At 40.7% G+C, this 60948-nt stretch overlaps 3 protein-coding genes across 3 annotated transcripts; 2 read left to right on the top strand and 1 right to left on the bottom strand.

Annotated features, from left to right (window-relative positions):
• Window positions 1-3516: 3516 nt before the first annotated feature.
• LOC132525144 (high affinity immunoglobulin epsilon receptor subunit beta-like) lies at window positions 3517-9712 on the top strand. Its single transcript, XM_060157670.1, has 7 exons — window positions 3517-3578; window positions 4953-5076; window positions 5613-5747; window positions 7550-7606; window positions 8132-8287; window positions 8648-8746; window positions 9614-9712. The coding sequence occupies exons 1-7, from the start codon at window positions 3517-3519 to the stop codon at window positions 9710-9712; spliced, it is 732 nt and encodes a 243-aa protein (XP_060013653.1).
• A 12734-nt stretch (window positions 9713-22446) lies between these two features.
• Window positions 22447-23777, bottom strand: LOC132525142 (AP-1 complex-associated regulatory protein-like). The gene has a single exon (XM_060157669.1). It carries the CDS (start codon window positions 23482-23484, stop codon window positions 22576-22578), a length of 909 nt encoding a protein of 302 aa, XP_060013652.1. The 5' UTR covers window positions 23485-23777; the 3' UTR covers window positions 22447-22575.
• Window positions 23778-47124: 23347 nt separating this feature from the next.
• On the top strand, window positions 47125-53234 carry LOC132525141 (B-lymphocyte antigen CD20-like). Its single transcript, XM_060157668.1, has 6 exons — window positions 47125-47271; window positions 47721-47840; window positions 49008-49064; window positions 50793-51029; window positions 52005-52106; window positions 52980-53234. Exons 1-6 carry the CDS (start codon window positions 47125-47127, stop codon window positions 53232-53234), a joined length of 918 nt encoding a protein of 305 aa, XP_060013651.1.
• The last annotated feature ends 7714 nt before the right edge of the window (window positions 53235-60948 follow it).

Below are 60948 nucleotides of genomic sequence, written 5' to 3'. Positions count from 1 at the left end.
GAAGGTTGATGATGTTGACTCCCACTTACCTCCCCACCATCCAATCAGAAGAATGTCCACAGGCTGATCACACCCTCTTTGAACCATTACAATGGAACTCCTCACTACCCCCCTCCAGGTTGGAACACACAGTTTTGAGAGCCTTAGCCTGCTGTTGCCTCCTCTGCCTGGCAAAGCAATAAAGCTGTTCTTTGCTACTTCACCCAAAACTCTGTCTCCGAGATTTAATTCCGTGTCGGGGTACAGAGGCTGGATTTGGCTTCAAAGGTGGGGTCAGGAAATAGGAAATCCAGTATAAAACAGGGCAATGGGAAGTCCTAGGATCATTCCTGAGTGGCATGTTTACTGGCAACCAGTCCAGATTGAAACATGAGGTGACACAGGGGACTCCAGGAAAAGAAACATGTGATACATCACTCTCCAGGGTTAGCAAAATGAGGATGGATAGGCACTTTATGCAACATGTGTAAGGTATTAGAAGATGAAATTATGTTTAGAAAATAAGCCAATAAAGAATAGGAAGTCACTAAAAGTTGTGAAATAATACTGAAAATAGTAAAAATGAATTTGAACAAACATTCAGATATAATTATGTGAGAAGGATAGGTAGAAAGGAAGAATGGGTTTAAGAAAGCTAACATGCTAATGATTCGTAATAAAGAACAGAACAGTTGATGTCCACACCTTGTCTGTGATGCTAGAGGTCTCATCATTTTCCTCTCTGAGCAGATGTTCTTCGTCACAAGTGGACAAACACAGTTCACACCTATAATTTTCCTTGTTGAAAAGTGTCATTTTGGAGAATAGAAGGAGTGTGAGCTAATAAAGAATTAACATGGGCTGGACCTTGGCAGTTAAGTGGCCTAGAGGCTGAGACAGCAGTTCAACTCCAATTTTAGAAAGAGATCAAAAAGATTTTAAGCCCTTGGATAGTCTACATGAATATTTCCGAAGTCATATAAATGAAGAGACAGAGGTTTTCTCTTCAAGTCTGAACTCAGCTCTAAGCCTTTTAGAAACACTCATCTTGTTTCATAAACAATATTTTCTCATTTCCTTCATTTTAATAACCACGTTTCCCATGGACCATTGGGAGCTTGTATCAGTCTCAGCCTCTCTCACCTGTGAACCATATTTATTGAAGGCATACTTGGCTCTGGGATGTAGAAATGAGAGAGAGAGAGAGAGAGAGAGAGAGAGAGAGAGAGAGAGAGAGAGAGAGAGACTGGAATTCCTTTGGGAGTATCAGAAAATACCTCGAAGACATAGCAACTTTCAATTTGCAACATGTAAATTCGTGCATGTTTAAGTGAATTGAGCATTCAGTTTGAGAAAACAATTGTTCAGATGGGATCTCAAAGCAAATTTCTTTTGAGTTTGGGGAAGTAAACCCAGTGTATACCTGAGAGAAGAAACTTTGCTTGTGAAAGAGGAAGCCAGATGATGACTGGGTGAAAAGCATGGACAGATGTGCTGTCAACAAGAGGAAATATAAGCTGTGGGAGGGAAGTGTTAGTGCCATTATCTCTTCCTTTCAGTCAGAGGCATGGTTAAAACTCATCTTGATAATATTGACCCCACCAAAAAAAAAAAAAAAGACATTTTGTCATAGGCTTCAATGTTTACTATTGTGAAAGATGAAAGAGTATGTCTATAAGGACCAAAAGTGAGGGCACAGAGATGATAAGCATCTCAGAAGGGGGTAAGAAGAAGATGCTGGTGAAAACTGAGATATGAAACAAGTTGAAGATCACGAGATACATCTCAGTTACAGATTTGCATGCTGCAAGTTTCTGTTGAAAATTCTCACAAAATAGCGTTGTGTCCAAACACCAAAGACCATCCTCAATGTCCCCTGTCTACAACTCAAGTTTAATTTCTAATTATTCTCTGCAAACATAATGAACTATTATAGACTACTCCCAGAAAACACCACAAACAGGCATTTTTTCAGGCCCTGTTTTAGCAGATGTGGTGTTAATTCCACTGAGGGAGAGGCAAATGAACGAAAACTCCTGAGGTTACCATCTGAAGTCTTGGCTGAAATGTGAACTTTCTCTGGGAATCTCTTACTTGACTTCTACATACCCTGTAAGAGGTTGAACTGTACATCCTCCTGTGTGTTCCAGCAGCCTCTGACATGTTGGTAATACATTATTTATCTTTGTTCTACTCTGCCAGATAGTCAGCCAGACAAAGGCGGGGACCATGGTGTTCATCTCTGCAGGCTCAGAGATAAGAGCAGTGCCTGACATGAAGCATTAAGTCCCTTTTGGAGGAATGTGTAAGTGAATGAGTTTCATTAACTCCAACAATACTGGTCAGGTCCACCGATTCTGGAAGACACAGTGGGAGGACGGCATGTGGGTTAACACATTTTTGTTATGAAAGGTGTGCTAATGTATCTTTTAGTGTCCCCTGTTCACACAAACATCTTACGTTTCTTGGAGAAAGAGAAGAAATTTGTGTCACAAACCAGAGAGACAGTACAGATGCACAGAGGTAAACTTTGTAGTATCTTTATAGTTTAATGAAGAGCCATTCAAGATTATGTCTATAATCAAACTGAAATAAAAGAGTCCCAACTCTGTGAATCTCACCTGTATCTTCATTTTGCTATGGTCTAGCTAGATTTGCTATTAAAATAAGCACGCCAGTTTAGCTCCGACCCTAATTTAGGCATACTGCTCAGGCCAAGGCTGCTTAGATCTACTCATAGAATTTGTTATGAAGTTCATGCTCCTCAGTGTTTCCATAGGCCCATCCTTGCCATCACAAAAACCAAGGCAGCAGAGAGTCAACCTAACCTTTAGTAGACAACGGAGTCTTCAGTGTGTAAACTTCTTAGCTTTCACACTATCAGGAATGGTTCCCAGGCCTTAGAACTCTGCCTGTCCAGTTTTTGAGACCATCTGCTACAAACAGCCATATATAAGCACTGTCCAAAAGACAGGAAGAAAGAGAAAGACAATAAATATTGAAGTCAAGGACAAATCCAGAGATTCAGAGACTAAGACACACTCATACTTGCAAACTGTGCTTCAGCCTTAGATTACGTGTGAAGCCAAGTCTTCCAAGGACAATTGGAGAACTTCTGGCATAGGAATGGCTGAACCAGGTCACAAGCAGAGAAAGCACCAGGAGAGAAGCCAATCTCTTTATGTCCTGTGGTTCTCTCTCACCTTCTCAGTCCCCACTAAACCGACTCATTTTTAGGTTCTGTAAATCCTGCTGGTTTCAGGCAGAATTATCTTCCAGGAGTCTCAAATTTCCCCATTTCACTCTCATCCCTATTCAGTAGCCCACTCAATTCTGCTCTTCCTTATAACAAGAAAAGCCCTATTGATCTTAGCCAGGAAAATTATCTTTCTGACCAATGTCTTAAGCATGAAGATAGTTATCAGTGTCATGAGTCAACCCATCTTAACTGACCATCCGGAGACTCTGTGAGAGGGACCCCACCAAGGCTCATTGTAACACTGCTCTTCACAACCGTATAGCTCAGTTAATGAAAAAATGGACACAGAAATTGGGAGAAGAACAGATCTTGCTCTCCCAAACCCACAAGAGCCCACCAGGTAGGTACAGGTTATTATTTTCTTCTATTTCCAGTCATTTAGTGAACCAGAGATAGTCACAGTGCTGGGGAGATGCCAAATCATGAACATAGGCATGGACCCATCAGGTTTAACTAAAATACAGGGTATAAAGAAGTTATTTGCTATACTTTTTCACTAGTTCTCTCTGGTTGATGGGGAAGAAGGTTTTTACTTAGCTTTTAAATTGGGAACAACTTAAGTTTTCTAACAAAAGAGGTGCATATTCTGGGTATGGGGTAGGGGAGTTTGTGTTGGTTTGGCCAATTTTCTGTACGACGTTATGGGAAAAAATCGAATGAACTTTTTGGCCAACCCATACTATCAGTAGAGATCTCTTGCCTATGTGTCTGATGTGTGTTAAGGGACAGAAGGTTTTCGAAATGACCTCGGGCTTCTTTCTGGTTAGTCTTTGTGAATCTCAAGCTGTGGGATCCTGCCCCACTGTTTAGAGGGGAACTGTTCTCAGAGTGAAATCTGGTGGAGATGTGCATAGTCTAGTTTTCCTTCGAACACCAAAAATTAACACATGTTAAGACTTTCTTCTTAAAGGTTTTAGGAGAAACTAAAGACAGAGCTTTGGGAATCAATATTGGATTGAATATCATTGCAAAATATTGAGTAGACTCTGAAGACGCAGTATTTCCAGTTAGCTTCCTCTGAGGATGAAAACAGGAATAGAGATCAACAAATCCTTCAAAACCATTCCTTTATGCACATGAAATTGAGTGTGTCATTGACAAAATATTTTCAGATACATTTCTATGTTAAAAAGACTGAGAGATGCATAGGTAAACATGTCTGTTGGATTGTTTTTAGTTGTACGCATCAATACAGATTAATGAGAAAGAACCTGGTAATAATTCTAGATTAAGAATAAGACTTGGGGGCTTCCCTGGTGGCGCAGTGGTTGAGGGTCTGCCTGCCGATGCAGGGGACGTGGGTTCGTGCCCCGGTCCGGGAAGATCCCACATGCCGCGGAGCAGCTGCGCCCGTGAGCCATGGCCGCTGAGCCTGCGCGTCCGGAGCCTGTGCTCCGCAACGGGAGAGACCACAACAGTGAGAGGCCCGCGCACCGCAAAAAAAAAAAAAAAAAAAAAAAGAATAAGACTTGGCCTGGGGCTTTTTTGTTTTTGTTTTTTTTCCCTTTTGTTCCATCTAATCATTGATGAGACAGTAATCTTGGCCACTAACTTGGACCCTCTGAGCCTCAGAATTTCTTGTACTTTACAGTAAAGATTTTCATTGCAGGATTGTTTTGAAACATAAACAAGCACAATGCCCCTGTCAGTTGAGAGCTTTGCACAGGGAGTTAGAGAATTTTCTCATGGCTGCATTTCTGTTTAAACTTCATAGTGCGCCTGAAATTGAACTTTCAGTAGTATCTCTCCATGATAAGAACTTACTGGAGAAAGCTGCCCTATCCCCACCACGCCAAACGTGGCTGACTCTTTTGAAGAAGGAGCTGGAATTCCTGGGGGTGAGTGAGCCTCCTCTAATCACAACCAGAGTAAAGACTGGCTCTAAGGAAGTGTATTTGTTGGCATCCACATAGTTTCCCCACTCAGACTCAAGAGGAGTGAAATACCTGGTAGACGAAAACTTGACACTTACCGCACCCTGTTGGGTAAAAAGAAGCATTTCCTCATGAAGACCCGGATAAGAATAGCAAATAGGATCTGTCAACTCTGGTCAGTTGCCAGGTGATTAATATCATCCTGTGAAGGATTTAGAATCTTTATCTTCTCTTAGATGGAAAGAGCCATTATTGATGTCTACCATGAGAATGTAAATAAAGACACAGAAGAAATGTACTGGCTATTCCTGCCTTAAGTCATGCCTACATAAATCCTTCGAGTGGCCAGATGATAGTGGAAAATATTGCATTTGGATACTTTCTCAGGACTGCCTAAGACACCAAAGCAATTTCTTACATTTTGCCTTGATTATAAGGAAATTGATGTAATCTTAGGAAAACGTCTTCTTATTTCACAAAACTTATGCATTTTTCTACAGGTAACACAAATTCTGATTAGTTTGCTATGCTTTTATTTTGGAATAATCGTCTGCTCCGTGTTCAATAATTCAGAATTTAAAGAAGAATTTTTTTCATCATTTAAAGCAGGCTACCCATTCTGGGGAACAGTATTTGTGAGTATATGTCTACAATTGTCTCTGAAATAACACTGTACATGGCTTTTCTTTTATTTAGATCAGATCTGACCAATTGTTTATTCTAGTATTTAGAATATATGAATATATTCTAATATGTAGATATGTAAATATACATACATATTTGCAGTTTACGAAGCACTTTGGGTTGAATATGCTAACACACGTTTATCAGATGAGAAACCTGGGATTAATAAAAGTTAAACATATTACCCAAGAGGCATTTAGCTAATAAAAATTGAAACTAAACTTTCAGAACTCAACTTCAGAAAAATTTCCCTAACACCATCCATCAATAAAGTTATCTTACTGAAGGGAGGGGGAAGAGATTGCTGAGGTGAGGAGAACAAGACTGACATCTGAGGAACTTCTACTGTGCCCTAGAAACTCTTTTTTTTTTTTTGCGGTACGCGGGCCTCTCACTGTTGTGGCTTCTCCCGTTGTGGAGCACAAGCTCCGGACGCGCAGGCTCAGAGGCCATGGCTCACGGGCCCAGCCGCTCCGCGGCATGTGGGATTTTCCTGGACTGGGGCATGAACCCCTGTCCCCTGCATTGGCAGGCAGACTCTCAACCGCTGCGCCACCAGGGAAGTCCCTTAGAAACTCTTTTAGGTGCTTTCTCAGTGCATCCTTTTTAGTCATTGTACTATTTAGAAACTAGATGGCTGAATGAGCTCACAAAAATATACAGCTTTATTGAAGTATAACTGACATGCCATAAATGGCACATTTTAAGGTGTACAATTTGATAAATTTTGACACATGTATACACACGTGAAAACCTTACCACATCCATATAATGAACATACTCATAACTGCCAAAAGTTTCCTTGTTTCCCTTGGTAACCCTTCCCTTCCTCAACCCCTATCTTCCCATCCTTAGGCAATCACTTGTTTTTTGTCACTATAGATTAGTTTGCATTTCCTAGAGTTTTATATAAATGGAATTATACACCATGTTCTGTCTACTGTCTGGCTTCTTGCACTTGCATAATTATTTTCAATTAATCCATGCTGTTTTTTGGATCAACACTTCATTCACAAGGATATATTATTTTAACCCTAATCACATTGGCTTGGCACTCTGCTAAATACTTAGGTCTCTGGTCACTCGTTCAAGACTCTCCTTGAACCTTTGCCATATTTTATTTGAAACTTCCTTACTGTCTTTTCATTTCAAACAGCTTATTAGATGTCTCTCAACTCATCATACAATCTGAATCTTTGGAATTTTGTTTTTAATTTGTGCTATTGGTTGATATCTTCACTAGATCTTTCACCATATGCATTTTCATAATGACTATATGTCTGTACGATACATGGCAGACTCTGGAGACAGACACATGTTTCTGGCCCAAAGGAGTTGACCACCTATAACACACAAGTTGCTCATGAAAGCAAATGATTACCAAAAAATTAGAGTAGTGTTATAATCACGTACCAGGGCTGCTGGAACTTACAATATTTAATAGTAACCCATGGACTGTTAGGGTTGGCATCACCTGGGATCCTGCTAGAAATAAAGAATCTCAGGCCTCATCTAGGACTTACTGAGTAAGAATTTGCATTTTAACAAGACTCTCATATAATTCATATGTACATTTAATTTTGAGAAGCTCTCTATAGGAAATAAAAAATAAAATAATAAAATTTAAAAGTAAAGGAGAGCTTTATAGAATACCCACAACTTTACCTTCTATTTGGAGGACGGGGGTGAAAGGGACACAGAGAAGAACAGAGACTCACTGTGCTCTTTTTTTTTCCTCCTCCCTTTTGAACAGTTTGCTATTTCTGGATTTGTGTCAGTTATGTCTGAAAGGAAACATGCACCATATCTGGTGAGTTGCATTCTGTCTTTGTCCATCCTTGAGAAGGTAAGAAAAATCTAATGTTGAGAGTCTTGCAAAAGGTACGTCGTCATCTCTTATGAGCAAATGTGGATATGTGATATTTTTCCAATCTACTTTGTATTTAATGTAATCACTAAAAATAAAAGCATTAAAATACCAATTGTATCATTTAAAAACAATAAATGTAACTACTCTGACACTTGTTGAAAAAATAACCTCACACCTTCTCTGTCCTCATACTCTAGTCCTATGATCAAATAAATGACTCGTTTCCAATGAAGGAGTCTATTTGAGGAGAGGCTATGAGTATCCACTGGCTTTTCCTGAATGCAGTCCTAGCAAGAAAGTTATAGGTCCTTATTACACAAGTACATTTTCAAGATTTCCCTTTTTCACCTATATTTTAAGTAAATGCAGAGTTGATTGGATATATCCAGCCCTGAAATGCAGACAGGTTTATCGAATACTGTGGCAGGTGCAGGACCAAGTCTAAATGTTGTTCTTTGTCATCAGATACGAGGAAGTCTGGGAGCGAACACTGTCAGCAGCATAGCTGGAGGAATAGGAATCATCATCCTGATCATTAACCTAAAGAAGAGCTCAGCTTATATCTACCGTTGCCGGGATATTTATGAGAACGACATCTGCTTTGTGGCTTCTGTTTCCGCTGTATGTATTTCTTGTGGGAAGACTAAGATTCTGGGTCTTAATCTCAGTAAGACGCCTTCTCTTCCTTTCCATGAACACAATCCTTTCTTGCAACCTCAATCACATAATGCAGTGTTCTGGAGGCTCATACCCAGAGATGTGCCGGCCTCCTTCCCCTGCCCCCGCAGCTGAATTCTGCAAGGGTGGAGTCATCTGCTTTGAGTAACCATCTCCTGGTTTTCCCACGTGTCATCTTATAGGAACTGGTCTTGAGGGTGGGCGGTCATGAAAACAAGGGTTGCTGTAAGGGAATGTACTTCTGGGACACCTACCTTGTCACTCTACTTATCTTTCTGGTTGTTGTTGGTTGTTATTCAACAGGAAATTGTGGCAATGATCCTGTTTCTCACCATTCTGGGGTTTTGCAGTGCTGTGTCACTCACCGTCTATGGGATTGGAGAAGTAATTGAAGGAAATAAGGTAGGCGGAGGCCTGAGATTAAATCCTAAACAATAAGATAAAGAATTCGAGCTTTGTTGCTTAAAAGTATGGCCTGGGTTTCCTGCAACATTTCTTCCAGTTTCAGCATTCCATTTCTCCAAGTTTCAGCACTTTGATTTCCAAATCTCAAGTTTTGAATCAAGTTTTCCACTCACAAATCTCACAGTATATTCCTGTGACTGAGAAGTTTAGGAAAATCGGATCTTCATCATTTTAGAAAATGTAGATGCTTTGAAGTTGATGAGCATGAGAGATGAATATACAGGTAGCAAGTGGTGGAGACACTCAGGTATCTGGGCTCATTTGCTTTCCCGGAATAGTTCTGTTCTATTTGTTCCTGCTCTCTTTTTTCTTGGCTTTCACCTTCCCACTTGCTCTGAAACCTCAAGCTTGTCTCCTCCCTAATCCGTGACTACCAACTGCATTTCCACTTGTCTTACGCATTTTACACCTTTGATGTATGAAAAAGAATTACCAATACCTGATGCACATACATTTACTCAGATCTTCCAGATAAAACATGCTCTCTCCATCTGTCCACTTGCCTGAAGCATTCAAGTCTGGCTGCCTTTTCTGATCTCTTTCCTCCAGAGATAAGACAAGAGATATACCGAAGTTCAGACACAGAATCATCTCAGCAACTTCTCAATGACTGACGATTTCTTCTGAGCCCACTTGGCCAGACAATCTGGCTTGGTTTGTTAGAGACGGAGGTACTAATTACAGTGTAATGGCAGATGGTGACATTCAGAAAGGCAAAAGGAGATGAGATATGCCTCTTAAGAAAGTCTTCTCGTGGCAGGAAATTCTTGGTGATTGATACTGAATGATTTTTTCCCTCATCAGATTCCAGAAGATCGTCTTTATGAAGAAGTAAACATCTATGCACCAATTTACAGTGAGTTGGAAGATGGAGGGGAGGCAACTTCTCCCACTGATTCGTAAGAATCATGAGTCCAGAACATTCTGATCATAGCAAAGGATCTAGGAAGCCAAGATCTTTGTTTAAGGGACTCCTGGCAAACTTTCAATTCTTTCTGTGACCTGCCAACTTTACATTATGACTTATTCTCCAGATGACAAAATTCTATTTTTGTTGTTTCCATTCACTTAAATCCCCCTCCATTTGTAAATACGAAAGACTCCTATTTTTCTTGTTTTCTGTGGCTGTTTCACACCCATCCCTTCTGGGACGTCAACAGAAAACAAGAAAAATAAGCATTTACTCTGTGCCTAGAACTGTGCAAATAGAGAAAACAAGAGGAAGGCTGGTTGAGTGTTGAGTTAAACTTAACAGTTTGGTAATATTTGTCTCTTAGCCCCTTTTAGAGTTTACAAGAGCTGCAGATGTCTGTGATAGATGCCCTCCACCCCTACGGGATTATAAGCACCTTGAGGGCAAAGTCCACTCAGCAAACATAAACTGAGAACCAACTAAGTAAAGTGTTTCACGTCTGTCTCTTTCACTCTGTGTATCCCAGTATTTTATCCGTAGTGGGTGCTCAGTGTGAATTTATGGAGTGTAGGGGTGAATATTCAGGGAGGCTATATCACCAGGTCAAGACAGAGGTAGGGTAGAAAAGGAGAAAGAAATGATTCTGAAGGGAATTTGGAGGTGATAAGAAGACTAAATTGACATATATTAAGAATAGAGTTAGGAGGACAGTCAGATGGTGGTTTGAATAGAGATTCTCCAGGTATGTATGAAACATTTTGGTGCAGCCGCGTCAGGTTAGCATGGCTGCCTCCTGCTTGTGTTTGGTCTTATATGGACAAAACAACGTGGTATGTTAGAAGGATCACTGATCTTATAAAGCGCAGGGAGTCCGCATTGGAATCCCAGGCCTATTGCTTATTAGTTGAGTGAGTTGTGGCAAATCATTTAACCTTTTACTTAATCTGGGTTTTCTCATCAGTAAAATTAACATATTAGGAATAATTTACCTGCCAGTGCTAAAAGTGTGTATGGAAACACACACACACACACACACACACACACACACACACAGAGTATAAATTAAAAGTGCTCTAAAAGAGAAAGAAATTATTAATAAATTAATTAATTCTTATATACATAAAGCAATCTACAAATCTTAGTACTCGCTAATGATATAAAATTTAAGTCCATTTGATCTGAAAGGCTCCACTCTTTTTTTAAACAAAAATTTAATCCTATGAGCCAAATATGTCAAGAGTAGTCAGTGAAAACAAAGCCACATTTGCTCAATGAAATCAGCTATGTTAAACGACAACAAAAATTTAACCCATTCTATATGAAAAAAAGTATGTCATTACCTTTGAAATAATTGTGTCCTCCATATGTTATTATTATTATTATTTACAATAGGTCCTCGTTGGTTATCTATTTTAAATATAGCAGTGTGTACAGGTCAATCCCAAACTCCCAATCTATACTTCTCCCCCACCCTTCCCCGCTGGTAACCATAATCTGTCCTAAAGTCTCCACTTTCTAAACCCACTTCACTTTCTCTTTAATATGCTTTGTGCTTGACCCCCTCATGTCAACATCCTAGCTTCAAATGTTCTGCCTTCCCTTTTGTGCTTGCTTGAATTTCTTCTTTCTGTAATGCTTATCTTAAATATCACCTGATTCTTTAAGTTTTTCTAGTTGATTGCTCCTCTCTCTAGAAGATAAGTTTTTCGAATCGAATACACACACCCCTTATACTCTATATTAAACTTTCTGTATGCAAATATTTTATGTCCCCTCAATGATAATATATTTTTTCAAAGGCAAAAAGTCTCATAAAAATCTGTATGTTGCATGAATCACCAACACATTCACGGACACAATACTGTTCAGTAGTGTTTGCAGACTGATGAATAAGCAGCAGGGAGTTTTATTAAGTTAGTCAGTATCTGGAGATGGAAACCGTAATGGAGAGATCACTTAATGAAGAACTTGAAAGAAGAATAAATGAATGAAGACATGAGCTAAAATGAAGTCAGTGGAAATGGAGAGAAATGATTGTGTCTAAAACATGGAGAGAAAGAGTATTTGGTCTTCTTGCTAACAAGTTGAATTAAAGGATAAAGTTAGAGAAGCAACTGGTTGATTAACACATTATGTGTTTAAGTTGATCAGAGAACAACGGGTAATGCTGAAAGAAATGATAGGAAGTGAGAAATATGAATTAATAAGTGAGGAGTACAGACAGACCCAGATTAAGTTCAGTTTTAGACTGTCATTTTTAGGAGACCAGAGACAAATGCGACTAAAGAGTGCCTGGTGGTATCCAGTGTAGAGTGCTGGTAAAGATGGAATCTGGTAATAGAGATTTAGTGTTGTTATAAGAGAGATCATTATTAAATGAAGCAGATTAACTTTCTAAGAGAATTATTTTGAGATAAAAGTAAAGCCAAGTTAACCTGTACATGCCTGTAATCAGAGGGGAAAAGGAGAGAAAATATCTAAGGTAGAATATAAGGGAATTAGGTAGAAAAATGCACTGTGAAACGGTAGATAGCAGGTAGCCCAAAGTAGAGAGAGGTTAGACAACAGAGAATGAATAATCATCAGAGACGGTATCTGCTGACTTGGGTAAGAGAAAAGTCTACAGTGATAAATCAAATCCAGTTAAGATGTAGAAATTGGGCAAAGAAATAGCAGTAGTGAATGAATGCAAAAGGTGCAGAGAAATTCAAAACAGGGTTATGGTGATGAGTGAATGAATAAAATATTTGCAGAGGTATTTAGAGAGAGAGAATGGTGGTACATGTGATGTAAGACATAAAGAGAGGAGACTGTGAATAGAAGATAACGAAGAAAAGTTAAGTTGAGCCAAATGATTTTGTTGTTGTTGATATTTTTATTTTTAAGAGAAGGAAAGAGTAGTTCACACCTTTAGCCTATGTAAAAGAGTCCTGTGGAGGGACTGAAAAAAATCAGCTGGGGGTAGTATTCACAGATTAATTACTAAAATAATTAAGTACATTTAATTTATTTGGGATGCCAAAATTAAAAAGTGATAAGTAGATGTTAATTTCCCCAGATGATGAAAGTGATCACCTAACCACACAACCAATGACTTAAGTGAATTGTCATGTTTTTCTGACCTCAGGACCCTAGGTTTTCTACTTTCATTTTTCTGAAATTAAAATTTTGTTTCTCCAAACTTGACAGCAGCATAAAAATATACCCTTTCACTGCACAGCTGTATCACCATACTTGATCATCTACAATCACATCCCTTTCATGGCATATGTACTCGAATCCAAACTCCTAAACCTGGCCCACCAGGACCTCTAGAAGTGAATCCAGTCTATCTTCATACTGGGTAATATTTTACACCATTCTTTCCCCGACTCAATTAATGTTTTAACCACATCTTTGACTGCATTTCTATATACATCACACATTTTTTGTCTCAAGATCATTCTGATGATTGTTCTGCCCCTGCCTGCTTTCTATCCCATGCTCACTTCAGGCACACACTGAGGACACAAACAGCATGCTCTTCACATAGATAGTGCCCCAAATTATCTTTTTAAAAATGTCAACCTGAAGGTTATCTTCTCCATGAAGACTGCCTCATGCACACATATTCATCCAGCCATAAGATCTTGCTTCATAATCACTTTACCCCAATGTATTATCGTGTATTGTTAGTATACTTATGACCTCCTTGATGTATCCTCAATCACTGGTATTTGTTCAATAAATCAGAATCATTTAACTTGATTTCTTCTCTGTGTGTGTGTACATGAGGGTGGGGGACTGATCAAGGATAATTGGGAATCAAAGCATCAATTCAGTGATGCTAAGAACCAAGAACAGTTTCTGGAGTCCTCCTTTTAAACAATGCTTTATCAAATGGGATAATCTATAAACAGCCCCATAGACAGAAAAGAGATTGTAAAAAGAATCATCAGCCATCTCGTCAATAAATGGTAGGATAAAGTTGAAAGGAACCTGGACCATAAGTCACATTTTACAAGTTAGCCCTGACTCTGATTTATTTGTTATGCTATGTGAACTTGGGACCGTCTTTTCCCTTCGAGGACCTCAGTTTTTCCATCTGAAAATGAGCAGTTTGCAACAAAAAAATCCCAGCTGAACTTCCTGCTTCCATATTCCCTGCTTTTAGATAGTTAAGATTGTTGGTAATCACAATTACTAGGTGTGTGACTGGGAGAGCAACAGCAATCAGAGTTATTTGATGCTATTTGATGTATGGTCCAGCAAGACATCTGGGACAATAACATTCATTCTAAACTCTCCTGACAAAAGCTAATCAAAGGTCTCTTTCTAAAAACTGTCTCAGAAAAAAACATTCCCAAATAATTCCCATTCTATGAGGTATGGCTCTACTTACAAAAAATTCTAATAAAACAGGGTACCATATTCATAATTTCAGCCTGGTTTAGAGTGTTGAAGTAAATTTATATGTACAAGGGTGTGAGAGGCCATTGGTAGTCACCATCTGTGTTTCATGAGTATTTCCCATCACTGGAAAACCTCTGCTCACTCCACAAACAGTTAAGTGGGTTCAACTTACATCTCCCAAACAACTTTCATCTGGGACCCCCTGCATAGGGTTGTGTTGAACAACACTGCGGGGCAGGGATCGTTTAGAATGTGAACGTGGAACGTAATATTCCCAGAAGCAAATTGTAGAAGCTACATTAGATACTAGCTCTATGATCTTGGATAACCCTTTAAATTTTATCTCAGTTCATTTTTCTTATCTCTTAAATGGTTATATTAACTATAATTACTTCAAATGTACTATGTATGTTCATAGATCATGTAGCCAGTGCCTAGACTGGTGTATGGGACATATTTTTGCATGCATAAATATTGACGCCTAATCCTGAACCTACCCCAGCTCCTCAGGGGCCCTTGACAAGATGTACCAATACCTTTGCTATTCCTGGTTGGAGGAAGTGGTTATGGGACAATGGAAGAGACCAGGGAAGGCAGTCTATGGAAGGAAGCTATGAATATGCTGTGAATCCTGCCTTTTAGGAGTTCATATTCAAATATATATAGAGAAAGTTTCACTTGGCAAGTAGAAGATTGTATTAGAACATAGAGGAAGAATACTTCTAGGATGGGGAGTCACCATGGGAAATTAACAATTAAATTAAAAAGCTGAACTGGAATTCTAAATCTTATGAGAGAGTAAGAAAGAGAATAAAGCTAAGATTTAATTGAACTTCTGTTATGTCTTGACTTCTGCTGGAAGCCTAACTGGTGTTACTTCATCTTAATCTATAAAACAAACTTTTGAGGTAAGCAAATATCTCTTTTTTTAAAGCCGTAAGCTTCTCTACACAACAAGGATAAAACCAAGTTGCCCATGGTTGTTTAGTCAGTAGATCACAGAACTGGGGTTTAGATCCAGGCCAGTTTGTCTTTCGTATCCATGTTATTTCCACTTGGCTCTACTATCTCGCTGAGTTATGGGAAGTGTGTAATAAGTGAGTCTTATCTTCCAAGGGATTGGTCATTCATTCCTGCTATAGAAAACATGAGCATTGGAGTGACACCAGCATCATGGCAGCATAAGACAGCCCTCCTTTGGTCCCCGCTTTTAAACAGCGAATTCTGAATCCATCCATGAACAAAAGTACCTCTGTGGGAGTTATGGGATTCAGCACCAAACACCAAGGGACCCAGGAGTCTCACCCACCCACCCATACATCAGACGTTAGGCAGACTGAGCTTGGTAGGGGCTGTGGAGCTAGCAGGAGTTTGCTAACTGGCCACAGCCCCTCTCAGCCCCAGCAGGGGAAAAGCAAAAGAGGGCTGACTTGGAAAGACATCCATAGATGAGAGAGACTTTGTAGAGGTCCAGCCTTCCCAAGGAGAGAGTCCAGCTTTCCATTAGAGAGAGAGAAAAAAAAAAAAAGAACTGGACACATTGAAGAGGGCAAGAGAAACTTTGCTAGTGGTGCCCCTTCCTGGAGGTGGCACAGCATGGGGATGAAGTAGTCAGTGATGACTTCTCCCCTCAGGAAAAAGAGAGAGCAGTGAGTGAGTTCCCAGCTACCACAGCTGTGGGGGATGCTGCTGGAGAAACCTGTTTCTCTCCTGCAGCACCCTGAGTATGAAGGCAGGACCTCCATAGCTGGGAGAAAGAAGAGATCAGGAAAGAGATAGATACGAATATCAAAGGGCATTAAAGGAACATGGTTCCTGCTGACTGCCTCTTAGACGCAGCAGGAAGCCCGCTCACACTGCTGGGAGAACCTCATCTGAGGTTCCCCACCTGGCCCGTGGGGAACCCCAATGCCCCAAGTGCTAAACCCACCCATTCCCCAACACTGTGTGCAGCAGCAAGAGAGCCCCAGTAAACAGTCTTCTCAAACAGGTCAGGGTCTGTGGACAAGGGAGACCCTGATACTTGAGCTGCAGCGCCACCATCTGAAAAAACACAAGGGAGGTTTCCAGTAGCCAGTTTGGTGAGTTGTAACAACCAGAGAAGACAAACAAGTTTCAGAATTTTGCCACAAGGAGTAAGAAGTGTGGAGCAGGTATCCATACAAGGTTGGAGGAAATACCAGCTATAAGCAGAACCAAGAAAACAGTATCTCTCTCTAGAAGACAAGTAGAGATTTGAGGAGGTGTCTGCTGATTCAAATGAGAAAACAGCAACACAAACTCCAAGGTACATGAAGAATCAAGGAAATACGCTACCACCAGAAATGACAAGAATCCTCTAACAGCTGAATGCAAAGGCATGAAAGTTTGTGATTTAGCTGATAAAGAATTCAAAATAGCTGTTTTGAGGAAATTCAAGGAGGTACAAGAAAACAGAAAAATAATTTAAAGAAATCGGGAAACAATTCATGAACAAAAAGAGTTATTGAACAAAGAGATAGAAATCATAAAAAAAGATCCTAACAGAAACTCTGGAGTTGAAGATTTCTTTTTCTTCCAGTTTTATTAAGATATAATTGACATACAGCCCTGTATAAGATTAAAGTGTACAACATACAGTAATAGTTCAACTTACATACATCAAGAGATGAGTACCATAATAAGTTTAGTGAGCACTCATCATCTTGTATAGATACAAAATTAAAGAAATAAAAAAAGCTTTTCCTTGTGATGAGAACTCTGAGGATTTGCTCTGGTAACAACTTTCGTATGTAACATTCAGCAGTGTTCATTGTATTTATCATGTGATTACATCCCTGGTATTTATTTATAACTGGAAATTTATACCTTTTGACTACCTTCATCTTTTCTTTCTACTGATTAATTTATGTTCCCTTTTATCAGGAAGAAGGAAATTTAGAATGGAACAGGGCGCTAGGGTGGAAGCAGATGTCTGTCACCAGAGATGACTCTCCAAAACTAAAACTGAGGGGTTTAGTATGTGTGGAAGTACAACTACAAGCTATAGGTTCAATATTGTCTTTCTTCCATGTCTTTGTGAAAGTGTTCAGCTATATTTGTGGATCTATAGTGCTATACCTAATGTCGGGCCCAACTTTTACATCTCAGAGATTAGTCACTAAATATCAAATTTTTATTCTTGGTTATTGTTAAATATTGGTTCTGTATGTTACCACCGATGGTGTTGAAGATGATTCCATTTCCAGTGTAGGAGAAGGTGACCTCATAGATTATTGCAGAAAGGAGAACTTCTCTGCAAAACAACCTTCTCTTTCTTGCCTTTCTTCCTTTTCCAGTCATAATGTAGTAAGATATGCAGTCTCTTATAATAATTATGTACCCTTTTTTATTTGGCTTTTTTTTTGGCTTTTTTATTTGGATTTCACCCAGCAAACTTATTTTGGTGCTCATCCATGTTTTCGTGTGTACAGGGTAGTAGTATTCCATTGTATGGATGTACCACAATTTGTTTATCAGTTTGCCTATTGATGGGCATTTGGACTGCCTCCAAGTTTGGGCTCTGACAAATTAAACTATTATGAACATTCATGTTCAAGTCTTTATAGGGATACAAGCTTTAATTTCTCTTAGGTAAATTCCTTTCCACTTACAGTGAAAAGGCTGAGTCATATGGAAGATGTTTGACAGTTAAGAACCTGCCAGATGGTTTCCAAAGTGATCGTACCATTTTACATTTCCACCAGCAGTGTAGGAAAGATCCCATTTCCCAACATCAATGTCAGCACCTGGTATGGCCAGTCTTTAAAATTTTACCATGCTAATAGATGTGAAGTATTACCACACTGTGATTTTAATTTGTATTTACCCAGTGACTAATGATTTTCAGCCTCTTTTCATGTCATCATTTGGTGACGTATCTGTTCAAATCTTTTGACTTCTTTTAGACTGAATTGTTTGCTTTCTGATTATGGCACTTTGAGAGGTCTTTATATACTCGCATACAAGTCCTTTATCTTAAATGTGATGTGACACTTTTTACTCCCAGCCTTTTGCATCTTTCTATTCTAGAGCAATGGACACTCAGGTTGCTTCCATGTCCTGGCTATGGCAAACAATAGAGCTGCAACGAACATTGTGGTACATGACTCTTGAATTATGGTTTTCTCAGGGTATATGCCCTGTAGTGGGATTGCTGGGTTATATGACAGTTCTACTTTTAGTTTTTAAAGGAACCTCCATACTGTTCTTCATGGTGGCTGTATCAATCTACATTCCCCACCAACAGTGCAAGAGGTTCCCTTTTCTCCACACGCTCTCCAGCATTGTTTCTAGATTTTTTGATGATGGCCATGCTGACTGGTATGAGGTGGTATCTCATTGTAGCTTTGATTTGCATTTCTCTAATGATTAGTGATGTTGAGCATCCTTTCATGTGTTTGTTGGCAATCTGTACATCTTCCTTGGAGAAATGTCTATTTCTCTGCCCATTTTTGGATTGGGTTGTTTTTTTGATATTGAGCTGCATGAGCTGCTTGTATATTTTGGAGATTAACCCTTTATCAGTTGCTTCTTTGCAAATATTTTCTCCCATTCTGAGGGCTGTCTTTTCATGTTGTTTATGGTTTCTTTTCTGTGCAAAAGCTTTGAAGTTTCATTAGGTGCCATTTGTTTATTTTTGTTTTTATTTCCATTTCTCTAGGAAGTGAGTCAAAGAGGATCTTGCTGTGATTTATGTCATAGAGTGTTCTGCCTATGTTTTCCTCTAAGAATTTTATAGTGTCTGGCCTTACATTTAGGTTTCTAATCCATTTTGAGTTCATTTTTGTGTATGGTGTTAGGGAGTGCTCTAATTTCATTCTTTTACATGTAGCTGTCCAGTTTTCCCAGCAACACTGATTGAAGAGGGTGGCTTTTCTCCATTGTATATTCTTGCCTCCTTTATCAAAAATAAGGTGACCATATGTGTGTGGGTTCATCTCTGGGATTTCTATTCTGTTCCATTGATCTATATTTCTGTTTTTGTGCCAGTACCATACTGTCTTGATTACTGTAGCTTTGTAGTATAGTCTGAAGTCAGGGAGCCTGACTCCTCCAGCTCCATTTTTCTTTCTCAAGATTGCTTTGGCTATTCGGGGGCTTTTGTGTTTCCATACAAATTGTGAAATTCTTTGTTCTGCTTCTGTGAAAAATGCCAGTGGTAGTTTGACAGGGATTGCATTGAATGTGTAGATTGCTTTGGGTAGTATAGTCATTTTCACAATGGTGATTCTTCCAATCCAAGACCATGGAATCTCTCTCTATCTGTTTGAATCATCTTTAATTTCTTTCATCAGTGTCTTATAGTTTTCTGCATACAGGTCTTTTGTCTCCCTAGGTAGGTTTATTCCTAGGTATTTTATTCTTTCTGCTACAATGGTAAATGGGTGTGTTTCCTTAATTTCTCTTTAAGATTTTTCATCATTAGTGCCTAGGAATGCAAGAGATTTCTGTGCATTAATTTTGTATCCTGTTACTTTACCAAATTCATTGATTAGCTCTAGTAGTTTCTGGTAGCATCTTTAGGATTCTCTATGGACAGTATCATGTCATTTGCAAACAGTGACAACTTTACTTCTTCTTTTCCGATTTGGATTCCTTTTTCTTCTCTGATTGCTGTGGCTAAAACTTCCAAAACTATGTTGAATAATAGTGGTGAAGGTGGACAAACTTGTCTTGTTCCTGATCTTAGAGGAAATGGTTTCATTTTTCACCATTGAGAGTGATGTTGGCTGTGGGTCTGTCATATATGGTCTTTATAATGTTGAGGTAAGTTCCCTCTATGCCTACTTTCTGGAGGGTTTTTATCATAAATGGGTGTTGAATTTTGTCAAAAGCTTTTTCTGCATCTATTGAGATGATCATATGGTTTTTCTCCTTCAGTTTGTTAATATGGTTTATCACCTTGATTGATTTGTCTATATAGAAGAATCCCTGCATTCCTGGGATAAACCCCACTTGCTCGGGGTTTATGATCCTTTTAATGTGCTGCTGGATTCTGTTTGCTAGTATTTGTTGAGGATTTTTGCATCTATGTTCATCAGTGATTTTGGCCTATAGTTTTCTTTCTTTGTGACCTCTTTGCCTGGTTTTGATATCAGGGTGATGGTAGCCTCGTAGAGTGAGTTTTGGAGTATTCCTCCCTCTGTTATATTTTGGAAGAGTTTGAGAAGGATAGATGTTAGCTCTTCTCTAAATGTTTGATAGAATTCTCCTGTGAAGCCATCTGGTCCTGGGCTTTTGTTTTTTGCAAGATTTTTAATCACAGTCTCAATTTCAGTGCTTGTGATTGGTCTGTTTATATTTTCTACTTCTTCCTGGTTCAGTCTTGGAAGGTTGTGCTTTTTTAAGAATTTGTCCATTTCTTCGAGGTTGTCCATTTTATTGGCATAGAGTTGCTTGTAGTAATCTCATGATCCTTTATTTCTGCAGTGTCAGTTGTTACTTCTCCTTTTTCATTTCTAATTCTGTTGATTTGAGTCTTCTCCCTCTTTTCTTGATGAGTCTGGCTAATGGTTTATCAATTTTGTTTTTCTTCTCAAAGAACCAGCTTTTAGTTTTTTTTTTTTGTTTTTTTTTTAATGTAAAAATGTGTTTATTCACAATCTTTGAGAAGTTACCATTCCTTCAAAGAATTCTTTATGAACAAAATGCCAAGAAAAATTACAATAGTAGCTTATGCCAAACCAAAAATATACATCTAATGTATACAAACTTTAAAAAGCATAACACAGGCAACGTGAATATAGATTATCTTTAAAATATTTCCAATGACATAGCTACAACTTAAATTATGTTGAGACATAAATAACAGCATTACCTAATATATTTACATATTTAAAGTGTCATATTTATTTCTATGAGATAAAAAAAGGTGACAAAACTATAGATGTCATTGCCCAGCAGTTCAAATATTGAAAGGGCCACATGATATTTTTAAAGTATAGCAAGAACTTTAAATTACTATTTATATCTGGATCTTCCTATATTTTCGAGAACACGCACTGTCATTGTTGCAAGAAAAATAAAAAAAAACACTAAGGAAAAATTGAAAAACAGTTTGCTTACTAAAGTCATATTCAATCCTCAGCAAAATCAAGACAAGCAATCAGGGAGTGTCTTATATCCTTGGCCTTTTAAATTGATACGTAAACTTTAGAGAAAAGAAAAGTTAACTGTATATCGTAAAATTCAGTTATATATATTGATTTACTTAGTTCCATCCCATTAAAGCATGTTGTATTACAAGGCAAAGGAAAGCTTAATAAAATCAATGGATTCTTTCATGCCAGAAAGGATTTTATTTACTTTGAAATACCCGTATTACCTTTTTCAGGTTTTCCCTTCTTAATAAATCATGCACAGAGAATACATTCTGTGTAAAATCTTTCAAGACCATTCATTGGAAATACAGAATTTTAAAAAATGACAGATAGAAATTTACTATATCAATTAAAGTCAACATTCATTTATAGTGGCACAGAAAAGGAAGTGAAAAACCTAAGTATAGGACTTCCTTGGTGGCGCAGTGGTTGAGAGTCCGCCTGCCGATGCAGGGGACGCGGGTTCGTGCCCCGGTCCGGGAAGACCCCACATGCCGCGGAGCGGCTGGGCCCGTGAGCCATGGCCGCTGAGCCTGCGTGACTGGAGCCTGTGCTCCACAACGCGAGAGGCCACAACAGTGAGAGGCCCATGCACCGCAAAAAAAACAAAAACAAAAAAACAAAACACAAAAAAACCCACCTAAGTATATATATTTTCTTAAATATCTTTTGATTACTCACTTTAAGTGTCCAAACTCTGAAAGATTATCTTAACATATCACATACCTTGTTCAGATTGAGTCAACATTATTATAGTAGGATATGCAACAAGTGTAGAAAGAAACTGATACTTCGGCTTTTCTTTCGGGTCATCTACTCAAATTAATTGTGCTTACTATCACATAATAAAATTTAAGTAAGTCATAGGAATGAATAATGCTGGAAAAGGGAACACTATTCTGAATCTGAATCTGGCAGTCCCTCCTCATGCTCCCTTCACATCTGCTGAGAATTAACACAAAATGCCTTAATACTTTCGCAGTTAGCTACTGAAACAGAGTTAAGAAAGCATTCAAGGTGAAATTAATAAAACTATTTTAAAAGCTGAAAATCTACAAACAGTAAACAGGATTGCTATGAAGAAAAGAGTTAAAGAAATTTAATTAATAACATAACAGAACCATTAAATTGTTTTTGAAAAGCAGAAGGCAGATGATGAAATTGCACTTAAATCTGAAGCAATTCAGATATAACCCATCATTCCTATTCCTTTCTAATAAGCATTTATAACATGTTTCTTACTTCCCCTCTTACAAAAAGGCTCAGCACAACCATTTATACATTCTAGTTGGTTTTAAACATTTGGTCATAACTGATGAACAAGATCACACAATTTTTCCCTACCGTTTTTGTTGATCCACATCATATTGCTTTAGGCCAGAATCAGACAGTTCTAATACAGGATTTACAAATCCAGAATACTCAGAATTGCCATTATCATCCATTTCGGCACTAACAAAATCATTCTCCCACTCCAGCCCGTTGGAATCATCCGAGGCAGATGTAGGATTACTTCCAGTCTTCCTGCTGCTATACTTAAGTGCTGCCTGGAGAATGTCTTCCTCTGTTTTGGAACGTTCTCTCATTGGAAGCATTCGATTCATTCCTTCTTCATCTTCCCATTCTAGATCTAAAGATGTGCTGTCATCATTTCCACTAGTTGATTTAGTTTTGGTCATTAAATCACAACTGCTTTCTGTATTTGGTGTCAAAACCGTGGCATCTGATGAGAGTCTACTACTTCGAAATACTTCATACTGTGACTTTATATTTCTCAAACAAGATTCAAAGTCATCTTCTGGTTCTGAACTTTGATATTCTCCATTGTCTGAAGGATGGTATTGCTGCAAAACTCTCTGTCTTTCTTGCTCCAAGAGCTTTTGCTGCTTTGCTGCCCTGGCTGCTTCACGCTGTGCAGCGTATAAAGCTTCTTCTTCTAGTCTTAACTTCTCTTCTTGTAAGGCTAACTCTTTTTGGATTTTCATATCAAGATCTTTCTGTTTTTCAACAATAGAATCATAATGCTTCTCTCTTAGGTCAACAATTTCTTCCTCAGTAAGAGGCCTATGATTGCTTCCTGGGCTTTCCCCTTCATCACTTTCTACTAGATTCTCAAACTCTATAGTTAAGTGCTCACCTCTTGAGCATGTTCTAAAATACTTGGATCCTCCGCCTCCGCCTACTCGCTGCAGCCGCCCAGCTTCCTTGCGGAGGAGTCCGAGGCACTGCGTCCAGCAGCAGTTCCCCATTGCATGCCGCCCAGGTGCCGCCGCTTCTCCTCCTCCTCCAGCTCAAAGCCCAAACCCAGGCCCGTCAGCCGCATCCGCGCGGCACGAGCCGAATGGGGGTTCGGGGACCGAGGGCGGGCCGGCCGGAGCGCGGCGGAGTGAGAGGCTAGGGCGACGGGAGGGACAGGCGCTCGGAACAAAGGCAGCGGTTACTCCAGCGGCCGCCGAGTCGCCGCTGTGCGAGGGAGGAGGGCCGGGCAGCGGGCTCTAGACTCCCTCGTTGTCCTCATGGCCCCTCGCTCGCCTCAGATCCCCAAGCTCCCCAGCTTTTAGTTTTATTGATCTTTGTTATTGTTTTCTCCATTTCTTTTTCATTTATTTCTGATCTGACCTTTATGATTCGTTTCCTTCTGCTAACTTTGGGGTTTTTTTGTTCCTCTTTCTCTAATTGCTTTAGGTGTAAGGTTAGGTCGTTTACTTGAGATGCTTCTTGTTTCTTGAGGTAGGATTGTATTGCTATAAACTTCCCTCTTAGAACTGCTTCTGCTGCATCCTATAGGTTTTGGGTCATCATGTTTTCATTGTCATTTGTTTCTAGGTATTTTTTAATTTCCTCTTTGATTTCTTTAGCGATCTCGTGGTTATTTAGTAACATATTGTTTAGCCTCCATATGTTTGTATTTTTTACAGATTTCTTCCTGTCATTGATACCTGGTCTCATAGTGTTGCGGTCAGAAAAGATACTTGATATGATCAACTTTCTTAAATTTACCAAGGCTTGATTTGTGACCCAAGATATGAACTATACTGGAGAATGTTCCACGAGCACTTGAGTAGAAAGTGTATTCTGTTGTTTTTGGATGGAATGTCCTATAAATGTCAATTAAGTCCATCTTGTTTAATGTATCATTTACAGCTTGTGTTTCCTTATTTATTTTCATTTTGGATGATCTGTCCATTGGTGAAACTGGGGTGTTAAAGTCCCCTACTATGATTGTGTTACTGTCAGTTTCCCCTTTTATGGCTGTTAGCATTTGCCTATGTATTGAGGTGCTCCTATGTTGGGTGCATAAATATTTACAATTGTTACATCTTCTTCTTGGATTGATCCCTTGATCATTATGTAGTGTCCTTCTTTGTCTCTTGCAATAGTCTTTGTTTCAAAGTCTATTTTTTCTGATATGAGAATTGCTACTCCAGCTTTCTTTTGATTTCCATTTGCATGGAATATCTTTTTCTATCCCCTCACTTTCAGTCTGTATTTGTCCCTAGGTCTGAAGTTGGTCTCTTGTAGACAGCATATATATGGGTCTTGTTTTGTATCCATTCAGCCAGTCTGTGTCTTTTGGTTGGAGCATTTAATGCATTTACATTTAAGGTAATTATCGATACGTATGTTCCTATTACCATTTTCTTAATTGTTTTGGGTTTGTTTTTGTAGGTCTTTTCGTTTCCTTGTGTTTCCTGCCTAGAGAAGTTGCTTTAGCATTTGTTGTAAAGTTTGTTTGGTGGTGCTGAATTCTCTCAGCTTTTGCTTGTCTGTAAAGGTTTTAATTTCTCCATCGAATCCGAATTAGATCCTTGCTGGGTAGAGTAATCTGGGTTGGAGTTTTTCCCTTTCATCAGTTTCAATATGTCCTGCCACTCCTTTCTGGCTTGCAGAGTTTCTGCTGAAAGATCAGCTGTTAACCTTATGGGGATCCCCTTGTATGTTATTTGTTGTTTTTCCCTTGCGGCTTTTAATATTTTTTCTTTGATTTAATTTTTGATAGTTTGATTAATATGTGTCTAGGCGTGTTTCTCCTTGGATTTATCCTGTATGGGACTCTCTGTGCTTCCTGGACTTGACTAACTCTTTCTTTTCCCATATTAGGGAAGTTTTCCACTATAATCTCTCAAATATTTTCTCAGTCCCTTTTGCTCTTCTCCTTCTGGGACCCCTATAATTTGAACGTTGGTGCATTTAATTGTTGTCCCAGAGATGTCTAAGACTGTCCTCAATTCTTTTCATTCTGTTTTCTTTATTCTGCTCTGCGGTAGTTATTTCCACTATTTTATCTTCCAGGTTACTTATTCGTTCTTCTGCCTCAGTTATTCTGCTATTGATTCCTTCTAGAGAATTTTAATTTCATTTATTGTGTTGTTCATCCTTGTGTGTTTGCTCTTTAGTTCTTCTAGGTCCTCGTTAAACGTTTCTTGTATTTTCTCCATTCTATTTCCAAGAGTTTGGATCATCTTTACTATCATTACTCTGAATTCTCTTTCAGGTAGACTGCCTGTTTCCTCTTCATTTGTTTTGTCTGGTGGGTTTTTACCTTGCTCCTTCATCTGCTGTGTGTTTTTCTGTCTTCTCATTTTGCTTGACTTACTGTGTTTGGGGTCTCCTTTTTGCAGGCCGCAGGTTCATAGTTCCCATTGTTTTTGGTGTCTGCCCCCAGTGGCTAAGGTTGGTTCAGTGGGTTGTGTAGGCTTCCTGGTGGAGGGGACTAGTGCCTGTGTTCTGGTTGATGAGGCTGGATCTTGTCTTTCTAGTGGGCAGGACCACATCCGGTGGTATGTTTTGGGGTGTCTGTGACTTTATTATGATTTTAGGCAGCCTGTCTGCTAATGGGTGTGGCTGTGTTCCTTCTTGCTAGTTGTTTGGCATAGGGTGTCCAGCACTGTAGCCTGCTGGTTATTGAGTGGAGTTGGGTCTTAGCGTTAAGATGGATATCTCTGGGAGAGCGTTCACCTTTTAATATTACGTGGACCTGGGAGGTCTCTGGTGGACCAATGTCCTGAACTCGGCTCTCCCACCTTAGAGGCACAGGCCTGACACCTGGGCAGAACACCAAGACCCTGTCAGCCACATGGCTCAGAAGAAAAGGGAGGAAAAAATAAATAAATAAATAAAATAATTAAAATAAAAAAATATTAAAAATAAAAAAATTAATAAGTAATAAAAAAAGAAAGAAGAGAGCAACCAAACCAAAAAACAAATCCACCAATGATAAGTGCTAAAAAGTATACTAAAAAAAAAAAAGACGGACAGAACCCTAGGACAAAGGGTAAAAGCAAAGCTATACAGACAAAATCACACAATGAAGCATACACATACACATTCACAAAAAGAGAAAAAGGAAAAAAAAATCTCTCTATATATATAAAAAAGGAAGAGAGCAACCAAAGCAATAAAGAAATCTACCAATGATAATAAACTCTAAATACTAAACTAAGATAAACATAAAACCAGAAACCAATTAGATGCAGAATGCAAACCCCAGGTCCACTGCGGTCCACAGTTGCTCCCAAAGTCCACTGCCTCAATTTTGGGATGACTCATTGTCTATTCAGGTATTCCAGAGATGCAGAGTACATCAGGTTGATTGTGGAGATTCAATCCACTGCTCCTGAGGCTACTGGGAGAAATTTCCCTTCTTCTTTGTTTGCACAGCTCCTGGGGTTCGGCTTTGGATTTGTCCCTGCCTCTGCCTGTAGGTTGCCTGAGGGCGTCTGTTCCCCACCCCCACCCCACCCCCGCCCACAGACAGGACGGGGTTAAAGGAGCAGCTGATTACTGGGTTAAAGGAGTGAGCAGCTGGCTCACTCAGGGCGAGGGGAGGGAGGGGTATGGATGCAGGGTGAGCCTGCAGCGGCAGAAGCTGGCGTGACATTGCAACAGCCTGAGGCACGCCGTGTTCTCCCGGGGAAGGTGTCCCTGGATCCCAGGACCCTGGCAGTGGCGGGCTGCACAGGCTCCTGGTAGGGGAGGTGTAGATTGTGATCTGTGCTTGCACACAGCCTTCTTCTTGGCTGCAGCAGCAGCCTTAGCGTTTCATGCCCGTCTGTGGTGTCCACACTGATAGCCGTGGCTCGTGCCTGTCTCTGGAGCTTGTTTAGGCGGTGCTCTGAATCCCCTCTCCTCGTGCACCCCGAAACAATGGTCTCTTGCCTCTTAGGCAGGTCCACACTTTTTCCCGGACTACCTCTCGGCTACCTGTGTTGCACTAGCCCCCTTCAGGCTGTGTTCACGCAGCCAACCCCCCCCCCCCCCCCCCCCCCGTCCTCTCCCTGGGATCTGACCTCTGAAGCCCGAGCCTCAGCTCCCAGCCCCCGCCCACCCCAGCAGGTGAGCAGACAAGCCTCTGAGGCTGATGAGTGCTGGTTGGCACCCATCCGCTGTGCGGGAATCTCTCCGCTTTGCCCTCTGCACCCCTGTTGCTGAGCTCTCCTCTGTGGCTCCGAAGCTTCCCCCACTACCCACCCCCCCCACCCCCCACCCCGTCTCCGCCAGTGAAGGGGCTTCCTAGTGTATGGAAACTTTTTGTCCTTCACAGCTCCCTCCCAGAGGTGCAGGTCACATTCCTATTCTTTTGTCTCTGTTTTTTTTTTTTCCTTTGCCCTACCCAGGTACGTGGGGAGTTTCTTGCCTTTTGGGAGGTCTGAGGTCTTTTCTGCCAGCGTTCAGTAGGTGTTCTGTAGGAGTTGTTCCACGTGTAGATGTATTTCTGGTGTATCTGTGGGGAGGAAGGTGATCTCCGCGTCTTACTCCTCCGCCATCTTGAAGGTCTCTCGGGATGCTTTTATTTCTTTTTCTGCTTTATTGCCCTGACTAGAACATCCAGCACAATGTTGAACTGAAGTTGCAAGAGCAGACATCCTTATCTTCTTCCTGTAGTTAGGGAGAAAGCATCTAGTCTTTCACCGTTAAGTATGATGGATGTTGGCTGAGGACTTTTTTCAGATGGACTTTATCATGTTGAGGACATTCTCCTCTCTTTCTAGTGTATTGCACATTTTTATAATGAGTGTTGAATTTAGTCAAATGCTTTTCTCTGCCTATTGAGATGATCTTGTGGGTTTTGCCCTTTATTCTATTGGTATGGTGTATTGCATTGATTTTTTTTTTAATCTTAAATAGACCTTACATTCCTGGGATAAATCCCACTTGGTCATGGTGCATGACCCTTTTTAAATGTTGTTGGATTCAGTTTTCTAGTATTTTGTTAAAGACTTTTGCCTCTATATTTATAAGGGGTATTGGTCTATAGTTGTCCTTTTTTGTGATGTCTTTGATTTTTTGTGTCTGGTTAAAACTGACCTTACAGGATTAGCTGGGAAATATTCTTTCCTTCTTATACCTTTTGGGAGATTTTGTGAAGTAATGGTATTAAATTTTCTATAAACGCTCGTAAGAATTCACCACTGAAGTCATCTGGGCTTGGCCTTTTCTTTGTGGGAATTTATAAAATTACTTGTTATAGGTATATTCAGATTTTCTATTTCTTCTTGAGTTAGTTTCAGTGGTTTGTGTCTTCTAGGAGTTTGTCCCTTATTGTCAGCATGCATGAATGAAGAAATATGCCAATACTAATTTTCAAAGAAGACCATCTTGGTAGTACCATGTTTGTTGGGTTGTTTATCAATATTCTAGAACCTTGAACTAACACAGAGAGGAGAAAATAGCCAAGAGGGTAAGCACATCACCATCAATGGCATCTGTCATTTGTTCGTGGGGTGGGGGGCAGTTTTGTTCCAATGGTCTTGAGTGAAAGCAATTTACTTGGTAATTCTGAGGTGCTTGGGCCACCTGTCTTTTAGCTGTCCTATCTTTTGGACCATTTACTTCTGGAGAAACTCTCGAGGACTACAGCTGTAGGTCAGTAAAGGTATGTGGTGGTAGTGATGGTGGTGGTGTTAGTAAGATCTTATCTAACAAGGCTCAAGTGTACTCTTTCTCTGATGAAGTATCCGAAATAACCAATCTCCTGCCTAAGGTGACAAAGAATGATAACTAGCTGTCAAGGCAAAATAGTCCAGATCTGTTAGTGGAACAAACTGACAAATTTATTACATAATCCATATTCTCAGAATGGGAGTCAAATCATGCAATGAAATACAACACAGAATTAATTTCTAAGGACGCAGTCAATGATTAACCAGGAAGTAAGAAGATATTAGGAATAGTGAGAGTCCTGGAAATCCACCCCTGCCTGCCGACATGAGGAATCAGCTGGCTCTGACAGGTGGAATTTGTGAAAAAGAATCTCTCTGACAGCCAATTTCTCATACATAGACAAGACTAAAAAGTCTTCTAAGATTTTAATGAGTAATTAAAGATAGTTGGTGCTGGAACCGATACTGGTCAAAGAGACCTTTCACTCATTAGTCCCTGTAGCTGCCTAAGAAGACAGAATTATAAAATCTATCATGACTCCTGCCCTATGACTTATTCTTATAGATGTACAAAAGTATAGATAAAACGCAGATGGGTGGACAGGATGGCTAGTGGCAAAGTTCTGGCAGAACTTCACTAGATGAAAAAGAAAACAAGAACAAATCTGAAGAGACAATGAAAAAGTCCTGGGAGACCAGAGTTCTAGGACAAATAAACCCTGATCAGTGACAAGTGCTACACTCACCTCACCAGCATGGATGTGCAAACCCCAGACAGGGAGGCTCACTGGGATCCAGTGAAATAGGCACTAGATGAGTCAAAGGACCAGGACCATAATGGTGAGGGGTCTGGCTAGACCTCTCTGGGGCCTCCATGACTGTCTGGCACCTTCAGAGACCACTAGGAAAATCTATGACAATTAAAAGCTTATTAAATTTGCTAACAGAGGAGAGTACAGAGTCTCAGACTCAACAGGGGAAAGTAGGGAAGGGTATTAATAGGGTTTCATCAGCTGGAGTTAGTCATAAGGTGGTTTTAGGGGGCAGTAACAGTAGTCTAGGAAGGAACTGGCTACATTTGCAAACTACAAGAGTTGCAGGGACCGTCAATGGTCTTATTTTTGGAAAACATGAATTAACATAAAATTGCCATTAAAACAGTTCTCTGTGGTCTTATCTTGAATAATAATAAAGCTCTGAAAAACCTTATGTTAAAACCTCGAACTTAGATAATAGTCTTGCACAGCATGCTTTGGTGCACTTTATCAATTTGCTGAGTTATTTTTCAAATCATGGTTTCTTTTCATTTCTTAATTCTCAGTAATCATAACTAAAACTAAAAAAAAAATTCAAAGAATATGAAAATTACAAAAAGGAGAAAGCTGAAGCAACTGGATGGGCAGTTAACTTCCCAAAAGCATCAATAAAAGCCAGAAGACAGCAGAACAATATCTCCAATATGCTGAATAAAATAACTGCCAACTAGTAATCTATTGTTACCCATTAAAATATCTTACAAGAATGAAGGTGATATGAAGAATTTTCAGAGATACAAAAACTGAGTCTGCCTCCTGCAGACCCACATTAAAGGAATAATAGAGAATGAACTCCAAATAGAAGGAAAATGATAGCACAATGAGATGCAACAAGTAATAAAGAACAAAGGATGGGATAAGTATGTGGACACTCACAAACAAATACTGCTTGTGTAATGCAGTAATAATCATATACACTAGGATTAAAAATAAAGTATTTAAAATACCAGGCAACATTAACATACAACTAGAAATGGGAGCAAATGATGTTTTTGCTATTTGTGTTTGCTAAGGGCTTTTATTTTACCTGAGAAGAGGGTAAAGGTTTGAGGAACTTTAGACTTTGGTATGCTTTAATGCTTAAGATATCATCAAAAGTAAGAAACTAGAGCTAATAGATATATTTACCCAACAATGACAGAATACACATTTTATAGCACATACCAATAAAAATGACTATATATTGGTAAATAAAACAACTACAGATTAATACTGAAGGTTGAAGTCATACAGTGTATGTTTTATGCCAAAAAACCAGAGCAATTAGAAGTAAAGAAGGAAAAGAGAGGAGAGGAGAGGGGAGGGAAGGGGAGGGGAGGGGAGGGAAAGGGGGGAGAGGAGAGGAGGGGAGGGGAGGGGAGGGGAGGAGAGAGGCATCCAAATCAGAAAGGAAGAAATAAAACTGCATGTTTATAGATGACATGATATTATATACAGAAAATGCTGAATACGCCACAAAAAAAATTGTTAAAACTAAGAAACAAATTCACTAAAGTTGTAGGATATAGAATCAATAAACAAAAGTCAGTTGTGTTTCTATACACTAATAACAAACTATCAGAAAGAAAAATTAAGGAAACAATCCCGTTTAAAATTGCATCAAAAAAAGATAAAATGTACAGAAATAAATTTAACCAAGGAGGTGAAAGATTGGCACACTGAAAACTATGACATTGATTAAAGAAATTAAAGAAGACATGAAAAAATGGAAAGATATCCCCTGCTCATGGATTAGAAGAATTAATATCATTAAAATGTCCATAATACCCAAAGCAATCAACAGAGTCAATGCAATCCCTACCAAAATTCCAATGGCATTTTTTACAAATATAGAAAAAAAATCCTAAAATTTGTATGGAACCACAAAAGACCACAAATAGCCAAAGCAATCTTGAGAAAGAGAAAGCTGAAGGCATTACACTTCCTGATTTCAAACCATATTACAAAGCTATAGTCATCAAAACAGTACAGTATCAGCATAAAATCAGAGAGATGGATCAGTGGAACAGAATAGAGAGCCCAGAAATAAACCCACACGTATATGGTCAATTAATTTATGACAAAGGAGCCAAGAATATACAATGAGGAAAGGACAATCTCTCCAATAAATGGTGTTGGGAAAAACCAGACAGTCACTTGCAAAAGAATAAAACTGGACCACTATCTTACACCATACACAAAAATAAACTCAAAATGGATTAAAGACTTGAATGAAAGACCTAAAACCATAAAACTCCTAGAGGAAAACATAGGTGGTAATCTCCTTGACATTGGTCTCGGTAATGATTTTTTGGATTTGACACCAAAAGCAAAAGCAACAAAAGCAAAAATAAACAAGTGGAACAAAATCAAACTAAAAAGCTTCTGCACAGAAAAGGAAACCATCAATAAGATAAAAAGTCAACCTATGGAATAGGAGAAAATATTTGCAAATAATATATCTGACACAGATCTAATATAGAAAATATATTTGAAAAGCCAATCAACTCAACAGCAAAAAATAAATCCAATTAAAAAATGGGAAGGGGGTCTGAATAGATTTTTTTTTTCCAGAGGACATACAAAAGGCCAATAGGTACATGAAAAGATGCTCAGCATCATGAATCATCAGGAAAATGCAAATCAAAACCACAATGAGATAGCATCTCACACCTGGCAGAATGGCTATTTATCAAAAAGACAAGAAATAACAAGTGTTAGCCAGAATGTGAAGAAAGGGGAACCCTTGTGCACTGTTAGTAGGAAAGTAAATCAGTGCCACCACTATAGAAAACAGTATGGAGGTTGCTAAAAAAAAAATTAAAAATAGAACTACTGTATGATCTAGCAATTCCACTCTGGTATTTATCCAAAGTAAACTAAAACAGTAACTCAAGAAGTGTACCCCCATGTTCACTGCAGCATTATTTACAATAGCCAAGACATAGAAACAACCTAACTGTCCACTGATGGATGAATGCATAAAGAAAATATGATACACACACACACACACACACACACACACACACACACACACACACACACACGAATATTATTCAGCCATGAAAAAGAAAGAAATCCTACCACGTGCAACAACATGGATGGACCTTGAGAACATTATGCTGAGTGAGATATGTCAGACATTGAAAGACAAATACTGTATGATATCACTTATACATGGAATCCAAAGAAGTCAAATTTATAGAAACAGAGTATAATGGTGTTTACCACGGGCTGGTGGGTGGGAGATTTGGGGAGACATTGGTCAAAGGGTATAAACTTCCATTTACAAGATGAATAAGTTCTGGAGATCTAATGCATAGCATAGTGATTACTGTTAACACTACTGTATTACATACTTCAATGTTGTTAAGAGATTAGATTGTAAATGTTCTCATCACAAAAAAGAAATGATAATTATGTGATGTGACAAGTGGTGGCTAACAAACACTAAGGTGTAATATATAAATGCACCAAATCAACATGTTGTATACCTTCAACTTACACAATGTTATATGTCAACTATATCTCCATTTTTTAAAAAAAGTAAGTGAAAATGCAAGGCACAGAATGGGAGATAATCTCCTCAATACATGTATCTGACAGAGGACCCATATGCAGAATATATTAAGCACTCCAGAAAATAAATAATAAAAAGACCAAAAAATAAATGAGTAAGACCTGAAGAAGCAGTTCACAAAGAAAGACATACCAATAGCTAGTGAGCATGTAAGTATGTGCTCAACATTATTAATTACCAAAGAAATGCAAATTAAAATCACAATTAAGATACCACTGCACACACACCAGAATGACTTTAATTAAAAGAACTGGCAAAACCAAGTGCTGGCAGGAATGTGAAGCAAATGAAATTCTTATCCATTTTTGGCGGGAGTGTAAAATGGTTCAACCACCTTGGAAAATTATTTGGTAGCTTTTAACAAAATTAAGCATAGACCTATTTTATGTCTCAGAAATACACACAAGAATGTTCTTGGGAAATCTATTCATAGCAATTAAAAACTTGAAACAATTCAAATGTCTATCAGCAACACAGTGGCTGAACAAACTGTGACTATTCAAACAATAGGATACTGATGCATGCGGCAACATGGATGAAATTCAATCCATTATACTGAACAAGCAAATTCAGATACAAAAATTGACAGGCAAATTTAACAAATGGTGTTTGAAATCAGAATAGTGGTTCCCTCTAGAGGGGGTAGGGAGATTGACTAGGAAGAGACACTAGAGGACTTACTGAGGTGATGGAAATGTATGATATATCTGATCTAGAAAGCAAAAAAGGGTAAAAAATATATACATTTACATTAAAAGTCTGGCATGATAAAAGAATTGGTAAACTATTTTTAAAGCAGACAACAGCAACGTTTTAATGTTTTTATATACAAAGAGAAAACAGAAGTGACAAAAAGTCAAGAACACAATGAAAAAATAGGCGAAGATTATGAGGAAGGAACAGAAATGCAAATGTAACAGCCAAAGACACTCAGAGTGATGCTCAAATTCAATAGTAGGAGGTGTCAAGTAAATTAACCATGGACTAGGATTTACATACACTTGATTGGCAAAAACTAAAGAGATACAAAAAATTACCACTGGCAGGGAAATGGTGAAAAGATGCTCCTGTATTGTATATCAGTGGTAGAGATGTGAACTGTTACTACCTTTTGGAAAAGCAAGGAGACATTCACTTATATGAAAGATACACATAACTTTAACCCAGGTAGCCATCCCCACAGCGATTACATCACCTATATATAGGATATGGTGCAAGAATGCTTATGGCAGCATTGCTCAGAGTAGCAAAAACAAAAAACAGGCAAAAACACCCAAACAAACAAAAAGCAGAAAAGAAGAGGAGAAAGAGGAAATAAATTCTTTCCTGTCACTAAAGAATAAATGAATTATGGTAACTACACCAAGAGATACTATGTGACTCTAAAATAAACAATTCTTCAACCTAGAGTCAAAACATGCAAATATGACTGCAGAACAGAATGTTAACCATATTCACCTTTACAAACCTTTGCCAGCAAAATACAAGTGTGTCCAGCCTCTGGGCTACTAAGGAGGTGTGCGTCCCTGTAGGCGCTCTTAGTTATCAAAATACAAAATATTTTAAAGGTCTTTAGTGGTAACAAAAAGAACACAAGAAGTTACTATTAGCGTCTTTTGATGTGTCTTCTTCTGTATTTTCCTCTTTTTCTGAGCCTGTAGTTTTCTCTTCTCCCTTTTTTCTTTCCTTTTCTATTTTTGCTCCTTTTTCGTGCTTCTTAATCTTTCTTTCTCCTTCAACAGACCACTTTTTTTTTTTTTTTTTTTTTTGGCAGTACGCGGGCCTCTCACTGTTGTGTCCTCTCCCGTCGCGGAGCACAGGTTCCGGACGCGCGGCTCAACGGCCATGGCTCATGGACCCAGCCGCTCCGCGGCATGTGGGATCTTCCTGGATCGGGGCACGAACCCGTGTCCCCTGCATCGGCAGGCGGACTCTCAACCACTGCGCCACCAGGGAAGCCCAGACCACTTTTTTAATATTATTTCTTTGTATTGCATATATTTGTGAAATGGAGTATTTCCTACACGTAATTTAGAAAGTAGATGATTTTGTATAACGTTCTCTAGAAAATAACATGCTGTTCTATACTGTGCTCTGCTGTGCCACGCTGCACCATACTGTGCTAAAATAGCTGCATGCTCTCATGATCCTCCAGTCATTTGATTCCTAAGCATCAGATACACTTGAGACACGTGGAAGAGCTTTTCTTACCTGGGCACTGACTGCTACCTCATCATCATCAGAAATTACTATTATATTAGTATTACTGTACTAATACCATGACTCTTCTCTCTTTTTCTTCTGTTACAGGGAATTTTGATTAAGTTGATGGCCTTCAGCATTATTGAATTATTCATTTCCCTGTCTTTCTCAATTTTGAGGGGACCCGCTGACCGTGGTGATTGTGAGGAATGCTGTTGACTAGCGCTGTGAGAATAAACACGTGATATAATATTATTGAGAGATGAATTATGCTTGTGAGGAAAAGCCGGGAGGAACATAGAATCTTAAGGCCGGCGACTCCTTGAAGCAAAGAGGAGTGACTCAACGGAGTGGGGTCTGGGAACATTTTGGCTGATACAACACATCCTGCCTCCTTGTAAGGCCATCTCCTCCTCTCCCCAAATCACATGGTCGCCTTGCTGTCACCTCCTTTGTTAGTCATGCATTCACTGAACAAAAGGACAGCAACGTAGGGTTGGTTGTCACGGTTTAAACAGAGAAATGAACCAGAACAGGGTGTGGTGAGACCAGGTCCAAGATGTCTCCTGCTGCTTTCTCCAAGAGACTCTACCTAGGGGTTCCTGCTCCACTGCTGTGTGGAAAGATGAGTTGGCTGGAAGAATGGCTTGGCCCACAGGTTCTACATTGATCAATGTTAGCCACTTATAACAACTAGAAGCGTTAACAATAATTAGGGCAAATGTTGGTGGAAGCCACTACAAGGTTCCAGGTGCCACGCTAAGTGCTCATTTAATCTCACAAAAATCTAAGGCGCAAATTTGATTATTATACTCATTTTACAGGCGATGAAGCTGAAGCACAGAGAGGGTAAGTCACGTACCCAAGGTCACAACGTGTGCAACGGCAAAGTCATGGTATCAACAGCGGGTCTGGCTCCAGATCCCAAGGTCTTACTCTCTATACCAACATACCAATGTCTCTTAAACTTTTGGTCTCAGAACCCCTCGACACTCTGAAAAATTATTCGACTCATGACACATTAATACAAGTAACATTTTTACTAAAATAACTCTATTTTCCAAAATAAAAAAATTTAGTGTGGAGAGTGGCACTGATATATAGTTTTGCAAATCTCTTTTTATTTTTAGGTTACTTGACACTCTTTTATTTTTTTAACTTTATTAAGTTGTAGTTTATTCACCAAAAAAACTGCACACTTTTCACGTGTGCATATGCCCCAGTACCATCACCATCACCAAGGTACTAAGCACATCCACCACCTCCAACATGTTCCTTGTGTTCTTTTGTGGGGCTCTGGTCTTGGTTTTTGGTAGAAAACACTTAACATGAGGTCTATGCTCTTAACCTATTTTCAAGTGCACAATTCTGTATTATTGACTATAAATACTCTGCTGCACGGCAGATCTCTAGAATTGACTCATCTTGTGTAACTTTACACCCACTGAAAAACAAATCCACATCTAATTTGACTGCACATTCAAGGGGAACTTTTAGGAGGCCCAGTGCACCGCACACCACCACATACCGATTAAATCAGAATGCGGTGAGAGCCGAACATCGGTAACTTTTGAAGGTTCCCAGGTGATTCCAATACAGAGCAAAGCTTAGGAACCACTGCTTCACTCTGGCTTAACAGAAGACAGCCGGATTCTCTTGGCTGCTTTTGCATTCAACCTGTCCTAGTGTCCCACGTTCTGCAGCCCGTGGAGGATACTGCTGTAAGCCCGTGCAAAGGGGAAATAAGGCCTTAGCATTATGATGAGAATCGTTCTGAGGTCACAGACCCCCTACAAGGGTCTCAAGAACTCCCGGAGATTCCCAGACCACCCTTTAAGAACAGCTGCCTGACGTTATACTGCCTTCCACTGACAGAATACCTGAGAAGTGTTAAGGATCTTACCTCTATCATCATCTCCGTTACTTGTCACGACCGCCCTCTGACAGAGGTATAACTAGCCCATGTCACAGACGTGACACTGAAGCTCAAAGTGGTTAACCTGTCTGAGGCCACAAAAGCGAGTACGATTTAGAACAAGGATGTGATTCAAGACCCCTGACTCCAGATCCTATTATCCTCTGCCTCTTTTGGCATAGAAAAAACTCAGCACACTCAAAGGATAACCTAGCAGGCTTTCATTTCTGCTACAAACTGGGAGGAGAAAGGCCTACAGTTGCATAAGTGAAGGCAGGGGATGGGGGGCAGTGGGGTTCCTATGAAAAATATTTGGCAGCCCAGGAAGGTTCTGACGGGTGGGGTTTGAGATATATTTAAGGGTGAGAGGCCTGGTCACCTAATGGTAAATAAGGGTTTTTAAGTCAGGCCTGGGTTTAAATGTTGGTTTTGCCATTTAAAGTAAAGTGACTTGAACAAATTATTTAACCTTTGTGAGTCTTATATTCCTCCACTAAAATGTAATAACAACACTTACCTGATGCGTTTTCTGTGAGCCTTAAATGAAACATGTGAACTGATTCTGTGAATGTTTGGAACTTAAAAAACCGCTCAGAAAATGGTAGGTTTTCTTTTAAATTTATAACTGAAGTTTTCTTGCTTCCCAAACATCACTGTCACTTACTATGTGACTTTGAGCCAGTCTCCCCCGAAGTTCCCACTGAACTTTGGTTTCCACAATTACAACACTGTAGGTGTTATATGGACAGTGCCTGGCATATAAGCAGATAGTCAACTAATGTTATTTTTTTAATGTAAAGTAGTCCCTCAGAACAGAAGGAAGGCCTCATAAACTACAAAGCTCTTAATTACTCGAAATTATATTTTCCTTAGTAGTAATTATTTTTTATAAAGACAACATTGGGACTTTCCAACTTATAACCAAGTTCTATTTGCAAAAGGATCTTTATAGTTTCACCTCCGAGGGACCCTGCGTCTCCTTTACCAATTCTCTGAAACCAAAACCCTCTAACACCGAATGATTCTGGGTACCGATGCCTTGTTGAACAGTTGGGAACACACCATAATATTACTTTCTGATACTGGATAGTATTGTGATAGTCATCTGGATGGGAGAAAAAAACCACATCAGGACCACCGGCTCTCACAGCACCACAGAGAACATGGCAGTCAGAAAAACCAGCCCTGCTTTTCAGAGACGCACAGGACAATGGCGGAATAGGGCACGGACACAAACAATTATGACGCAGAATGTAGTTCTCATAAGAGTGGCAAAATGTCTCAAGGATAAAAAAGATGGGAGCGTTAGGAGGTGGGGGGAGTAAAAGAAAGACAAATTCCTATGAGGCAAATATTAACTTAATAAAAGGTTAGTTAATAAACTTCGATGGAGACTTTAAGGAAGCAATGATCCTTTGGAAGCAGGAAAGCCACTAGACAATCACAAGAGGTTTAACCGAGAGAGAGAAATATTAGATGTGTAATAGACCTAATAAAATATGCTCAAACATTACAGTGGGGAAAAAAAGATGGAATAAAGAAAGTCCTACTGAATCCAAATCCAGATCATAGGAGGATTTCAACACAAACACTGAAAGGTCAATTAATCCAAATTGGCAACAAGGTGAACGTTTATATAAATTCAAATTCAAGCTTATTACAGGAAGAATCACACATAAAGCCACCTACATCTGATCTCACTGGAGCAAACCAGAGTAGCAAACACCCCAAGACAGGCTTGGGGAAAAACACAGGGCCTACACAGAGATAAGGATGTGAAAAATCCGGTTGTGAAACCCCAATTCAACCCTCATTCATGCATTGCGTTTGCCAAGTTCTGACCTGCTCCCACAGTCACTGAAATGAAGGCACACTCCTCCAGCCACCCATAATCCAGGACTCAGACCTCCGGCCTCACAATCATCCACAACTCAGACCCTGTGTCATCAGCATCCCTACGCCACCAACCATTCAAGCACTTCAGCAGATATTCATAGACCCACGACCGGAACCTTAAATGGGTGGCGGATCTTATGTTTCCACTTCTCTTCTCTCTATAGCATTAATGAGAGGTGACCCCCTGGCTCCTACCTGTGTATACTTGATGACAGCAAGTTCTCTATTCAAACGTTAGCCTGTTCCACTAACGAACTGCTCCAATGGTGGGTGGGGACATGGCATTTTTTTCTATGTTGCCCCCAAATCAGCCTCTCCAGAATGACTTTTACCCATTGGTTCTAACCCTCTGATTCCAAACCATCTTAAAGAAAAGAGAGGCAGAGGGAGAAATAGAGAAGAGAGGACAGAGAGTGAGAGAGAAGATATGAACGAACCTCAGATTCAGCAACAGAGCTGCCATGTTTCAGCCCTTTAGACTAGGCAAACGATTACCTAACTACAGCCCTGGGTCGCTAACGAAATACATCAATGGATAAGAAGATTACCAAGTAAGAAAAATCCAAAATATGAACATAAAGGTTGTATATGGTAGGGCAGTGGATACAATACCTTTGGGCAAAACTTTCTTTGATGCGTCTCCCAAATGTTTACTCTCCTGGCCACCAGCTTCCTCCGTTTCCTCACCTGATCTAGCGCTGGGCTTGATGGCCACACAGCTCTGGCCCCGACTGAAAAGAGAGGGGACACTAGGGTACTAGACAGATGGAGGGAAAAGGTGGGTTTGTAGGTAAAAGTACTATTTCAATGTACATCCCCAAATATGGAACTCTTGCCTCAAGCTTCTGGGGACATGTTCCACAGCACCAAAAGATATTTTTAGGCCATTTCTACTAAATTCAACACGAGACATACACGGTCCCACTCGAACCCTAAGTGTGGGCAAATGAGGATGACATTTGCAGAGGATACACACAACACTTCCAAGGGTACGGGCTTAATGATTCTTCAATCTCTCTGCATGGATGCCTCCTTCCCACCCACCCATTCCTAAGAAAGTAACAGAAAAAGGTAAAAGTCCTAACAGCCCATCTTTGCAGAATTTCTAGAGCCCTTCGTGCCCTTGGGGACCCCCCATCCACACCTGCTTACAGGGTGGGGGCCTACATAGTTCTTCTAATTAAGGCAGCGTAAAGTACGCCCGGCAGTCCCCTGGGATCTTTTTCAAGAAGTGAAACCTCCTGGTAAGGCAGAAACTTTTTTGTATATCCTCTCCAGCTCTGATAAGTGTGTATTAAACTAAAGTAATTGGGGCAAAACCCAAGGTAGCAGAAGCCACTAATTTCCTGTCACCTGGTATCTATCAGCAATCCCAGGCCTGGTCCATCTCACTCGCCCGCTGTGTGCTTGAGAACCTAGCTGTCTAAGCGAACTCAGCCGCAAGCATCCACGTCAGCCCTTGAGCCTTAAGACCTTGGAGACTCAGGTAAGGAATCCATTTGCTTTGCTTAAGTGTCTAAAAGGGAGTGACAGAGAAGGCGTAGGATGGTTTGGGAGACTGGAGATTCTTGGCTTTAATTCTAGGGCTTCCCTGGTCAGGTCTTCTGATAGTGTCATCATTTGAGGAAAGGCGATACCAAGGCCTGCTGTCTGTCCACCTACTACCTTAGCCACTCACTCTCTCTCTCTCTCTCTAGAATGACCCTGGCCCATCTACAAAAGTAGTAAATTGCCACATGTAGATTAAAGCACGGTTACTACCTGCTGGGCTCAAACCTGAGCTCCACCATCAACAAGCCATGTAACCTCAGGCAAGTTACTAAACCTCTATGCTCCTCGGTTTCCTCACCTATAAAGTGGGGGCAATAGTAATACCCACTGCGTTATGAAGAACAAATGAGCTAAAATCCTGACGCTCTTAGAACAGCCTCGAACCAAATAAGAAAATAAACAGTCACGGCCGTAACGAAAATAACTCCACGCCTCTCGCTTTAAATGCTTTTGTCTCCAAAGCTATCCCACTACATGTGAATACCCCTAGATGTTGTTAAGCCTCTCAGGAGAACATTTTCTGGAGGGGATTGGTGGACACCAAATCGAGCACAAAACCCTGCCTCAAATCCGTCACAGAAACCGAGAGAGAGAGTGGGCACTGGAGACTAGAGGAAGATCTGATGAAGGCCGACAAAGACGACCTCTAACCCTGCCGTCACGGTCTCCTGAAACCACTTTATAACATTCTCTTCCCCTGTTTCCCATAACATGGCTTGATCGCACTGACTGACTGGTGAGATGAAATCAATCACCTTCTGGTCTGACATCCTGAGTGTCTGTAAACCTGTCCCGAGGAAGTAGTTCAGTTTAATGTTCAGTTTACCGTTCAGTTTACCATTTCTTGAGCTCCTAGTATATAGGAAACAGGTTCCCTGCGTAATCCTAGTAAGGCGTTCCCAAAAGGAATTTACACTCCATTAGAGGGACTAACAATATGACATGAGAAAGAGAACCCTTGGTGACGAGTAAGGAATGCAAAGAGCTGTGGGCTTTGAAGGAGAATTCCTGGCCAGGAAGAGCCTCGGGTGATGTGAATGTCTGATGGGCGGCGGCACTGAAAGTGAAGGGGGTGGGAGGAGAAGCATTTCAAAGTTGAGAGGTTCAAAGAAGAAAGCGGGAGAGGCATCCAGACCAGTGGCTCTGTGGGGAGTAGTGGGATGTGAGCTTAAGAAATTACGTAGAGGCTGTGAGCGACCAGGTAAAGGGTTTTCCCCGGCAGGCAATGACAGATCAGAGATGAGTTCAAGTTCAGCGTCACTTCAGCAGGGATTTAAGGGAGTCTGATCTAGCTGCCTTGTGGAGGACGGGTTAGAAAAGAGAGAGACAGAAGGCAGAAAAGCAAGATTTCTGTGCTAAACCAGGAGAGGAAATGAGAGGAGAGGAAATGAGAATCAAACCCATGAGGGGACACTGGCACCTGCAAAATACGATACTTTACAGAGGTAGAAACTGCCTGACTTAGCTTCCATGTGGGAGATGAAGGAGCTGGAGCGGAATATGGCTCCAACTTTTTAAGCCTGGGTGACAGGGGTACAGATGTGAAGCCACCCGAGGGATGATGCCTGGCTTTGCAGCACGTTCTTTCTCTCGTGGAGCTTTTATGCCCCCACCTCGCAGCAGGCGGGGTCGTAGTGGCAGGCGGGATCTTGGTGGCCTGCAGGATCTTAGTTCCCCGACCAGGGATCAGATCTGTGCCCCTGCAGTAGAAGCACAGAGTCTAAACCCCTGGGATGCCCGGGAAGACCCTGCAGCACAGTCTTTGAAGAAGGCGGTTTCACCTGAGTGGCTCTGGCAGGAAGCAGCCGCGGAGTGTCGAGGAGTGAGTGGGTCGTGAGGAAGTGGAAGCAGAGAGGAAGCTTTTAAGACGCTGCGAGTATAGGACTGGGGCGACTGCGCAGTGGCTGGGACAGTCCTGGATTAAAGGAAGGGGTTTTGGGACTGGGGAGACACCGCAGCACATTTTAATCGTAACAAAGGTTCCAGGGATGATAATTATTCTTTGAGCCTTTAGTAGTTTATAAATTGCAAATTATCTCATGTTCTCAAAACAAAACTTTGAATAGAGAGATCAGATCACAACGGTAGCAAGCAACAGAGCTAGGACTAGCTCTTTCTGCTCAGTACTCCCCAAATATAGCAAGAGATTGAAGATGCAACCAATCTCATTGAAGGACTAACGACACAGTAGAAGGAGACGGGCTGTAGAGCAAAAGCAGAGGAAAAGGAAGTATTAAGAATGTTATTCCTCAGAGACAAGCGCACAGGAGGCCACAAGGGATGAAAATGCAAAACTATTTGAGCGGCAAAGGAGGAAGTGGAGGTAACACAATCTGGGCAGCTTTGAACTTCTGAGTAAATGATGGAAGTATTAGACCTAAAGGTCATTATTCAAACCAAAGCCCATAAACGCTGTGAGATCTTCTTCAGTAGAAGGACATGGAAATAGTGGTGCCTTTTAAAAGCCCAAGAAGATTTGCAGAAATTGCTGTAATAAAACAGGGCAGTGTCTGATAAACTGAGTCCTGATTTTAGTATAGTTCGGTGATAATAAAATCTTATGACCACATTTTGACCAATGTGATCAGTAACCACTACTAGTGTACCAACTAGTCTTTGAGCATAACTGTGTGTTGGAAAACACACAGTTGGGACAAACAGTCATGGTGAACAATTAAAGAAAAAAAATATATAGGGTAAGGCTACAGGACTCTACAATAACCTGATGAGTGTGTGGTCTAGTTTCACATATTCCCATAGAATAAAATGAATAAAATCTTTCATTACCCAGTCAGTCTACAATGACCTGGCATGCATATATATATATATATATATATATACACACACACACATATGCCAGAAAAAATGAAGTAGCACAGAGAAACAAGTATGTTTGTGTTTATAAACTATTTTACAGTGGTATGTGTTGAAGGCTTTGTAGAAATATAGTTGCCATAGTGAGACATCATCTTAAGAGAAATAAAATATTCCCCTCCAACGGTCATTACTGCCATTAGTCATGGCAGACAAAGCCCGAGGAGGACTTGTCTACATAAAAGGTTTATCTGACTAATAATATAGACACAGCCTTAGGCAGATGAAAAGTGAGGAGAAATGAAAACAATGGTAGTCCAATCATCTCCTTCTGTCCAGATAATTGATGACCTTTGCTTTATAAGTTGTCCTCATTAAAAGGAGCCCTCTGGAGAGGAGTGTGGTAACCTCAGCTCATTCCATACTTACCGTGGGAAAATTAATTAACCTCTCAGAACCCCCATTTCCACAACTGCAGAGAAAAAGAAACTTCCCACTTAGCAGGGGAGCTGTGGGAGCGTGGGAACTAACTAGCACAGAGCAGGCGCTCAGTGAACAACTCCAGCTACGTGGTCCAGCCCGAGGTGCGGCAGAAAGAGCACGAGCCTCGGAGCCCTAGGGGCCGCCTTTCTGGTTCGGTTCCATCGCTAAGCGCAAGGTCTTTAACAAGGCGTGTCTCATCCTTGGGCCACAGTTTCCTCATTTATCAAAGGAACGGAATGGTTTCTGAGGTCTGACTGGCCCTAAAAACCCTGCCTGAATCCGTTTGTAAACACCTTAGTGGTCTATATTAAAATATTCCCTCCTGTTGGTGGTCTTGCGGGGTGGTTTGCGGTGCAAAGTGGATCCCTAAGAGCACACGACATCTGGTAATCTAGGGCTGGGGCAAAATCAGGTGTGAAGGACCCACAGCCTCCCCTCTTCCCCTTCAGCCATGGCCCAGACAGATACTCTGTTTTGAACCGATGTATAGTCATCCAAACCGCACATCTATTTGAAGGAAAAGGAGGAGATTCATAAGTGAAAGGCTGAATTCCTATTCCCCACGGGGGACAAAGCAGCCTGCTACCACAGATACCTTGTTGGCTAGGTCCAAGCCCTCATTTTAAATCTCTGATGGTTGTGTAACTTTGAACAAGTTACCTAACTTCTCAGTGCCCTTGTTACCCTTTCTACAAAACAGAGGCCACGATTCATCCCTTGTCTGCCCTGTGAGGCTCAGATGAGATGCCAGATGTGAAATGTCTTTGTTACTAGGAAGGGGGTACAGATGTGAGGCCTGGGAGACTCCCGGGCCCCTGTCTTCCAGCATACCTGCAGGTGCCCAGCCCTGCGTGACTTTAGGAAGATAAGTAAGCTGGACAGACAGCTTTGGCCTCCAAGGCCCCTTACGTGACTTACAGTCAGTAAAGACAAGACCGAAATTGCGTCCCTAAAGAGAGATTTCCAGGTCCCAGGAAAGACCCAATAGAATTCATGTAAGTAATTGATATAAAGAAATGAATACTGAAGGGAATCACGTGATGAAGAAGGTAGAACAGTCTTAGAATGTTAGAGCTGGAAAGGGACATTTCTATTCAGAAACTGATCATCATGGAGGACGAATAGCATTTACTACTTCCTGCCTGTGTACTAGGCACTTTCACTTACGGTAACTTATTTATTTCTCACAACATGTCTCTGAAAGGGGTATTGTTCTCATTTTTCAGATGGGAAAAGTAGAAACTACTGCTCCTAAAGGTAAAAATATTGAACAAGAACAAAAGCAGCTAATAATGATTCAGACATGGGTGCTTTTTTTTTTTTTTTTTTGCGGTACGCGGGCCTCTCACTGTTGTGGCCTCTCCCGTTGCGGAGCACAGGCTCCAGACGCGCAGGCTCAGCGGCCGTGGCTCACTGGTCCCAGCCGCTCCGCGGCATGTGGGATCTTCCCGGACCGGGGCATGAACCCGTGTCCCCTGCATCGGCAGGCGGACTCTCAACCACTGCGCCACCACGGAAGCCCCAGACATGGGTGTTTTGCATACATTTACTTCTTCAATAATATTCATGAAGAAACTACTAAATCCAGGCATAATTTTAAATACTAAACAACAGAGAACACAAGGAATTTATATTCTAGTGGGGAGAGACTGACAGGAAACAAGCAAGCAAATACAGTAATTCCTCACAGGGATAAGTGCTCCCAAATAAATAAAATGGGATGTTGTGAGAGAGAGGCATTGCGGATTGAGGGCTCAGGAAAGGCTTCTTTTGAGAGGCTGACATTTGAGCTATCCCTGAACGGAGAGAAACCAGCCATGCACACACCATCAGCCCATTTAAGTCTCACAGCAACCCTATGAGATAAGAATGATTACTATCCCCATTTTACAGTTGAAGAAGTTGAGTTTAAAGAACTTACCCAGAGTTTCACAGCAAATAGAAGAATCATGATCTAAACCTAGGCAGTCTGATTCAGAGGCCACAGTCTCACACAGAACCTTCAAGAGCCTCCTTGAAGTGATTTACTCAAGGTGGCAGAGTTAGTGGGAGGAGGGAAGATTGACTCGGCCCCTCTCGACTCCAACAGTCTTCACCATCCTCCATCATGGTGACTCTGGCCCATCCCAATGGACAAAAGCAGGTAAGCAAAGGGACAAGGACGAGCCCACACAAAACACACTTTCCAATATGAAAGCACAAGGAAAGCATCCAGAGATGACAGACACACAGAACACAGAGAATATGAGCGCGACGTTCTCGACAGAGAGAAAACACGTCCAAATGTGTCTGTCAAGAATACTGGCAGGGGCTTCCCTGGTGGCACAGTGGTTGAGAGTCTGCCTGCCGATGCAGGGGACACGGGTTCGTGCCCCGGTCCGGGAGGATCCCACATGCCGCGGAGCGGCCGGGCCCGTGAGCCACGGCCGCTGAGCCTGCGCGTCCAGAGCCCGTGCTCCGTAACGGGAGAGGCCACAACAGTGAGAGGCCCACATGTCACACACAAAAAAAGAATACTGGCAGGGATCCCTGGGCCCATAAACCCTTGCATGAGATGCCCCCTCCAGATCCTGTCTTAGAACATGGCAGGAGGCCTTGCTTTAGATCCAAAGTCACTAGGAAGAGGCCGTGTCTGGCATCAGTGACACCCACAGAGAGAATACAGAGGAAAGTATTCAGGTGCACGACACGAGATAAAAGACAGCCAAGAATCCTGTTCCCTCTCCCCTCATTTTATTATTTGTTTTATTTTTAGGACTTTTGAGGGTGAAATGACGACGCCCAGAAATTCCATGAGTGGAGCTTTCCCGGCAGGCCCTATTGCCATGCAGCCTGTTCAGAAACTAATTCCCAGGAGGGTGCCTTCAGTGGTGGGCGCCACACAGAGCTTCTTCATGAGGGAATCTAAGGCTTTGGGGGTAAGTCAGTTGCCCTCCATTCCACATCCTAGGGACTCTCTGGCCTACAGAAGCAGATGCTTTAGGCCAGGTACAAAATTCAATCCGACTGGAAGGTATTTGATCCCACCTGAGGTGATCTTTATGTCTGACACAGGGGGCCAGATCAGGGACGTACAGAGAGACTGTCGTGGTGATCTTATGCCCCCACTTGATCTTGAGGCTTGCACAGTTAGGGGTCTCCCATCCCAGGTCATCACCAGCATACCACATATACCTGCCTTGGAAATGCCCCAGGTGGTGGGGAAAACGAATCGGAACAAGACAAAGGTCTTGGCACCTTCACCACTTGCTTTGGACATCTTACACAGCCCCATCCAGGTCAGGAACCAGGGCTTCTGGCCTCACCTTCGCTTTCTGACTTGACGATGACTTCAGTTCATCCATCAGTGCCCCTGTTCTCTCCCCAGGCTGTCCAGGTTATGAATGGGCTCTTCCACATTGCCCTGGGCGGCCTCCTGTTGCTTCACGCGGAGGTCTATGCACCCATCTGTGTAACTTTGTGGTACCCTCTCTGGGGAGGCATTATGGTGAGTAAAAACTAACAACCATTTGGGGAGTGATACAGACAAAAAGGTTAAAAAGCTCCACAGGAATAGACTACATTATTTCTGTGTTGAGGAAAGCACAGGAGCAGGGAACAGGTTATCTGGTTGACGTGATTTAGTGGAAAGAGAGGTGGACTGCACTGAGCAGGAATCCCATGGTTGAGAGTCAGTGGTCATGCTTCATGGGAATTCAGAGAAAGCTGCCCTACACGGATCTACACAGGGAGGAAAGACTTCCCAAAGCAGGACCTCTCCAAAGTCAATGTCCAGCGTGAAGGGGGCTGGGTACTAGACGTTTGGACTGTAGAGCATGGTGTTTCAGAAAGCAAACTTCCTCCCACCTGGTCCTTCCCTACAATTCTCTTTAGTTACTATCTCACATGGTGAAATTAGTCCCATCCCAAAGAAATCTCCCCTCACTTATCAGCAGAGCAGTACTCCTTATGGCTGTTTCACGTGCCTGTTTTCCAAGCTTGTAACCCTGTCTGGATGTGGTATGGGACGGTGATGTTTTCATCACCATTACCCCTTCATAGATGCCACTATGAAGACAGGTCCAGGATTGAAATTTTCAGCACAAGGAGAGATGGAGTAGTGAAAGCGTTTCCTCCATCTTAGAGCTTGGATAGTAGAAAAGGAAGATGAGAAATAATGGCCACTTCCTGTAGCAGCCCATGTTTGAATGAACTGCCTACGACATTCAGGCCAAGTATTTCTTCTACATCAATTCACTCATCATTGCCATCAACGCCATTTAAAACACTGTGAACTCCAAAGAGCAATTCCCCAAATTACAAAAAGGAAAACTGAAAATAAAACGTTTAAATTCACAGTGTGACTACTAATGGCCATGGAAATGTGAATTCTGCCTCTGGTCTTACTATATTCCTAGTCACAGCTCCCCATCTGATTGAATAAAAGGCATGGACTGAATGGGATTGAGCCTGAATAAGGGAGAAATATGCTGAAAAATGAATAAATCCATTAAAAAGGACTGGATCGTTTAGTGAAAGTGGTTGAAAGTGTGGATAGCTTTTTTTACAACCAGTTCTCAATGTTAAAAAGTGATCTCCTTCTCTGCCCCTCTCTCTCTGCTGCTTCTCCCATCTCGCCCCTGCCCTTCCGCACCCACCACCTCTCTTTTTACAGTATATCATTTCTGGATCACTCCTGGCAGCAGCGGAGAAAAACTCCATGAAGAGTTTGGCAAGTAATCGTATGTCCTTCTTTCCCACACATCAGAGAAGTAGCTATTTTCTCAGTTGAAAAGAAGGACCCTTGAAGACCTTTGGAGTTACAGTAGCACTGAGTTATCGCTCAATCCTAAGAAGCAAAAGATCCTCTATGATGCCGTTGTGATTTCATTCATAAAAAACATGGAAATGAGATATTCATGGAAACAGAATTAAAGGCAGATCGTTGAAGAGCATGCTTATGGTCTTAGGAATGTGAGATGCTGTGTGAGACTGAGATTTCTTTGAAAATCTTGTCATTTCTCTCAGACCAGCATTTAGGAAAACTGTCTAATCAACGCTATGACTGACTCAAGTCCTAGTTAACCTTCAGCTGTAACCCTGAGCAAGTCAGTTTACCCCTATCTACCTCTGAATTTTATTTTATTTTATTTTTTGTGGTACGCGGGCCTCTCACTGTTGTGGCCTCTCCCGTTGCGGAGCACAGGCTCCAGACACACAGGCTCAGCGGCCATGGCTCACGGGCCCAGCCGCTCTGCGGCATGTGGGATCTTCCCAGACCGGGACACGAACCCGTGTCCCCTGCATCGGCAGGCGGACTCTCAACCACTGAGCCACCAGGGAAGCCCTGTACCTCTGAATTTTAACCTATAAAATGGAGATACTAGTCTTTGCTACCGTATGAAACTCTCCTGAGGATAAAATGGAGTAAGATATATGAGGGTGCTTCAGACGCTATAAAGAGCTAGAGTGGTCTTGTGCATATAACCCCTCAGGACACATTTACACCCAGAAAGAACCCCTGATTCTGTACAGGTCAAGAGCTTACCAGCAAGCTTCCTTCTTCAGCTTCTCTCCACTTACTAAGCTATTACTAATTTGAGTCGCTTCCGAAGTCAATGGGGACGGAGGAGATTGAGATGACTCCTGTCTAGAGGTGGTCTGACAAACTCAGCTTGGGGGAAAAGAAAAACTGTTTATGAAGATCAAGTTGTATTTATTCCCCAAATACAGTCAGTCCTACTGACTTGCCGTCTGTAGGTCATACAACCAGGGATGAAATATGTGTGTCTTAAGATAATCATCAACAACCCCACACCATTATGGTACTTTTTGCACATACCTTCTTGTTTCAAACTCTTATCATCCCGGCAAGGTAGCACAGTCACACTGACATCCTCTTACCTGTGCTACCCGGAGACATCAGCCTTAATTGTATTTTGAAAGATGATAGACTGGGGCTGACTGCAACCTGGGGCAAGAGGGAGGGAATAGGTGTTACCATTTGCTTGTTTCCACTTGATGGTACAGACCTAGAGGGGTCTATGTGCTCTTTCCCTACCTATACCCACAATACCATCCTGCTTCACTGTGATCTAATCTGAATGCTATTCATTTCATTTACTCAACAGTTGTGTATTGAATGCCTACTAGTATTCTGGTGGCAGTGGCAGTGAAGGAAGTACAAGGATTACTCCTAGGATGTTTTCTTGATGAACTGATTGGATGGTGGTGGCATAAATGAGATGGGGAAATCTGAGAAAGGGACAAGGTTCAGACATGAAGGTTTTCATTTTATAGTGACAAAGAGACTAAAAACAACTGAGAGCAATAGAACTTAGTATGATTTAGGTGTAGTGCCTTTCTGAGTCAGGGGAATGGGATCTGGAATTCCTTCCTAGCTTATATTCTTCAATTGGTAATTAAACTGAATTAATAAATCTTTATGTCTCTATTTCAGGTCAGAGGGAGAATAATAATGAACTCATTGAGCCTCTTTGCTGCTATTTCTGGAATAATTTTTTTGATCATGGACATATTTAATCTGACAATTTCCCACTTTTTTAAAATGGAGAGTCTGAACCTCACTAAGGCTCCCACACCATATATTAACATACACAACTGTGAACCAGCTAACCCCGCTGACAAAAACTCTCTAGCTATGCAATATTGTGACAGCATACGGTTTTTGTTCTTGGTAAGTGTGAAACTGGATTTATTTTCAGGGAGGAAGTATGGCATTTTTCTTATGACCATCAGCTCTAGATCCAGACTGTCTGTGTCTGCTACTTACTGCCTATATGGCGTTGAGCAAGAATTCTGATCACACTGCCTCATTTTCTTCAGCTGTAAAATGGGAAGGTGATAGTGTTTATTACTGTTTATAGTATTTATAGGGCTGTTTTGAGGGATGAGTTAATACATGGAAAGCACTTAGAACAGTGTCTGGTACAAAGAAAGTGCTATTTAAGTGTTTGCTTTAACATTTATTATTATTATATTATTAACAGAAAATTTATTATTATTATTATTATTGATTAAGATGAACACTGAAGAACCTAAGTTGTCATAAACATCATTTGACTCAAGGAGTTTTTTTTTTTTTGCGGTACACGGGCCTCTCACTGCTGTGGCCTCTCCCTTTGCGGAGCACAGGCTCCGGACGCGCAGGCTCAGCGGCCACGGCTCACGGGCCCAGCCGCTCCGCGGCACGTGGGATCCTCCCGGACCGGGGCACGAACCCGCGTCCCCCGCATCGGCAGGCGGACTCTCAACCACTGCGCCACCAGGGAAGCCCCCTCAAGGAGTTTTTAGTGTAGACTTCGAAGGGGAAAAAAATGCATCTCCCAAGTGTGGAGAGATTTCCTTAGTGCGATACCAGACCACCTAAAGCTGGATACAGTTCAGTTTGGGACTCAATAATTGTTCTCGCCTACACAGAATTGATTCTTCAACTAATTATTACTGCTTTACTTTCTGTCAGCAACACACACTATCTGTTATGTGCCAGGAGTTGTGCTAAGGGTTAGGGTTATGCAGATACTAGCAGTTCTCACAGTCAGTCATTGTTTCCCTAAAGAATTGATCTTTAGTCCACAGTCACTCACTGAGTGCCAGCCATTTTCTTATATTTTCACTATCACCTTCTCACCCTCACTTTTCTGTCCCTCAGGGCATTTTTGCGGTGATGTTGCTCTTTGCCTTCCTCCAGAAACTTGTGACAGCTGGCACTGTTGAGAACGAGTGGAAAAAAATATGCTCCAGACCCAAAGCTGTAAGTAGAAGCCATGCTGTCCACACACTCCCTGTAGGAAAATCACATCTACAAAGAGTCATTTATGGAGAGTGTAATCTGATGAGCCTGGGAACATCACGAAAAGTGATCCTAGCATATTTCTGGAAAGCAGAAAATACCAGTAATGGAGAAAAGGTCTTGAAATCTGAAATAGGTTTAAAGGTTAGACAGAGGATACAGTCCTAGGCTATGTACATCCTCTTACTAACCTTTTTGCTGGACTTCAAGTCATCCCTCTTGACTTCAGAATTCCAAACTTAATGCATAAAAACAGGATGGCTGAAGGCTGGTTAAAGCCACTATTTCTTGCACCTCATTTCTCAGTACTCCCTTCTCCTCCCCTCTTTCCTTCTAATCCCTCTTCCAAAACAATAGGTTCAAAGAGGCTCCACAATTGGGAGATATGAATATCCCAGTGACAGGTCTATTATCAACTGCTTCAGAACCATAGGATGTTAGCTTTGGAAGAGAATTTAGAAATCATCATCAGTTCCTTCATTTTGCAGATGAGGAAGACAGGACTGGAGAGAGAAAGTTACTTTCCCAAGGTTATCTCCAATAAAGGCCAGTCAAAACTAAAATCTAAATTCCTCTATTGTTGCAGTGTTATTTCCCAGACACTGTGCGATCATTCCAGGCAAAGTGGCAAGTGTCTGCTCGCCTTGAGGATGAGCCTTGATAAGTGATTTGATAAGGATCTGAGCAGCTGGGAAATCAATCCTGGTACTGGGAAGCATATAGAAAATAACATGAATAGCATAAAAACCAGGAGACATTTGATATTCATACAGATTGTTGAGAAATGTGCCAGTGATAAAGGTCAAGAAAAGTTGGTTCAATTTTGTGTTCCAGAACGTAGTTCTCCTGTCAGCAGAAGAAAAAAAGGAGCAGGCAATTGAAATAAAAGAAGAAGTGGTGGAGCAGATTGAAATATCTTCCCAACCAAAGAATGAAGAGGACATTGAAATTATTCCAGTCCAAGAAGAAGAAGAAGAAGAAGAAGAAGAAGAAGAAGAAGAAGAAGGAGAAGGAGAAACGGAAATAACGTTTCCAGAACCTCCCCAAGATCAGGAAGCCTCACCATTAGAAAATGATAGTGTCCCTTAAACTAGTTTTTTTCTGTTTTGTTTTCTTTTTTTTTTAGACATTAACATTCACAGCTTCCAAGAGACTTATTTACCCCCATTTCTGAAGGCACTCTGCATGCAGCCTCCATGTCGCTCTGGTCTTTGCATGGAGGGACCACAGCTCCCTTCGCCCCGTCCTCATTCAGAGGATGAACATAGGCCATTGTAGTAGACTGTATCATCATGTTTCTTGCTTAGGACAGCTTTCTTACGTTAAAAAACAATAGGCTGAATAAGGGCTTCAGAATGTGGTTTCTCACTGGTCTGTTCCTTGGATAAGGTGCAGTAGTAGTCACAGCGGTAGTAGTTCGCTTGTTTTTTCATTTTTTCCCTCCGCAATAGGGAGACTCTGCACCAGATGAAAAATGTAAGTGACTGCTCCATGCCGTCCCTAAGCTATCTTTAATTCCTTCCACATCTACATTTTTCGTGGAGTCTCTTTTGCACCACTGTTTTCAGGAAAGCAAAAAATAATAATGAGGTACAATAAAGATCCCATTCCATCTATCTTTATATGGGGCTGACACTGTGGCTTCCACACCCCACTGGGGCAGCTCTAAGTGGCCAGTCCTCACCCCTGTCTTTGTACAAACAGCACCGCTTACACATCTCCGTCTGTCTTAACTTCCCCTAACTCCTCTTCTACGCTCTTGGTTGCACTGTCTACCTACTTTTAGCCTTTAGGCAAAGGAAGAAAGAATGATAGAAAAAGTGCCATGAGGAGTACCCAAATTACAAAGGATAATCAATACTTGTATTTGTAGAATATTTTCCAGTTCACAAAGTATTTTATCAAATAATTGCAATTGAGCTTCCATGATCAAGGAAAAAAAATCCCTATCCCTATTTTACAAATGTTCAAAGAGAAAATAAGTAAATAAATAAGTAAAGGTAATTTGTCAGTGGTCACAGCAAGTAATTTTGAGAGCCTGTTTCATACCTAGATCTTCTTATTCAAATGCTATAATGCTTGAAATAACCAAATTGCCTATCCAATGTCTACATAAACTACTAGAGCCAAGTCAACAGGTTTTATCAGCACCTGCTCTCTGACCAGCATGAAACAGGTGTTGAGAAACACACACAAGAGTCAGAAGTCAGGTTTTACCCCTTGGGGACAAAAAGACTTAGACATTCACAACCTTTGAAAAATCATTAATATACAATTAGCTGTCAGATTATAGAATGCAGACACTAAGTGCTATAGACATTCTGAGAAAGAAGATCATGCTTGAAAATAACATAATTACTTATGATGCCAAATCTCAGGGAATATTTACCCTATTTCTAGATTCTTTTTCATATTCAGAGACGTTACTACCCTACATAGAAAGAATGTTAAATTAGGAAGACGTCACTATAAGCTATCAGCTACATTTGAGCATTTGCTACATGCCGAGTGCTGCCAGGCTCTGGTAGGTACATAGACAATGTAATTTCCACTCTCAGTGCTATTTCCACTTTGACCACCAATGGAAGATATTTCCTGTGATTAGGAAAAAAAAAAAGGAGGGGGACATTTCTGTCTATGTCCTCGAAAATGGCTTTAAATGAATAAAACTATATGTGTGTTCTCGTCTGCAGCAGATGATTCCAACATGGTGTTTCTCTAATCTTCTTTACTCTTGTAACATTTTGACCATGGGAGGCTCCAGCAGTCTTAAGCTCATATTCACATAATCAATCTGGGTTTGAACTGTAAGATGTCAAGACATCGACTATTCACGTCAATATATTCTACCACACGCACATATTCCCGTGGAAAATTTTCCTGGAACAGGTCATTAATAACACACTCCTTGCTGTCTGCGGTCCAGAATGTGACTGGAATATATGGTGGTAGACTAGGACCAGTGCCTGCCTTGGACTAGGGGAAAGGGAAGAGGTTGTGGCAATGGCAGACTCAAGGCAAAATTCAGAGAGAAAACCTTCAAAAGAGACAAGATCTTATTTCTATCTCATTTTCTCCACTTCTGAAATATATATGAGCATCCTTCTCCAAACTCATGGTTTCCTTAAGAATTTTAGTTTATTTTGTTCATTTTTATGATCTCAAATAGTTAGTTTTTTCTGACCTCACATTAACTCCTTATAACGAGACACCGCTGATGTCTACTCTTAAAAAAGAATGAAAATCCTTGCTATGACCTTCTCCCCAATTATCTCTTTGACAATTTGTTCATAGTAGGGTGACAGACCACCCCACTCTGCTCAGGACTGAGAGATTTCCTGGGATACAGGACTTTTAGTGCTAAAAACCAGATAGCCCGAGGCAAACCAGGATGGCTGATCACCTTAGTTCACAACAGTACATAATTTTACCTACTTGCAATCACTGCACAATGTAATCATTTTATACTTAAATTTATACCATAAATATGTTTCTTTACTGGTATATAATTTTCTTAAGTATTATTTTTAGTTGCAACTGAGCACTTCATCGAATCAATATAGAATAAATTCCCCCTTCCTCTATAATTGGATACTTAGCGTATTTCCTTTTTTTCTATTTTTTTTTTGCAAATCACTTTCATAGCTGCAGAAACCATGAGCAAGGAAGAAACATATTTCCTGTTCTCATTATTCAAAATGTGGTTTCACACATTAGGCCTTGTCAAAGTCCACCAATAGGAAGTACTGGCACTGGTTAAAAACCAGGGAATTCCTTTTTATTACACTTTCAGAAGAGAAAAGCCCAATACGCAGAAATGGTAGCTTGGATTTGATTTCTTTTAAATTCTTGGTACATAACCTAAAACACAAATCGGAAAATTTCCTAAGTCTAAACCTTAAAGGGGTTTCCTTTCATTCAAAACCTGGTTATGTGTTCTGAGCTAAAGAGGACCAAGGAATATAAAATGAATATGGTAGAATCATATGGTGGCAACATCAAAGCTAAGCTAGGATTTTCCCATGGAGTCATGTTTGCCCCTTGTTCACCTCTTCCCTTGGTGACTTACTGTAAGAAAATTACTCTTACCTAGTATGCATCCTGCTGCAAGGGAGAACAAAAATCCTAAAGTAAGACACGAACTCATCATTGGGAAATCATTAATTCAATCATCCAAAAGTACTTACTGATCCCAGCCTACCGGTAAGCAAAAATAAGCAAGTCCTCTCATTTTAAGAGCTTACTATCTGGTTGGAAAGACAGACATTAGTAATATATCCGTCAGACCTACTACGGGTATGGCAACCTGTTAAGTACAGAGCGTATACCTAAATATAAGAGAAACTCCCTGCCCTCAAAAACCTTACTGCCTAACTAGAGGTGATAAAAACCATATATGTTAAAAGATAAGCAGTAGGGAGCCAAGAAAATTCAATGGGAAAAGAATAATCTTAAAAAAAACCGTGGTGGGAAAACTGGGTAGCCTCATGCAAAAAAGAATGAAATTGCACGCTTACCTCATATCACATACAAAAATTAACTCAAAATGGATCAGAGGCCTAAATATAAGAGCAAAAACTACAAAACTCTCAGAAGAAAACATAGGTATAAACTTCATAACCTTGGGTTAGACAATGGTTTCTTAGGTATGACAACAAAAGCATAAACAAATTAAAAAGTGAACGTCATCAAAATTAAAAACTTTTGTGCTGCAAAGGGCACTGTAAAGAAAATGAAAACAACCTACAGAAGGGGAGAAAATATCTGCAAATTATATATCTGATAAGGGTCTAGTATCCAGAACGTATAAAGAAAGCTTACAGCTCAGCAATAAAAAGACAAATAACACATGTAAACTTGGGCAAAGGATTTGAATATATATTTGTCCAAAGAAAATATAGAAATGGTCAATAAGCATATGAAAAGATGCTCATCACTAGTCACTAGGGAAATGCAAATCAAAACCACAATGAGCTATGACTTCACACCCATGGGGATGGCTATAATCAAAAAGAAAGTAACGAGCTTGGTGAGGATTTGGAAAAATTAGAACCCTCATACATTGCTAGTGGTAATGTAAAATGGTGTCGCTGCTTTGAAACGTTGTTTGGCAGTTCCTCAAAAAGCTAAACATAGAGTTACTATAAGGTAAGGCTCAGTAGTCCACGACTAGGTATATACCTAGGAAAAGTGAAAACACAGGATCACACACAAACTTTTATAAAAATGTTCACAGGAGCGTTATTCATAATAGGCAAAAAGTGGAAACAACCCAGATGTCTATCAACTGATGAACAGATAAAGAAAATGTGCTATATCCATATAATGAAACATTATTCAGCCACGAAAGGAATGATGTACCGGTACATGTCATAACATACATGAGCCTTAAAAATATCATTTTAAGTATAAGAAGTCAGATATAAGAAACTACATATTGTATGATTCCATTTATATGAAATGCATGTAATAGGTAAATCCACAAAAACAAAAAATAGATATAGGCAGCAGACAGGGGGGCAGGAGAGACAGAAAGTGACTGCTAATTAATTAGGCTTCCTTTGGCAGGATGAAAATATTCTGTAATTATATAAGGGTGCAATGATGGTTGTATAATTTTGTGAATATATTAAAAAAACTTTAAAAGATGTGTGAATTATATTCCAATAAAAATAACTTAAAAAGAGATAAGTGACATAAGATAGCCAGGAAGGACTAAATAACAATAAAAGGCTCTAATGCCTAGCACAAAATAATTGCTCCATAATATTACAGAAACGAGCTCAATGAAGGCTAGGATATTACAAGGAAATCTCACGGAATAGAAGGGAGTTGAGTTGAATCTCAGAGAATAAGTAGAAATTATATGATAAGAGAAAAAGAACATTCCAGGTAGGGGGACCAATACCTATACAGGATGAAACAGAAACATTCTAGTTGTGTTCACAGCCAATCAGAATAGCCTAGATGGATTATGGTTAAATCAGGGTGTAATTAACTTAAGGCAATAGACAAAGGCTGGAACCACACTATGCAGGGTCTTAAATGCTCATGGCATCTGGACTTTAATCCATAAGCATTAGAGAATCATTGGAGGTGAACTGAGTAGGGAAGAAAGAAATTACAATTAATAGTTTAGAAAACAAGTGAGACAGTAGGAGTAAACAAGGAACTAGACCTGAATTAAAGACTAGAAATAAAGGTAGGGGGCTATATTTTAGACATTTGGGGGTAGAAAGGACTTAATAAATGTGAAGGAATTTATTAGATATAAGGAGAGAAAAAGAGGAAGAAATCAAAACATCTCTCAGCTTTGGGTTTGGATGATGGGAAGTAGGAAGGGCATTAGATGGTGACGATGCTAAAAGAGAGAGATAGGAAGCTGCGAAAGGAGAAGCATGGGAATTGGATCATGAGCTCAGAATGGAGCAGTTCTATGATTTCACATCATAGATTGAAGATTCATTATGATATGCACTGCAAATCGCTGGAAATGCAAGCTTGAAAATCAAATAAGAGAACAGGATTGAAAGAACATGGCACTGCATGAGGAATTCACCTAAAATTGATAAGTTATGGGAATGAATGAGAGTTCCCAGGGGAGGGTGACACCTTGTAAGGAATGCTCGCATATGGCTGTCTGAGAAAGTGAAATTAGTGAAGATGAAATTGAGGATGTCAAAGAAAGTAGGAAAGAGATTTAAGAGAATGTCCTGTTTTGGAAGCCAAGGAGGGACAAGCATCTCAAAGGGCCAGGAGGAAGCAGAGCAGTGTTGTTGAGAAATCCTAAAGAACAGGGATTGAATAGAGCTCACTGGATACAGCTAACAGGTCGCCACTAGCGGTATTAGGGGAAACAATTTTAGAAAGGTATTAAGACGACAAGAAAGACTGCAATTCACTGAAAATTGAATGTGACATGAAAACATTTAAGCTGTGAGAGAAGATTCTGCTTTGGGAATGTTTGGTTGTAAAAGATGGTGGAGAGATAACCGATGGTTTGAGAAACAGGGCAAGAAATTACCCAGAACAGTGGGTGGTCTAAAACCTGCAGGCACAGATAGGCACAGGGTGCTTTTCATTTAACAAATTCAAATATTTATTGCACGTGGGCCTGGTTCTAAGTGATGAGGATATAAGCAGTGAACAACACAGACAAAAATTCCTGCCTTTATCGAATTTACATCATTAAACTTCATTAAGGCATTAATCTGCTGTCACTGGTGAGCAGTCAAGAGGATATTGGAAAGTTTGGACACTTTTCACTTCAGGTGTTTCACTGCCAACTTATTAACATTCTAACAACTTACTGACAACTGTGTGTGGCTTTAACAGTGTTTTTGATCTTCAAAACAATATTTCCTCAGCTTTGATGGGAACAACCAGCACAGCCAATACGGTAGAAACAAATTTGTGGGCTGCAGCATCAGACAGGAGCAGTATTACTCCAGGAACCAGGTGAGATCAAGGAAGGGAGAAGTAACTGGCCCCCTAAAATGTCAAGAAGCACTCATAGCATGACTATTGGGCACCATTTTTCAACAGCTTCTGCAGGGAAAGAGCTGCCCAGGGACCATCAACAACTCTCTGTGCTTTTATCTGTACAGGAAATGAAACTCAAAGTTATGCTTTTGCATTTTGCAGGAAACAGCTGCAGTAAATCTACATTTATGACAGGAACAATCCAAGTCATAAGATGGTAAAAAACTTCATTCAAACTTATTCAATGAAGCAGACACATTTTTCTTTTAAGAAAACTTGCATTTTTAAAAACTCTCATGTGATTCTAATGTGCAGCAGTTTGAGGCCCACTGTTCTAAGTTCCTTCTATGGAATCCAAATAAGATTTTAAGAAAATAGGTAACTAGTTATCACTTTCAATGACTTCTGAGAGATGGGTCCAAGATGGAAGAGTAGAAGGACATGCTCTCACGCCAACTGGCGAGAGCACCAGAATCACAACTAACTGCTGAACAATCATCGACAGGAAGACACTGGAACTTGCCAAAAAAGATACCCCACGTCCAAAGACAAAGGAGAAGCCACAGTGAGACGGTAGGAGGGGCGCAATCACAATAAAATCAAACCCCAAAACTCACAAACTGGAGAACACTTATACCACAGGAGTCCACCCACTGGAGGGAAGGTTCTGAGCCCCACCTCAGGCTTCCCAACCTGGGGGTCCGGCAACGGGAGGAGGAATTCCTAGAGAATCAGACTTTGAAGGCTAGCGGGATTTGATTGCAGGACTTCGACAGGACTGGGGGAAACAGACACTCCACCCTTGCAGGGCACACACAAAGTAGTGTGCACATCGGGACCCAGGGGAAGGAGCAGTGACCCCACTGGAGACTGAACCAGACCCACCTGCTAGTGTTGGAGGGTCTCCTGCAGAGGCAGGGGTTGGCTGTGTCTCACTGTGAGGACAAGGATACTGGCAGCAGAAGTTCTGAGAAGTACGCTTTGGCGTAAGCCCTCCCAGAGTCCGCCATTAGCTCCACCAAAGAGCCCGGGTAGGCTCCAGTATTGGGTCACCTCAGGCCAAACAACCAACAGGGAGGGAACTCAGCCCCACCCATCAGCAGACAAACAGATTAAAGATTTACTGAGCTCTGCCCACCACAGCAACAGCCAGTTCAACCCACCACCAGTCCCTCCCATCAGGAAACTTGCACAAGCCTCTTAGATAGCCACATCCACTAGAGGGCAGACAGCAGAAGCAAGAACTACAATCTTGCAGCCTGTGGAACAAAGACCACAATCACAGAAAGATAGACAAGATGAAAAGGCAGAGGGCTATGTA

The sequence above is a fragment of the Lagenorhynchus albirostris genome, chromosome 9, assembly GCF_949774975.1.
Source record: "Lagenorhynchus albirostris chromosome 9, mLagAlb1.1, whole genome shotgun sequence".
NCBI classification, from domain to species: domain Eukaryota; kingdom Metazoa; phylum Chordata; class Mammalia; order Artiodactyla; family Delphinidae; genus Lagenorhynchus; species Lagenorhynchus albirostris.
This window is presented reverse-complemented; position numbering and strand designations above follow the sequence as displayed.

What these genes read in the sequence shown, in the direction of transcription:
- LOC132525144 (XM_060157670.1), top strand. Translation starts at nt 3,517, where the DNA reads ATGGACACAGAAATTGGGAGAAGAACAGATCTTGCTCTCCCAAACCCA. An exon ending in AGGAGCTGGAATTCCTGGGG is followed by an intron (nt 5,077 to 5,612) that starts GTGAGTGAGCCT and finishes ATTTTTCTACAG; the next exon opens with GTAACACAAATTCTGATTAG. An exon ending in AAGTAATTGAAGGAAATAAG is followed by an intron (nt 8,747 to 9,613) that starts GTAGGCGGAGGC and finishes TTCCCTCATCAG; the next exon opens with ATTCCAGAAGATCGTCTTTA.
- LOC132525142 (XM_060157669.1), bottom strand. Translation starts at nt 23,484, where the DNA reads ATGGGGAACTGCTGCTGGACGCAGTGCCTCGGACTCCTCCGCAAGGAA.
- LOC132525141 (XM_060157668.1), top strand. Translation starts at nt 47,125, where the DNA reads ATGACGACGCCCAGAAATTCCATGAGTGGAGCTTTCCCGGCAGGCCCT. An exon ending in CTCTCTGGGGAGGCATTATG is followed by an intron (nt 47,841 to 49,007) that starts GTGAGTAAAAAC and finishes CTCTTTTTACAG; the next exon opens with TATATCATTTCTGGATCACT. An exon ending in TATGCTCCAGACCCAAAGCT is followed by an intron (nt 52,107 to 52,979) that starts GTAAGTAGAAGC and finishes TTTGTGTTCCAG; the next exon opens with AACGTAGTTCTCCTGTCAGC.